This window comes from Protomyctophum bolini (assembly GCF_963924005.1).
Source record: "Protomyctophum bolini genome assembly, chromosome: 22".
NCBI classification, from domain to species: domain Eukaryota; kingdom Metazoa; phylum Chordata; class Actinopteri; order Myctophiformes; family Myctophidae; genus Protomyctophum; species Protomyctophum bolini.
Window position 1 is genome coordinate 26,233,225 of NC_137883.1, and position 72,089 is coordinate 26,305,313.

At 40.8% G+C, this 72,089-nt stretch overlaps 5 protein-coding genes across 8 annotated transcripts in view; all 5 read left to right on the top strand.

Moving 5' to 3' along the window:
• lman1 (lectin, mannose-binding, 1) overlaps positions 1-1,539 on the top strand; it is a 14,831-nt gene extending 13,292 nt beyond the window's left edge. The window contains exon 13 of the mRNA XM_080755370.1: positions 982-1,539. Coding sequence (XP_080611496.1) covers positions 982-1,018 — 37 coding nt within the window. The 3' untranslated portion in view covers positions 1,019-1,539. The remainder of the gene's footprint in view (positions 1-981) is intronic.
• A 3,885-nt stretch (positions 1,540-5,424) lies between these two features.
• cplx4a (complexin 4a) lies at positions 5,425-17,138 on the top strand (the record flags this gene model as incomplete). The annotated part of the gene is made up of 3 exons (XM_080755275.1): positions 5,425-5,588; positions 9,221-9,308; positions 16,911-17,138. 3 exons carry the CDS (start codon positions 5,425-5,427, stop codon positions 17,136-17,138), a joined length of 480 nt encoding a protein of 159 aa, XP_080611401.1.
• An 8,467-nt stretch (positions 17,139-25,605) lies between these two features.
• Positions 25,606-29,576, top strand: rx3 (retinal homeobox gene 3; the record flags this gene model as incomplete). Its single annotated transcript, XM_080755642.1, has 3 exons — positions 25,606-25,831; positions 26,214-26,425; positions 29,085-29,576. The coding sequence occupies 3 exons, from the start codon at positions 25,606-25,608 to the stop codon at positions 29,574-29,576; spliced, it is 930 nt and encodes a 309-aa protein (XP_080611768.1).
• Positions 29,577-41,873: 12,297 nt separating this feature from the next.
• Positions 41,874-60,076, top strand: znf532 (zinc finger protein 532). 4 transcript variants are annotated; one of them, XM_080755268.1, is made up of 11 exons: positions 41,874-41,963; positions 42,211-42,350; positions 42,836-43,484; positions 46,872-49,273; positions 49,856-50,037; positions 50,603-50,779; positions 51,672-51,834; positions 54,836-55,120; positions 55,504-55,616; positions 55,874-56,018; positions 56,189-60,076. In XM_080755268.1, exons 4-11 carry the CDS (start codon positions 46,904-46,906, stop codon positions 56,684-56,686), a joined length of 3,933 nt encoding a protein of 1,310 aa, XP_080611394.1. In that variant the 5' UTR covers positions 41,874-41,963; positions 42,211-42,350; positions 42,836-43,484; positions 46,872-46,903; the 3' UTR covers positions 56,687-60,076. The 4 variants fall into 4 exon arrangements, with proteins under 4 accessions (XP_080611394.1, XP_080611395.1, XP_080611396.1 ...); XM_080755269.1 differs by having other exon boundaries at positions 42,836-43,480; XM_080755270.1 differs by lacking the exon at positions 42,836-43,484.
• Positions 60,077-60,774: 698 nt separating this feature from the next.
• On the top strand, positions 60,775-70,202 carry LOC308309726 (O-acyltransferase like protein-like; the record flags this gene model as incomplete). Its single annotated transcript, XM_080755643.1, has 15 exons — positions 60,775-60,934; positions 61,284-61,417; positions 62,061-62,139; positions 62,561-62,696; positions 63,028-63,262; positions 63,962-64,115; positions 64,241-64,343; positions 64,635-64,736; positions 64,962-65,127; positions 66,018-66,097; positions 66,813-66,923; positions 67,613-67,736; positions 68,507-68,693; positions 68,920-69,062; positions 70,098-70,202. The coding sequence occupies 15 exons, from the start codon at positions 60,775-60,777 to the stop codon at positions 70,200-70,202; spliced, it is 2,019 nt and encodes a 672-aa protein (XP_080611769.1).
• Positions 70,203-72,089: the final 1,887 nt, after the last annotated feature.

Here is a 72,089-nt window from a genome sequence, read left to right on the forward strand (position 1 = left end):
TCTCCAGGTGGACCACCAGGGGACGCGAGGGATGCCATTTGGTTCAAGTTCAACTCATGAGATTAAGTTTAATGTGCCAACAGCAAGGCCTATTTTAGTCAATATGATGTTGTCAAAAAATGTTTCAAAGATTTTCATCTTCATAAATCCCAGTAGGTTAGTTATTACGCTGTTCTTATCTAGCCGATCGGCTCGTCTGGAGCCTACTAGCCTGGAACTCACCTATGCTTTCTATGGCATAGGCATCTCCCGGCAGGATCCGCCGGCAGAAACTGTGCGCGGCTGCTGGACATGAGACTAATTAATTAGAGCAACAGAGACAGAGAGGAGTGTGTGTGTGTGTGTGTGTGTGTGTGTGTGTACGGGTGTGCGTGTGCGTCAATTTAACAAAGGTACAGGCGATCAGAAATCAGCAGAGAGTGATCGACGTTTGCGCTACTCTATGCCGTATTGAAGTGGACTCGGACCCAGACTTTTTTTTTCCTCCCTGGAAATAAAAACGTCTGGGTTTCCGAGGCTAGGAGCCTACTGACTGCGATTGGTGTTGATGACACGTTAACCGATCTTATCTAGTCAGGTCTACTGGACATACTGGGAGCCTACTGAAAATGACAAGCCTCCTCATACCCTCCCCTAAACTTAACCGCAAGCATGTCGCAGCGCGGTCCTAATATTAACGCATGTTCGCCAACCTTAATCCTGTCAGGTTTTTTTTTCCAGTCGGCAGAGCATGCCCATACTCGTCAAACAATCGTACTGATCCTAAGTGATCACTGCGGTCTTGTCGATTGATAACAATCGAATCGGGTGCAGCAAGTCAGTCCTACTGACGAGGCACTTATTCTTTATGTTCTTCTCAGAAATAGACTTTGGTGATGGTCAATGTGATGTGACATGACTATCTGACTAGTATTGATTAGAAATAGAATGGTTTGTTTTCTGGTTTTTAACACCTCTTTCCAAAACTATTTTGTTTTTTAGAAGTCAACAAGAAGCAGCAGCAAAGAAGTTCTTTTGATGACGCATTTATAAGATGTATGTGTAAATGAGGAAGTGTCCATTGGTGTTTTTTTTTCTTTTTTTCTCAAATTTGTAAATTATTGAAAAACGTCTGAGAACTTTTAATTTGAGCTGTTATACAGGGTTGTATAAATGCGTGTACAATGTACACTACATTGTACAATGTACACTACATTGTACACTAGGCACGTGGAATTTCATTCAATATTCCCAACATGATGTAATATGTTCCTTGCAGTATTTTGTTTGTCATATGTTTGGAAGGTGTATCTTCTTTGAGCTATGGCAACAGCACTATTTCATAAAATGCACCGCTCTGTCTATTTACATAGTATGAAGAAAATAAACCTGTGTTTTGAAATGTGCAATTTTATGAATGCTGAGCTACTGTATGTAGATGACAACTCAGAGCTGATCTCTGGTGTGTGCGTGAGAGAGTGACTTGAATGATTGAAATAAGACAGAATTGGACGTGTTTTTTTTTTTGTTCAAGCAATTTACATAAACAGAGAGGATTAATTGTGTTTGTGTTGTGTAATCATTACCTAGCCGTGCGACGCTTAGTCATACTGTACCGTGTAATTGTATATTTTTCACAATGACCTTTACACCCAAATGTGGTGTTTGACAACCTATATGAACCTCTATATTTGGTCGCGAGTGTGGCCACTCTTGGATCTTCTCTGCTTTCCCCCATACTCGTTCGTAGATGATCCCATTGGACTCGTTCATGGCCCACAGTGCTGATGGAAAGCTGGTTCCTGTAGTTCCTGGAGGTCACAATGTCTCCCTGACCTTTGCCAACAGGACTGAATATGTGGAAAGGGCTCTAGAGTTTAGGCTGCACGAAATGGACTCTCAGGTCAGTGGATTTACTGTAGAGGTTCCACCATGTTTAACGTACTTCCAAAGTGTGTACATTGTTTAAATCAAAGATGCATGGTTTTCATATGGTCAATATGAAACTGTGTTTAATCCACCACCACTTGTTTACTTGTCAGTCCCTCCCTCCCGGCATCTGAAACACAATCTGTCATGGAAGCTGTCTTATTTATTTTAAATGTAATACACTGTTCTATGTTGTTTTTACAACATATTCACCGTCTACTACACCACACTTCGAGGCGGTGCTTGTGTGGTTTTGTTCTGAATAGTCTGTTGGAAATCACAGTTCTAACACAGTGGCACTGGTTCTCAACCTCTGGGTTGGGTTGGGGGGGGAGGGGTCCCTCAGATGGTAAAGTGACAATTTAGAGAAAGATCATTACTGCATCAAAACTAATCAACAAACTATACTATTGCAAACTGGCCAAATTGTCAAATAATATAAGGAAGGCACAATTTTTTCAAATGGCTCATCTACAAGCGCTGCGACAACTTGTGAGGTGTTGTGAGATTGTAGAGTGGCTATTTTCACAATGTTTTATCTGTGGAACTGACTACGAGTCAAAACTTTAATTTAATGCCGCAACTGCTACAATTCCAAGTGCTTGTCTGGGTGGGGGTGGGGTCCCCAATATGCTTAATTTGGGGGGGTCCAAAGATCAAATATGATCATTTTGGTGGGTCACTGTTGTTGCGTGTGGCCATGACATCACTCTCACACACACACACACACACACACACACACACACACACACACACACACACACATACTCAGTCATTCAATCATTGTCTGTGCTAATTCTCTGTCTCTCCTCCCCACTCAGACTGACACACCCAGACTGGCATACCTGCAGCAGATTCCCCTAATTGTCATCTGCTGCAGCCCTCTCTATACAAGCCAGCCAGCTCAGTGTGATGACAGACACAGACCCAGCAACATCTCAGTTCCACACCATGTCAATCCTTATTTTGAGTTTACTTTAATTTACTTTAGTTTGGCCTGGGGATGACCGGCAGTCTTTGTTTTCGTTGGTAGTAATAGTTGATTGTAAGTTAGGCGGGGGGGAACAGCTTCGACGTCCCTACAGGGGGTGGCCTGGGCCCCCCCCCATTCTCCTGTGTTTGCAGGCATCTCCAGAAACGGTTGAGAACCACTGTTCTAACATCATAGACAGAAGCTGTAATGACCATGGAGCTACTTGTACGAGAGGTGTCACCAAACAGAAGAATTAATGTTAGTGTGATTTTAACAATAGTATTTGTATAGTTTGTTATGTACAGTAATTAGATAAAAAAATAACCAAATGTCTCACCCACTATCCGACTAAAAGGCTTTAGACTAGCGATTATTACAGTTAGATGCCTAGTCTCGCATCAGAGATCTCCACCAACCTGATACATCTGGTGTCTAAATTCAATGTAGTTGCAAGCAGTGTTTATTTCGTCGACTAAAACTGACGAAAAATGTTCGACTGCCTACCTTTTTACACTGACAAACTAAATTAAAACTAGGCTATGATGACTAAAACTAAGACTAAATATATTGACAATTTCTTCAACAAATAAAAGTAGACTAAAATGTTAGGAAGGGACTAGTGGACAAGAGATTCAGTATAAGTAAAAAACAAGTCATTTTACACTTGGTTGCATGCTGAAAATAGTCATATCGGCAAGTGTAAAATCAGCCATTACGACGGCATCAAGGCCCGCAAAAACGCATTTTTATCGACAAAAAACAACTAGATTTAGTCGACTAAAACACTAAATCATTTCAGATTACTAAAATATGACAAAAACTAAACTAAACATTATTCAAAAGACTGACTGATAAAAATTTGCTGCCAAAATCAACACTGGTTGCAAGAACTACTGACAAATCTATGCTCACTGGTTTTCACTACCTCAATATGTCACCCTGAAGACTTTGAATTGTTTCTGCAATGTAGTAGTTTTTAAATCCAAATGGTTTCCACAGTTTTAGCAGCTGAAGCAATGAATTTAGATGTGACCACTGACCAGACATATCGGTAGACAGACTCGCTTGTCTGTCGAAACGAGACCAGTAGTTGTCTGGAGTGTTAAGCGAAACACATTTAATATTATAGCTATAAAATCAAAGTCTTTGAAATCAGAAGATTATATGGGTCTGGTCTGTACTCATACAGTATGTTATTTAGGCGTAGTCTATATTATAGATAAGTATTATCTGTGCATTGTATTATCTTTATGTGTCTACTGCCTCTATATTATAGTTAAGTATGCGACAGTTAGAAAGAAAACAGCACCCAACTGTTGGAGAGGCTGATCCCTATAATACATTTGTCATCTGCAAGCTCAGAATTATTTATCAGAGTCAAAAACAAAATGGATTAAGGTACCAGAGGGACAGCAGCCTAGTAGTAAAAAGTATGTTTTATTGTCATGCATGGGGAGAGAGTATGTTTTGCACTCCGTCCGTGTGTGCGTGTGTGTCCTTCTGTCCGTCCGTTAACAGCTAATCAGAACCTGAACCTAATTGAGAGTGAACAAATCCATTGTTAACTTGTGTCACTTTTTTTGTTCCCAATTCAGCATCTGTCCTATGAGGTCCTACTGTAACTTGCTATTCCTCATGTCACATCTGCTCAAAATAAGGTTTGTTTTTCACAAGAGCTTATTCTAAAGGGAATAATTATACTACATCCTGCAATGCTGAAGAAAACAGAGTGAGAAGAAAAGGAAAAACACTGGACACTTTTGATTACATGAATACTTTTCCAAAAATATTTGAATGCTTAAATATTACTCATTTTGAGGTAATCTACAGAAATCTGATATTGATGGACTCGGAGGATAAAATTAGATGTTGTGTCCACCTTTCTCCATCCTTTATTGTGCTTTCAGTCAGTCACATGTCCATCTGAACAATGGCTCAGTAGAATGGAGGATGACTCTAGCAGGGATAAACAGGCCCGTATATAATCCCAGTCCTGCCTCTGCTCCGCCTCGGCTCAGCAGTATAAATGGAACTCTCTGGATGAAACTGCGTACGCGGCCGGCCCTGCTTAACTAATGTGATTAAAACACAGTGGGCGGAAGCAACATATGTGATCCCACAGGCTGAGGCAACAGCTCTCATCTTCAAAACATGTTTTATTCAGAACTTTGATACTACTGATGCAACGGCTATTGTCAGAAGATGCACAATGTGTCAAAAATGAATAAGGAATCCATGAAAGTCCCCATGTTTTAAAAATAGATGAGAACAGGCCATCTGCCTCTAAGCATAGCAGAGCAGGGAGGGTTTAATCCAGATTATGGTCGAGGCAAAACTGTTTTTTTCTTTTTTTGCGTCTGTTGCTTGCCATTAGTGTGTCCTTAGTTGCACAGACAGGCAGCAGGTTATCTAGACTAGGCTTCCATTGGATCTGACATCTGAAGGAACTCTAAACTATAAGGGAACCATTCAGGAAGTAGTACCGGCCTAATTTGCAACACTCTAACTACTAACTCCAGCAAAGCAGACGATAACAAAGCATCATGGCTTTTTTGATCAAGAGTATGATTGGTAACCCGTTGTCAGGAATCGGTTTAGGTGGTGGAGGGGACAAGGAGGAGGAGGCCGCCCCCACTGACCCGGCCAAAGCAGCAGGGATGACACGAGAAGAGTATGAGGAGTACCAAAAACAGTTGGTTGAGGAGAAGTAAGTAGCAACTCACACAGCACTTCACTCTATTGTGGTGCTGTTCGCTCATGGCTGCCGAATCAATATCCCAACGACAGTCTGACCTTGACAATCAAGGCTATCGAATAATATGTTACAATACCGGTATAGCCTATATCTTTTTATTTTGTTTTTGTTTGGTTTCTTGTTTCTTTCATAGCTTTATATTTCTTTAATTTGAATTGCTTTTTAAGCTTTAACTTTTTTTTTTTTATTCAGGCTGTTTTTAAGCATTTGTCCTTCTTTTCAGCTAGATACAATTACTGCTCAAGGTCACCATAATGCATTTTCAGATTATATGGAAAGACCATTTAAGCCAAACGTTATATGCTTGTGCATAACATAAAACAACAGCATCAATATGAATTATAAATACATAATCCATGACCCTTGATCATATCCAGTGTCAGAAATGTGGACGCTGAAAGCTTGATGGCAAGAAAGTATATAAAAAAGCTCAAATAACTCACACTGTTAAAAAGTGTTTAGCCCAGCAAGTTAGCACCAGTAAAAGACAAATAATTAAAGATTACATTTAACATATAAGGATTTATTTTCTTTCTAGATTTCTAGGAATATTATTTTCTAGATGTATTTATTTACACACCCTAACACCCTAAACATCAGCTAACTGTCAACAGAACACATCTATACAATCTGTGAAAACTACTTACTGTTGGTGTTTTGAACACATCCCTTAATAGCAGCTGTTTGGTTTTGATACTGTGATGTCACCCAGTGGGCAGAATCAATAATTCATAGTTCTAGCAGTTTGAACATTATTATTCGTAAAAGATAAATTGCACCTTAAAGGGCTGGACCACTTTGGTAGAGGTTTGGGTTGTGCAGTTACCACCTTGCCATGAGGCAACTCCAAAGGTGGGCAAGAAATCAAAAATAATTACCCCAAACGAAGTAGAAAACAAAGCTGATTCTGGCAACATCATCACAAAATATGGTAATATATAGGCTATATATTTATACGATGTCATCTGCGGTTGACTTTGCTATTTTCATAGAGAAGAAAACCCAGGCTGGATCCGTTGCTCTGGATCCAGATCTTCAAATAGTAATTTATATAAAAAAGAAAAATACTACCGCGTCTAAAATTGTTTGCATAAATAAAAAGCTAAGAGTAACATCAATGTTAGCAGAACAGAACTCTATGGTGAAATTGGATCAATAACACAATATGGACAGGAACCAATAATTCCGTCAATTTCAATAGAAGTGATTAAATATAGTTATTCTCTGTATTGTACAAGTTTCATTGTTATTCTATATCTGACACTAAATAGATAATCTACGTATGAGGAAATACAAGTCTGATGAGGTAGAACTGCTAGTGTAAAGACTGCAGACTGAAATCAGATCAAAAATCTGATGACTGAATAGATTATACTATATTGATACATATAAGAATTTGCTCCTGTCCTTATGATTTCTTGTGGTATATATTATTTGCAGTTGAGGTCATTCAAAGATGAAATCAATGTTAAACCCTTTAAACTTTTGTGGTTCGTAATTTGATATAACCGTGAGTTATATTACGTCTCATTTGTTTACATGCATGTTCAAAGCATGCTACATGATTTTGTGGTTTTGGTCAGAAGAGAGAGGATAGAGGTAGAGTAAGTGCAGGAGAGAAAAGAAAGGTTGAAAATAGGCTGCCCTCTCTCTCTCTGGGTCATCCTCAGACGAGTCATCCCAGTTCTCCATACATCTGACCAGCTCGTTGGTGCTTTATAAAAATAAATATAACATGACCATCATTTGTGCTACATTTGTGGCCGACAGCCTTTCACATATCCATCGAGCTTATTCACATGACCAGTTTATATACTTTTATATATTGACAGAGATGTGAAAACAATAGCCAGCCAAAAAACTAGCATGATAAAAGCAAGATCAACATCATAAGATAATCCAAAATACTACAGCCATTCAACAATACACCAATATCGAACCTACCATATAGTGCTGTTTTTCTGACATATTTAACTGCTCATATGAATATGAGCATGACTTTCTTGGAGAACCGCTGTGATCCCATCACCTATAGAGGAGGGAGGTAGACCAGTGTGACCAGTTTGTTTTCGGTACCCATGGACACGGTGTATTCCAGCTATTCCTCTGTATACTGTATAGTAGCCTTGAGCAAGGCACTGAACCCTGATAGGTTCCAGGTGTAGAGGCCCCTTTTCCACCGCGATTGATACATTTCAGTTATTTTTGGCCGTAAGCCTGTTTATAGGATCAAGTAAATTAATATATGATAACAATTCCACATGAGTAGCGTTTTCATATTTATCACACATTTTGTTATTTTCACCTATAGTAGCTAGGTGAATAGGTACAAATGTAATTAATAGTTATCACCATGAAACTTCCCCAGTTGATTTCTTACACAAAGACAATGATTTATTGTATTACAAATGTTCTGAAATTGTACATGGATTAAAATGCCTGTATTATAGTATCTAAAAACAATATGCAAAAATAGAAATTCCAATTGCATTGTTTAACAGGGCCAATTACTCTGACCCCTGCAACAGCTCAACAAGCTTTAACAAGTATACTTATTTATGAAGACCTAATACACACTTCAAATTATAACCTAGTATGGAGCACATGTGCAGCTGCAGGTTGTGTGATTCACAGTTTGATCCAATCATTCGACCGATAACATTTATAAAGGCTTTACGTAAACGATTTGATTAATTTTATCTGAAGATAAGGTAGACCTTTATTAATCTGGTTGGGGAAATAGAGTTCTAGCTTCGCCCAGCTGCTCAGATGGTCATGATGAACACTCGTTGGGAGCAGTTAGGGGTTAAAGTGTCTTGCTCATGGACACTTTGACATACTGTATTCACCTTTTTCCTGGGCTGTGTGTGCTCCACTTCCTGTCGATTTCATTGGATATCATTGGTCATCTGACCAGTTTAATTGGATTTCATTGGATCAAATTGACAGGAACTGGAACACACACATCCTAGGAAAAAGGTGAATACAGGGAGGGAGACGAACCAGTAACCTTCTTCTAAACCAAGGGGTGCCCCAAAGGGTACCCCAGTAGATCACAAAGACTGTGCAGGTACTGTAGATCACATGGCATGTCCCTAAAACATATTTAAAATATTTTATTTATATAATTTGGCATCTGACACTTCAATTAAGGTGACTTGATTGATTGACGTGAACATCAGTAAAATAATAATAATATAATAATAATAATAATTCCATTTCCCCCCTTTATTTCCCCTTCCAAGTGTTTTTGTCATGAAATGCAATACCAGTGCGCTATTCCAAAGCCCCCTCAGGTAAAAATGTCAACTATTTTCAGCAATGGAATAATATTTTTTTGGTTGGTAGATCTTGTTGAGCTGGTCATTTTGAAAGTAGCTCTCAAGTAAAAAAAAAAAGTCTGGACACCCCTGTTCTAATCTATTTGGTCACCCCTAACTCCCACTCGTCGATATCTCTTTTTAGATGCAAGTCATTTGTTGTTTGATCATCTGATTACCTACAAGTCAGGTAAAGACAATGAAGGTTGGAGAAATGCCCTGTGAGAATGTCATAAATGTTATTTCTGTTTTGTTTTTCTTCAGAATGGAGAGAGATGCAGATTTCTTGCACAAGAAGGCGGAGAGGGCAACGCTCAGGGTTTGCCTCAGGGATAAGTACAGGCTGCCAAAGGTGAGACACATTTTAAAAGTTGTACCTCACTACACTGAAGGTAGAGATAAGAGGAAGGGCATGCAACACACGTCTCCAATCAGAATCAAACTAGGGACGTTTACATGATAAAAAACTGCGCGTTTTTGTCAAATTGCGGAATTGCGGAAATTGCTGAAATTGCTGAAATGGTAATTGCGGAAATTGCGGAAATGGAAATTGCGGAAATTGTGGATTTTTTTTTCATTTTTTTCAAATCCTCAAAAATGATGAAAAACGGCGCGCTATAGTATGCCGTACGATATGGGCTATAGCCCATGGTCCAAAATGATGAGAAACGAGGCTAACTTTTTTTCCCAAAAAAAAAAAACATGGGCTATAACCCATCGTTTTTGTCATTTCGTCATTTTTTTCAAATCCTCAAAAATGATGAAAAACGGCGCGCTATAGTATGCCGTACGATATGGGCTATAGCCCATGGTCCAAAATGATGAGAAACGAGGATAACTTTTTTTTTCAAAATTTCAAAAAACGTGGGCTATAACCCATCGTTTTTCTCATTTCGTAATTTTTTTCAAATCTTCAAAAATGATGAAAAACTGCGCGCTATAGTATGCCGTACGATATGGGCTATAGCCCATGGTCCAAAATGATGAGAAACGAGGCTAACTTTTTTTTTCAAAATTTCAAAAAACATGGGCTATAACCCATCGTTTTTGTCATTTCGTCATTTTTTTCAAATCTTCAAAAATGATGAAAAACTGCGCGCTATAGTATGCCGTACGATATGGGCTATAGCCCACGGTCCAAAATGATGAGAAACGAGGCTAACTTTTTTCTTCAAAATTTCAAAAAACATGGGCTATAACCCATCGTTTTTGTCAAATTGCGGAATTGCTGAAATTGCTGAAATGGTAATTGCGGAAATGGAAATTGCGGAAATTGTGGAATATTTTTTTAATTTTTTATTTTTTTTCAAATCCTCAAAAATGATGAAAAACGGCGCGCTATAGTATGCCGTACGATATGGGCTATAGCCCATGGTCCAAAATGATGAGAAACGAGGATAACTTTTTTTTTCAAAATTTCAAAAAACATGGGCTATAACCCATCGTTTTTCTCATTTCGTCATTTTTTTCAAATCTTCAAAAATAGTCATCTTGCACCAAATAATACATCGTTACCAAAGTACTGTATAAAATACTGGCTGGGCACAGTTTAACCGCTTTTACCCTGGCATTAGCTTTTGGGCATTTCATTATAGGTGATTTCATTTTTATTATAGTTTTCCTAAATGTTCAAATATCTTCAAAAGGAAATAGCCAATATTGTGACGTGATGTTGTGAGCTATTTCAGTATTTTTGCGTAACACATAATATACAGTCTAAAATAGGGCTTAAGTGGTTAAATATAACCACCATAATAGATTCCCTATGCTCAAGTCACCTCTGTACTGGTTATTTACTATAATGCTTTGTTGCTGTTGATTTGGTATTCAGGCCTTTATCGTGTGTGCGAGCGTGCATGCGCGCGCATGTGTGATCACTCTGATATTGTGATCTCCACTGAGCACTCCAAGATATAGGTAGCAGAAGTGTAGAGCACAAACTTCAAAACAGGCAAGGGGTAGGCAAAAATCTAAACAGTAGAATTCAAAGGTCAAAATCCAAAGGCAGTCAGCGAGGGCAGATCGAAGTACCGGCAAGGGCTTGGCAAAAATCGTGGTCTAGAAAAAGCAAAACAGAGTTCAGTAAGGCAAAGGCAAGGCTTGAATATGGCTTGGGTGCTTGGAAGGTCACAAGACAAGACAATCTGGCAAGGATTGCAGATGCAGAGAGACTGAGATTTAAATACTGTGGGCATGATTGCAAGGGATAGAATGCAGGTGGTTCAGACACACCCACACTCCCACTCAGACTGTGACAGATATACAGGCTCACAATGCGTCACCAAGCGCTTGTAGATCTGCTATTCTCTCCATTTTAGAATGTTTGTGTGTGGAAATTGTGGAATATCTTCGAAACATTTTGGAATATCAAAAGCAATAGGGATGCCCTAGTATGTAGAATCAAGTAGTGGCGTCTTCCTTGAAGCCGTGTTTATCTCTTCAGCAGTAGCCGTTCAAGCTTGAACAGGAGGCTGAAACCATGGATTAGTGAGCAACGGGTTCAAAAGAGGACCTGGAGACTTTTCATGTCCCACATCGCAGCTTGTGTCTTAAACAGCTCACTAGCCGTGAGCAGCTGTCCCAGGGTATTTACTGAATGCAAGGCAGTGTGAGGTGACCACGTCGTTACTGGATAAACACTGAACAATTTCAAGATTTTGTAGTGGTAATTAAGGGAAGTGTCAAAATGGCTACAATGGAACAACCAAAAAAGGTATGTTTGAATGTTTAAATTAATTTAAACAGCAGGGGTCCTACTTCATTTTGTCATGCGATGATGTCGCATGGCGAAAATAGCAAACCTGATCTTGTAGATCTGCTATTGTTGACCAGGTCTATAATTTTATTTTGTTGAATACAATGAACAAGCAAGCATTTGATGCTGGTACTTTTCAATGACTCGTGTACTCTCAATTATTCCCTTTTCAGTTTTAGACAATACATGCATTTTCTTCCTTTATTGTCTATTAAGTCACAACCATACCTTGAGGAAGATGGCTGGAAAATATATGAATACATCTAATTACTTTTCTCAAATGGTGTTTTCAATTACCTGCAGGTCTGAAAAGGCTCATAACAAAAGCTACAGCACTATATGAGTTGTCCTTATTGGCACTGTATGTATGCATTCATCATGACAATAAAAGAGCCATGGTGAGAAAGCTAAAGAAATCCTATATGCTTTTGATTGCTTTGTTTTAGTTGAGGCAACAGCCAAGGACATTTGACTGTTAATTAATTAGAACTTGCACCTGATCGGAGAAGGGAAGACTCTCTGTCGTGGCCGTCTAATGGAATTAACCACATTCAACCTGGCATCCCTATTTTGGGCATGACATTATTAACAAAAAACAATATCAAACAACAGAACCCTTAAGCCATAATAATAATCTTTGCCAAATACCGAATAACGAAAATAGCAGATGTATAAGCTCACAACCTATTATGCCACTGCACGTTAAGAGTTTGTAGATTGGATGTTGCATTTTGTCGTATGAGGAAGTGTAGGGCTTAAGTGGTTAAGTCTCGTGTCACAGTATAGCAGATATCTTTAGACCTCGGTTAGGATTCAGAGCAGACAGGCTATAGCAGATTTAATCCCACAGATTGAAGTTACAAGTAGTCACAGTACACTTTGTTTTGCACGAGAATTACATTTGTGTCTATAGTAGTCATTGAAGTTTATTGAACACTAAGAAATTGTTATTTAGTTAAATCCTTACGTAAATGTATACTCCTGGGATTCTTAAAAAGCCTTATGAAACCAATCAATTATTGAATGAATTAAAGGTAATGTAAGGAATATTTTGTGGTTAAAACAATGTTTTACTTGTTGTTGTTGTTAGTTAAAGGTCTATATTCTGTTCACTGCTAGAGTGTTTTTTCAGGGGTCTCCCCATATCTCCAGCTCTTTTTCAGAGTTCCAGTTCCAATGTTGTCTTCAACACTTGTTTACCCTGTATCCTGTTGCTGCATTAGTTGTCTCTCCTGATTGGATACGTCAGTTGGTATCCCGACCTAAAAAGGAATTTTATGTATACTAAAGGTTTTGAGAGACAAGGAAACCTCTGCTACTCAACACACAATCTGTGGTTACTATCACAGTATTTAATACATATAAAAAACATGTAGGCTACGGACTACGGCACCTATGGCACACTGTGTGTGCTCCAGTTCCTGTCGATTTGATCCAATGAAAGCCAATGAAACTGGTCAGATGACCAATGATATCCAATGAAATCAACAGGAACTGGAGCACACACAGCCCAGGAAAAGTGTGGATAACCCATCGTATTTTCCGCAATTACTCTGCAATACTACGCAAAACTTCCTCCGCAATCTTTCCGCAATACTCTGCAATTTAAAAAAAAAATCAAAAAACATGGGCTATAACCCATCGTTTTTTTCATTTTTTCATTTTTTTCAAATCCTCAAAAACGATGAAAAACGGCGTGCCATAGTATGCCGTACGATATGGGCTATAGCCCACGGTCCAAAATGATGAGAAACGAGGCTAACTTTTTTTTTCAAAATTTCAAAAAACATGGGCTATAACCCATCGTTTTTTTTTCATTTTTTCATTTTTTTCAAATCCTCAAAAACGATGAAAAACGGCGTGCCAGAGTATGCCGTACGATATGGGCTATAGCCCACGGTCCAAAATGATGAGAAACGAGGCTAACTTTTTTTCCCAAAATTTCAAAAAACATGGGCTATAACCCATCGTTTTTTTCATTTTTTCATTTTTTTCAAATCCTCAAAAACGATGAAAAACGGCGTGCCATAGTATGCCGTACGATATGGGCTATAGCCCACGGTCCAAAATGATGAGAAACGAGGCTAACTTTTTTTTTTCAAAATTTCAAAAAACATGGGCTATAACCCATCGTTTTTTTCATTTTTTCATTTTTTTCAAATCCTCAAAAACGATGAAAAACGGCGTGCCATAGTATGCCGTACGATATGGGCTATAGCCCACGGTCCAAAATGATGAGAAACGAGGCAAAATTTATTTTTCAAAATTTCAAAAAACATGGGCTATAACCCATCGTTTTTTTCATTTTTTCATTTTTTTCAAATCCTCAAAAATGATGAAAAACGGCGTGCCATAGTATGCCGTACGATATGGGCTATAGCCCACGGTCCAAAATGATGAGAAACGAGGCAAAATTTATTTTTCAAAATTTCAAAAAACATGGGCTATAACCCATCGTTTTTTTCATTTTTTCATTTTTTTCAAATCCTCAAGTAAAACAATGTTTTACTTGTTGTTGTTGTTAGTTAAAGGTCTATATTCTGTTCACTGCTAGAGTGTTTTTTCAGGGGTCTCCCCATATCTCCAGCTCTTTTTCAGAGTTCCAGTTCCAATGTTGTCTTCAACACTTGTTTACCCTGTATCCTGTTGCTGCATTAGTTGTCTCTCCTGATTGGATACGTCAGTTGGTATGAACTTTTATTCCCAAAATTTCAAAAAACATGGGCTATAACCCATCGTTTTTTTCATTTTTTCATTTTTTTCAAATCCTCAAAAACGATGAAAAACGGCGTGCCATAGTATGCCGTACGATATGGGCTATAGCCCACGGTCCAAAATGATGAGAAACGAGGCTAACTTTTTTTTTCAAAATTTCAAAAAACATGGGCTATAACCCATCGTTTTTTTCATTTTTTCATTTTTTTCAAATCCTCAAAAACGATGAAAAACGGCGTGCCATAGTATGCCGTACGATATGGGCTATAGCCCACGGTCCAAAATGATGAGAAACGAGGCAAAATTTATTTTTCAAAATTTCAAAAAACATGGGCTATAACCCATCGTTTTTTTCATTTTTTCATTTTTTTCAAATCCTCAAAAATGATGAAAAACGGCGTGCCATAGTATGCCGTACGATATGGGCTATAGCCCACGGTCCAAAATGATGAGAAACGAGGCAAAATTTATTTTTCAAAATTTCAAAAAACATGGGCTATAACCCATCGTTTTTTTCATTTTTTCCAAATCCTCAAAAATGATGAAAAACGGCGTGCCATAGTATGCCGTACGATATGGGCTATAGCCCACGGTCCAAAATGATGAGAAACGAGGCAAAATTTATTTTTAAAAATTTCAAAAAACATGGGCTATAACCCATCGTTTTTTTCATTTTTTTCAAATCCTCAAAAACGATGAAAAACGGCGTGCCATAGTATGCCGTACGATATGGGCTATAGCCCACGGTCCAAAATGATGAGAAACGAGGCTAACTTTTTTTTTCAAAATTTCAAAAAACATGGGCTATAACCCATCGTTTTTTTCATTTTTTCATTTTTTTCAAATCCTCAAAAACGATGAAAAACGGCGTTCCATAGTATGCCGTACGATATGGGCTATAGCCCACGGTCCAAAATGATGAGAAACGAGGCTAACTTTTTTTTTCAAAATTTCAAAAAACATGCTCAAAAACGATGAAAAACGGCGTGCCAGAGTATGCCGTACGATATGGGCTATAGCCCACGGTCCAAAATGATGAGAAACGAGGCTAACTTTTTTTCCCAAAATTTCAAAAAACATGGGCTATAACCCATCGTTTTTTAATTTTTTAATTTTTTTCAAATCCTCAAAAATTATGAAAAACGGCGTGCCATAGTATGCCGTACGATATGGGCTATAGCCCACGGTCCAAAATGATGAGAAACGAGGCAAAATTTATTTTTCAAAATTTCAAAAAACATGGGCTATAACCCATCGTTTTTTTCATTTTTTCATTTTTTTCAAATCCTCAAAAATGATGAAAAACGGCGTGCCATAGTATGCCGTACGATATGGGCTATAGCCCACGGTCCAAAATGATGAGAAACGAGGCTAACTTTTTTTTTCAAAATTTCAAAAACATGGGCTATAACCCATCGTTTTTTTCATTTTTTCATTTTTTTCAAATCCTCAAAAACGATGAAAAACGGCGTGCCATAGTATGCCGTACGATATGGGCTATAGCCCACGGTCCAAAATGATGAGAAACGAGGCTAACTTTTTCTTTCAAAATTTCGGAAACCACAAATGGGAATGAAAGTTTATTTTCTTTCTTTTATTAGAATTTACAATCCGGTCTAGACCGGATCACACAGTGATTTAGTAACACAGACCAGGTTTTCCTCTGAGGTGGAAAAGCCTGGTGACGCGAGGTTAGTACAGTAGGCCTATAGGTGTAATATTAAAAAAATGGTTTTGCAAGAATTGGCCTCCTGGTAGCACTATAAAATTCCCATGTGAAATTGTCGGGTGTGTGTGTGCACAGTTTTGCGTTGATCTGGCCAATGGTGCCAGAGATTAGCTATATGGACAGATGGACAGCATGCACATGCACGGACAGAAAGACTCAGCTACGCCTTCGGTCTGGCAGAGACAACAATACATTTACCCTAACATGTGTGTTTAGTGAATAGAGAACCATTGCACCTTTTAATTGTTCCACATCCTGAACAACTTACTGTACATTGTTGTTCCACAGGTTCTTCACTGATGACCATTATAGCTCAGTACCACCACTTAGATCTCAACTAGTACAGTATACACAAACATATGTCCTTAACTAAGCCACTATACTATAGTAGTACTAAGACACGAAATCATACTGTACTACTGCCTCTAAATCAGTGGTTTTCAACCAGTGGTCCTTGAAGGGGTTCCAGGTGGTCCCCAGCTAAATGATGGGTTTTACGGCCTCAAGAGTTAAATTATTTCATTTCAACGCCAGTTGTCTCTCCTAATGGAACCACATCAATAAATACAGCATAGAATTGTGGACAAAATCTTATCCAAGGACAACAACATATTCTTTTGTTTTGGGTCTGAGAAGCTAAATGTCATCAAATGGTGGTCCGTGGCTCAAATGCCGAATAAATAATGGGCCTTGATATGAAACGGGTTGAAAACCACTGCTCTAATACATGTTGTTGGTGTGTTTGTTATGCACAGAGTGAGCAGGACGACAACATGCTGGAGATGGCTGGAGATGACGTGGACGTGCCAGAGGAGCTCCTCAAGATGGTGGATGAGGACGCCACAGAGGAGGAGACCAAGGACTCGTTCCTGGGCCAGCTGCAGAACCTGCAGAACATGGACGCGGACCAGCTGAAGGAGAAGGCATCCGCCACCGTCACCGAGCTAAAGACCAAGGCGGAGGAGAAGTGCACTGTCATGTGAATGTTGTTTTTAATCGACAAACAAGAAAACACAATGAAGCAAAAAATTCAACCCTGTCCGCGTGAATCTGCGAGCCATAGTGTTTTAAACAGGTTGGAGTTCATTCAAAGTTATATGCCTACATATTTACATTTAACAACATGAAATAAGCATGTACTGTAATTCTTTCTTGTATTACCACGTGCAGTACTAAGACAATTTGTTTTTATGGCTATTGGCTAATGTGTTTCCTCTACTTCTGCAAAGGGACTATGTATTTTTTTCTTATTCTATCATACATTTCTCCCCTAACATTTGCATCTCTTTTAGGGATATCCAGAGAATTTCAGGTCTGATGTTGTTTTGTGTTCACTTTATTATACAACTCTTTCATAGGTCACCACAATTCTCAACATTAAGAGTTGTGTTTTTATTACATGGAATATTTAAAACAAATTGAGCTATGCAGTCTCTGTGAAGCAAGTCTTCATAACACCCCAACTACCCTGTATTTGTTATGACATTCAACTTGATCCTTTTTGATTAGTTGACATTAGAGTTTTGTATGTGCATGTTGATGATGATGTGTAGATGTTTTATTTTCCTTGTTTGTGGCACATACTAACAAGGCTGCTGAAGTTACCATGTCTTTTGAGTTCATTAACTTTAATTATTGGCAAGAAATTGTCAAAATGTTTTACGTCTTACAGACAACTAACCATGTTTGACCAACTCTGTCCTAATAATCATGAAGAAGAAGAAAAAAGTTGACCTGGGTCATAATTTGGAAATATGTTGTTTTCATCACATAAAACTTACTGTACATAAACACTGACTGAATGCAGTATATGCAATTGCATTAAATACTACAGTATATATCATGTTATGTTCTGAAGGTAGAATGACACTCATGCATACAACGGCTAGACTAAGGTCTAAAGGAATGTCATGTTATTAATAAATGGAGGCTTTTCCACAAACCTTTAATTCCGTCTTGTTTCTATCTAGAACAACACCAATTGCGGAAAAATGAAATTCCGGAAATTGCGGAATTGCGGAAATTGCGGAAATTGAAAATTGCGGAAATTGGGGAAATTGCGGAAATTGAATATTGCGGAAATTGCGGAATATTGCGGAGCAATTGCGGAAAATTGCGGAAATTGCGGAATTTGCAAAATGCAGAAATTGCAAATTGCGGAAAATTGCGGAAATTGCGGAATTTGCAAAATGCAGAAATTGCAAATTGCGGAAATTGCGGAATTTGCAAAATGCAGAAATTGCAAATTGCGGTATATTGCGGAGCAATTGCGGAAATTGCGGAAATTGAGGAAATTGTGGAATTTGCAAAATGCAGAAATTGCAAATTGCGGAAATTGCGGAAACTGAAAATTGCGGAAATTGAAAATTGCGGAAATTGTGGAAATTGTGGAAATTGCGGAAAAATGAAATTCCGGAAAATCCGGAAATTGCATTTTCATTTTTTATTTTTATATATTTTTTCAAATCCTCAAAAATGATGAAAAACGGCGTGCTATAGTATGCCGTACAGTAGGGGCTTGTAGTGTTTGCCCGAACGCGGCTGGAAATGAGCACAGAGTCAGGATGTACAAAAGCAGCCACACCGTGGTTTATTCCCAAAAAGGAGATGAACAGCATGGGAAATGGCAGCACGCAGGCAGCAACAAACAAACAGGGCAGGTGGGTGTGCAGCTCCACCCTGCCCTCTCACTGAATTCAACACTGAGTTGGTGAGCTTCCTGGCAGCCTTTTATAGGCAGCTGCACCAATCAGTGTGGGCTGTACCATTTCACCTGGTTAAACATGCAACCCCCACATAACCCACATCACATTATCCTTAGCAGCCCCAATGCCTCCCTCAAACACCCCCGTGGCTATTCCACCGTGGTCCAGTCCAGTACATGGTGCCCTGGTAGCCTGGTTCCCTGAACACACTGGAACAGACAGAACAGAAGCAGATATTACATCATTGTATTTTCATTTCATCATACTTTCAATAACCCAGTTAGACTCATGACTCTTCCTTTATGCCAATATACATACTTAAATGTGCCCAATCTCAGTAACGGAGGACCACTTCGTTACAGGGCTATAGCCCATGTTCAAAAATGATGAAAAACGAGGTTAACATTTTTTTCAAAAATTCAAAAAACGATGGGCTATAACCCATGTTTTTTTAATTTTAGATTTTTTTTCAAATCCTCAAAAATGATGGCGTGCTATAGTATGCCGTACGATATGGGCTATAGCCCATGGTCCAAAATGATGAAAAACGAGGATAAAAAATTAATCTCTGAACCATGTAAATACAACACATTGAGCAGGGCACTGCAGGGAGTTGAACCCTGTTCCGGTAAACCAGAAGTACGACACCAGTGCCTTAGTTTTTGTGTTGTCCTTTACGGGAGAATAGTATTATAACACAAAAACAATATGAAATTTTGAATTTTCTTCAAATCCTCAAAAATGATGAAAAACGGCGTGCTATAGTATGCCGTACGGTAGGGGCTAGAGCTCATGTTAAAAAATGATGAAAAATGAGGATAACATTTTTTTCAAAAATTAAAAAAACGATGGGCTATACATGTTTTTTGAAATTTTGAATTTTCTTCAAATCCTCAAAAATGATGAAAAACGGCGTGCTATAGTATGCCGTACGGTAGGGGCTAGAGCTCATGTTAAAAAATGATGAAAAATGAGGATAACATTTTTTTCAAAAATTCAAAAAACGATGGGCTATAACCCATGTTTTTTGAAATGTTGAATTTTCTTCAAATCCTCAAAAATGATGAAAAACGGCGTGCTATAGTATGCCGTACGGTAGGGGCTATAGCCCATGTTCAAAAATGATGAAAAATGAGGATAATTTATTTTTCAAAAATTCAAAAAACGATGGGCTATAACCCATGTTTTTTGAAATTTTGAATTTTCTTCAAATCCTCAAAAATGATGAAAAACGGCGTGCTATAGTATGCCGTACGGTAGGGGCTATAGCCCATGTTCAAAAATGATGAAAAATGAGCATAACATTTTTTTCAAAAATAAAAAAAACGATGGGCTATAACCCATGTTTTTTGAAATTTTGAATTTTCTTCAAATCCTCAAAAATGATGAAAAACGGCGTGCTATAGTATGCCGTACGGTAGGGGCTATAGCCCATGTTCAAAAATGATGAAAAATGAGGATAACATTTTTTTCAAAAATTCAAAAAACGATGGGCTATAACCCATGTTATTTTGAATTTTCTTCAAATCCTCAAAAATGATGAAAAACGGCGTGCTATAGTATGCCGTACGGTAGGGGCTATAGCCCATGTTCAAAAATGATGAAAAATGAGGATAACATTTTTTTCAAAAATTAAAAAAACGATGGGCTATAACCCATGTTTTTTGAAATTTTGAATTTTCTTCAAATCCTCAAAAATGATGAAAAACGGCGTGCTATAGTATGCCGTACGGTAGGGGCTAGAGCTCATGTAAAAAAATGATGAAAAATGAGGATAACATTTTTTTCAAAAATTCAAAAAACGATGGGCTATAACCCATGTTTTTTGAAATTTTGAATTTTCTTCAAATCCTCAAAAATGATGAAAAACGGCGTGCTATAGTATGCCGTACGGTAGGGGCTATAGCCCATGTTCAAAAATGATGAAAAATGAGGATATTTTTTTTTTCAAAAATTCAAAAAACGATGGGCTATAACCCATGTTTTTTGAAATTTTGAATTTTCTTCAAATCCTCAAAAATGATGAAAAACGGCGTGCTATAGTATGCCGTACGGTAGGGGCTATAGCCCATGTTCAAAAATGATGAAAAATGAGGATAACATTTTTTTCAAAAATAAAAAAAACGATGGGCTATAACCCATGTTTTTTGAAATTTTGAATTTTCTTCAAATCCTCAAAAATTATGAAAAACGGCGTGCTATAGTATGCCGTACGGTAGGGGCTATAGCCCATGTTCAAAAATGATGAAAAATGAGGATAACATTTTTTTCAAAAATTCAAAAAACGATGGGCTATAACCCATGTTTTTGAAATTTTGAATTTTCTTCAAATCCTCAAAAATGATGAAAAACAGCGTGCTATAGTATGCCGTACGGTAGGGGCTATAGCCCATGTTCAAAAATGATGAAAAATGAGGATAACATTTTTTTCAAAAATTCAAAAAACGATGGGCTATAACCCATGTTTTTTGAAATTTTGAATTTTCTTCAAATCCTCAAAAATGATGAAAAACGGCGTGCTATAGTATGCCGTACGGTAGGGGCTATAGCCCATGTTTAAAAATGATGAAAAATGAGGATAACATTTTTTTCAAAAATTCAAAAAACGATGGGCTTTAACCCATGTTTTTTGAAATTTTGAATTTTCTTCAAATCCTCAAAAATGATGAAAAACGGCGTGCTATAGTATGCCGTACGGTAGGGGCTATAGCCCATGTTCAAAAATGATGAAAAATGAGGATAACATTTTTTTCAAAAATTCAAAAAACGATGGGCTATAACCCATGTTTTTTGAAATTTTGAATTTTCTTCAAATCCTCAAAAATGATGAAAAACGGCGTGCTATAGTATGCCGTACGGTAGGGGCTATAGCCCATGTTCAAAAATGATGAAAAATGAGGATAACATTTTTTTCAAAAATTCTAAAAACGATGGGCTATAACCCATGTTTTTTGAAATTTTGAATTTTCTTCAAATCCTCAAAAATGATGAAAAACGGCGTGCTATAGTATGCCGTATGGTAGGGGCTATAGCCCATGTTCAAAAATGATGAAAAATGAGGATAACATTTTTTTCAAAAATTCAAAAAACGATGGGCTATAACCCATGTTTTTTGAAATTTTGAATTTTCTTCAAATCCTCAAAAATGATGAAAAACGGCGTGCTATAGTATGCCGTACGGTAATGGCTAGAGCTCATGTTAAAAAATGATGAAAAATGAGGATAACATTTTTTTCAAAAATTCAAAAAACGATGGGCTATAACCCATGTTTTTTGAAATTTTGAATTTTCTTCAAATCCTCAAAAATGATGAAAAACGGCGTGCTATAGTATGCCGTACGGTAGGGGCTATAGCCCATGTTCAAAAATGATGAAAAATGAGGATAACATTTTTTTCAAAAATAAAAAAAACGATGGGCTATAACCCATAAAGTATGTGGAAGTAGTAGGAGACCGAAAAAAAGGGCGGAAATTGGAATAATAAATATAGATTGGGGATAACTAGTGTGTGCTCGCTGTGGCGAGCTCACAATAACTCAGAAACTATACAAAACAGTAAAAAGTTCCAGCATGTGTCTCCACAGTAAGCTGAATTGTGTGAATGGAGTTTCTATAGGTGAAAGTGATTTTTTTTACGTGCCATAACCTTCCATTGAGCCCCATATATAAATAAATAAACAACCAACTAGGCTGTGGTCAGAAACTAAAAACCAGGTTTACTAACATAAACATCAAATCGAATAACACCCTCATCACTGACAAGCTTGATGTAGCCACCCACTTGAACATCTTCTTTACAAACATAGCAACAATGCTGGTTAACAAACTGCCCTCCCACTCTGGGCGTTTTGGTGTAGAGCACATCAAAGCCTTCTACAAAAAACTTGGTGTTTGTAAAGATGATTTTAAAATGGCAATGGTAACAACCGAGGAGGTACTAAAAAAACTGAGTGCCCTCCAACCCCACAAGGCCACTGGCCATGACAATATTCCCTCCAAATTTCTCAGAGACTCAGCCTTTTCCATAGCTCCAGTCATCATCACCCACATAGTTAACCTCTCCATCAAACAGGGACAGGTCCCCCAAGATTTTAAACTGGCCAAAGTAACCCCCCTGTACAAAAAAGGGAGTAAATTAGAACCCGGCAACTACCGCCCTATTTCTATTCTAAGCTCCATCTCGAAAGTGATGGAAAAAATGAAAAAGTCTATGAACAGGTTGAAAAGTATCTTGCCACTAATAAATTGCTGTACGAGTTCCAATCTGGTTTCAGAACATCCCACTCCACTGACTCCTTTTTTTGAGCGACCACATCAAACACGAGGTGGATGCTGGAAAATACTGCGGCATGGTCATGCTGGACCTCCAAAAGGCTTTTGACACTGTGAACCACTCCATACTGGTTAACAAGCTTAAAGCTATTGGTTTTGATAGCACATCAGCGAGCTGGATGCAATCCTACCTGGAGAGGAGAGAACAGATGGTGGAGGTGAACGGAACACTGTCCCCCCCCTCCCAGTGAGCTGTGGCGTCCCACAAGGAAGCATACTAGGGCCTTTACTGTTCCTAATATATGTTAACGACATGACATCAGCTTGTGACTGCAACTTGTTCCTGTTTGCAGATGACTCAGCACTGCTGGTCTCGGACAGGAACAAACTGCAGGTTGAAAAGACCCTCAGCTCTGAACTCGGTAGAATCTTTACCTGGCTCGCTGATAACAAACTATCCTTACACCTGGGAAAAACTGAATCCATTCTCTTCGGATCAAATAGTAAACTCAGCAAGGCAGATGACTTCTTGGTTAGAGTGGGTGACAATATTATCACACGAAAAGATGAAATTACCTACCTAGGTTCCATCCTGGAGGCCAATCTTTCCGGTGATAAAATGGCCACCAACGTAATCAAAAAAGTCAATCAAAGAACAAGATTCCTTTACAGGATCTCCTCACTGGTCAACAAAAACACCTTGAAGACCTTAACAGGAGCCCTCGTACAAGGTTTCTTTGACTATGCATCCACCTCGTGGTACCACAGCACCTCAAAGGCCCTTAAAACAAGGCTCCAGACCTCCCAAAACAAACTGGTCAGGCTCCTACTTGGCCTCACCCCCCGAACCCACCTCACCCCTGCCCACTTTGACAGGCTGGGATGGCTTAGGGTCGACGACAGAGTACAGCATCTTGCAATGGGTCTGGTCCACAAGATTCGATACACCACCAAGATACCCATGTACCTGTCTAAATACTTCCTTAATGTAAACGAAGTCCACACCCACAACACCAGAGGGAGTGCAACAAACCATGTAGCCTACAACCCAGATTCGGCTCAAACAAGGGACCAAATTATTTTCGCTCCTATGCCACCAAAATGTGGAACGCCCTACCAACAGTCATTAAGACATGTGAATCCCTTGACTCCTTCAAAACCGCTCTCAAAGGGCACCTACGGATGGCTGCAATTCGAAACTGGCCTCTGTAAAATCTGAATCCCCCCCCACCGCCCCCCCCCCCTTTTCCCTCACTGTAGTATCCTTTCCCTTTTTGCTTCCTACATGATGAATTCCTAGAAGTGTCTATTTGTATGTCTCTAAATGTTTTGATGAATTGAACATTGTGGACCCTGTTGTAAACAAGTGTAATGCTTAATTGGGTCGTCCACTCACAGTTAACAGTCTCTGTATTGAGTTTGTGCTTAAAATGTACCTACTGTAATTCTACAAACTGTTAATAAATATTTCAATCAATCAATCAATCAATGGTGGTTAAAACCTTTTCGTGCAGAAAGATATTCAATCACAGAAGCAGCATATAATATGGGCTAACTGGGAGCACCCCCGGACAGTTTTTGAGTTGCTTGATTTTAAAGCTTGCATTTATTAGGCCAAAGGAAACAATTTTATCTTTGTGGAGTTTACCAGTATAAACTTTATTTAAAAATGTTTAATAATCTACTTACAAGAACAGGCGAGTAGCGAAACATATCATTATTACTATATAGATTATTAGCATATTGACTGAGCTACATGAAGCTCACAGCAACACCATACATATACACACACAACTGAAACTATCGTTTTCTGCATGTCTTACTGTCTACATAATACTGTGTATGTATATATATATATATATATATATATATATATATATATATATATAGAGAGAGAGAGAGAGAGAGAGAGAGAGAGAGAGAGAGAGAGAGAGAGAGAGAGAGAGAGATGCAGCGGTCGCCGGTCTGTGCAGTGCTGCACTTGTCATGACATATTGGGGAGAGTTAAGCATGGTTTATATTTCGTCGTACGACGGCGACGGGGAAGAACGTTACTTATATCGTCAACCGACTTAACCACGACCCGCCGTCCCCCTTAAGCCAGCTGCAGGCTGTCTCATGAGGGGGTCTGAACTGAAGTAGCTTACTTTATGCAGTCATTCACATTCAGAGGATGTGTCATCTCCAAGCAAAAGGTGTCATCTCGAAGCCCGAGTCATTTTATTAGCCTATTTTGGATTTACTTTTGCGCATTCTTTTCTTACATATTAGTCGATCTATTTCAGTGAGGCTCGATCATTCCTCATTGGGTTTTGAAAAGTTTTCAAAACGTTTTTTTTTCTTCTTTTTTCTATTCTTAACTATTGTTCTTGAGAAACATTTTGAATTTAAATTGTGTAGGATACAGTCTGTAGCCTAAATTCACTTTGCACAATATTCAATTCAGCATTTCTCATCACCGACTGAAATGATCATGGCTGAGCGCCTATCATCCTCGGGCCGATTCGTCCAAAGTCCAGTGGTGGTCAACCCCAACAGACTCCACAGCATTGAAGCAATATTGGGATTTAAAGAGGGCGGCATGTTTCACAAAGCAGCTTCCTACACCATGGCAGAGGCAGCTTTGACTAAATTAGATGCCGAACGGAATGCGAATTTAACCCCTGCGATGAAGAAAGACCATCACTCAAGTTTTGACGGTAGGCTCGTCGAAATTATCCAATTATTGTTATTATATATATATATATATATATATATATATATATATATATATATATATGATTTGACAGCCTATAGCAACAACAAAAAAAGATGTAGGCCTATATAGGCTATTCTCATTGACTGCTTATTTTAAATTGTGTCTAGTTTAAATGGCACAACAATGAGACATGTTTTTCGTTCTGGAAAATAATAATGACTAGGCCTATACATTTTAATAATAATAATTAATAATAGGCCTAATAATAATAATAATAATGATTCTTGGCTATAGTGCTTATTCAATTAAGTAGAGTCTGCTTAGCAGACATATATTGACGTAATAGTTGTGCGTGTTAGCAGGTGTGTGTTGCGCATCTGAAGGTCCCTTCAGCCCTGACTCGCATCATGACGGTGACGGTAAACTGTCGGACGATGAGATTAACCTAAAGAAGAAACAGCGGAGGAACAGGACGACATTCACCACCTTCCAACTTCACCAGCTGGAGAGAGCTTTCGAGAAGTCCCATTATCCGGACGTGTACAGCAGAGAGGAGCTGGCACTGAAAGTTCACTTGCCCGAGGTTCGAGTGCAGGTAGGCTATACTGTAACTGTAGAAAAAAGTTGAAAACCAGACCATGCACTGGCGGTTTTCAACCGTTTTCATATCAAGGGCCATATTCATTCTGCATTTGAACCATGCACGGACCACCATTTGATTAGCCAGTCTCAGACCCAAAACTATAGAATATTTGATTATCGTTGACACAATTTCATGCTGTTGGCAAACGTTTATCATTTTTTTATTTTTTTTTATCAATTCTGTGTGGACTTTACTGCAGTAAATTAACATTTCAGACGATTAGCAACAATTTGAAGGACAACTTTAGTTTTTTTCAACCAGGTTCATGTTTTAGGTTGTTATTAGAGAAAGTAAAAGATGTGTTATTTTCTTTTATTTATTTGCTGCTTTCTTTTAGGGATTTTAGCTGTTTTTGACAGGGGTGGCGGGGGCATTCGAGCATGGGGCTAAATATGTATTTTTTTACAACATTTTATAGCGATTTATTTTTATTATTATTTACTATAGTCCTACTAGATCCCAAGAAATTACATCTGGCCACAAAAGATCACGGGATCTGATAGTGTCAAACTGACATATTGTGTCGGGAGTCGAACCCGCGGCACACTGCGACTAGATTACCAGCCGGGTGCCCAGACAGTTACGCCACCGCCTGGGCCCATGTCACTGGTTTCACACTAAAAAGTATCATGCACAACTAGTTAAAACAGCCTATACCACGTGACCCACCACCTGTCGGGACTACAACTCTAGCCCACCCGTAGCCACTGGTACTGCTGGTATAGCCTGAGGCAGAGCCAAATATACCTTATATTGACCCTATTCATGGACATCAATTCAGGGATGAGCTGTTCTGCACAAAATGAACATCAAAGCAAACTTAAACAAAACAAAATCAAATACCCCAAATAAGGACAAAAACAGCAGAGGCAAGGCAGACTGGATTGAGTTCTAATACAAACAAAAGGATACCATTAATACCTGGACATGATGAACTGAAATCAAACTATAGTCTAGTAGCAGAACTGCCATACCTCTGTTAAACGGTTCAAACACACATATTGGGCAGAAGTGCCCACGGCCCAGGACAATGCCTCCGCTTGCAAGGCAAACGAGGGCAGATGGCATGGGGGACAGCTCGGATGTCTCCACAACAAGAAAATAATAATGAATACTGTAGCTGGCCAATCAGAAATCTAAACCAACTACCGGTATAATATAGCAGTGCAACTGCCTTACCTTGGTTGAACGGTACCAACACACAGTAGCCTACACTGGGCATCTGACACATATTGGGCATGGCACAGGACTGTCAGAATGCCTCCGCTTGCAAAGCAAACAAGGGCAAACAGGTAAAGGCCAAGGGGGGGGGGAGGGGATTAGCAGCGAGCACCTGCAGAGTCAGGACAATGGTAAGACACTAAACAGTGATAAACATTTAAACAATAAACACACATAGGCACATAACGGTACCTCAGACAAGCACGAGGCGCTCCCGCACGCACCCCCATGAACAGACAAACTATTCCAGCTACATGCCAGCCATGCACAGCTCCTATTAATTAGCCTGATGATGAGGGGGGCGTGGTGTTGCTAGGGGCAACCTGTCAAGTTTATGAGTTCAACCCACTACAAGAGCATAAAATGAAACCAAATGGACCCGTTTAATTTTACACTCTCAAGAGTTAAAGCTCTAATAAGGGTCCATTTAGCATGGGGAACACCTGGAACGGTGGAACCCCCTCAAGGACCACTGGTTGAAAACCACTATACACTGACACCACAGTGAGTATTCAGAGCGTCAAGCTGTGACTCCAACCACCCCCGGGGGAAGTTGTGATTTGCTCTCGTTCACTGCAATGCAATTTGCGGCATTTCCAAAACAATATTGCGCAGAGTAGCGATTATCAAACGTATTTGCAATGCCATACGTTGAAAGATCTGTTGCCCGTGGACAAGGCACGCTACCTCCGCAAATTAGACATTATCGGCATAGATGTTTGTCTGTATGTGATTTAGGATTGGACCAAGTTGCATTGGCAGCCATAGAAAATTCTTACCCCGGGATAAAACCGGATGTGACATTTGTGGGCGTTCCTGTCTAGCTTGGTGTCGATGTATAGCCTATATGGATATAGGCTATAACCTTTTTGATCCATACAAATACATGATATGTTACCCCCTTGTTGTTACACATGGTGCTGCATGTGGTCGCTGATATAGTTTCATATTTTCTACACGTTAACACACCTACATTTCAGGCTCTGATCATTGTTTAAAAAGAATATAATACAAATTACAATATAGACTGCATATCTTTGCTGTTGTTTTTGTTTTTTTATATACAAATCAGTGCTATTGAACAACCTTTACATCTGTGTGTTGTTTCGAAAATACTGAACCAATGAGAAGTAAAAAGCACTTCGGACCTCTTAACTCCATTGGACCCTCTGTCTGCCTAAAAAAGCATGACTAGTCTCCACCTCCTCTCCCCCTCTCATGGAAGTAATTGACAATATATAAAGTCACAACTTTGATGAGGCAGTGTATGACTTTGTTTTCAAAGTATAAGGTTTTCTTCATTTCCTGAAAAATGAACATTTTGGAGTTAAGTGGTTTGGTTTCTTACCCACAGCAGCGAGGTGAATTTAAATGTATTTTTGCTCTGCAGGTGTGGTTCCAGAACCGACGTGCCAAGTGGCGGAGGCAGGAGAAGCTGGACGTGGTCAGCTCCATCAGACTCCCGGACATCACGCCACCCTCACTGCTGAGCCTCCAGCGCCCCCTGCAGGAGCCCTGGGTGACATGCAGCCCCATCATCAGCAGCACCTGCACCTCCACCTCGCTGCAGTCGCTCCCTGGCCTCATCACGGTCTCCTCCCAAGGTCTGCATCCTGCTGCAGGCAGCTACACACCTCCTCCTCCTCCGTCCATGCACTCCGCCCTGCCACCGGCATCCTTTCTCAACCCTGCTGCCCTGCAGGGACAAGGCCATCATCATCTGTCCCATTTAGGCTCTCCTCCTCATCCTCCTCCATTATACCAGGGCTCAGGTTTCATGGACAAGTTGGCCCTAGAGGAGACGGACACTCGCAACACCAGCATCGCCTCTCTGAGGATGAGGGCTAAAGAGCACATCCAGTATATTGGGAAGACTTGGTAAAATGGTCCTACAAGTTCAAGGTTGTACTTTATTGTTAGTATGTCTGTGTAAGAGTAAAACGTATTTGTGTTTGGCTTCCTTCAGACAATGCAGCAGCATTGACAACATTCAAAACAACAAAAACACAGCAAGCACAGCAAACAAAGTTATAGACAGTGCAAGAAAGATGGTTGGGATGGCTTGGGTCCGTCATAATTCCACGTGCTTTACTGACACAACAATCATCATGGGCTTCTATTTTGTGGGGGGGGATCACATCTGCTGATGTGTTCGGCTGCCTGTCCGCACAACCCTCTGCATTGCTTTGCGCCTGCGGTTCAGGTCGGTGTAGCATAGCAGTCATACCAGGCAGTGAAGTAGCCAGTCAGGATGCTCTCTAGGACTTTGGGGCCCATGCCAACTTTCTTGTTGTGCTTTATTCACCACCCACTCTGTCTGTACTGCATGCCCAGTAGGCCTATACTTGTCTATGTGTGGATGTGGACAGTGAGCATAATAATGCACCTGTTGCATGTTGGAAGGATACTGCTCCGACAGGGAGGACACTCAATGACCATTCCTGTTGTGTGTTCATATTTTGTTTAATTTCTGACATATTAGTAAAGCAACAACTTTCAGAAAGTCTGTAGTGGTTAACTCTGAAAGTGTAACGATTTACCGAAAAAGAGTCCAGATTAAATGTATAGTGGAATATACAGAGTTAAATTAAGTCTTCTAAAGTCTAATAGGCTACGATCTAAATTAGCACTATGGATTTTGCTGTGTTTTTTCTTTTTTTATTGTATTATACATGTTTGCTCATTCAATATACAGATGTAGGCTACTTTCAAAGATATCTACTACAGATAAAGCAATGTGAATGATGTGAAAAGAAAATGTTTTATGTAGATTATACATAAAATACCAATAAAATACCAAATATGGGGCTGATTAATAATGAAATACCATATTGTATGGTATTTAATTTAGCCTACGCTGCCTACCTAAACGAAGACCAAATGAAGTAGCTAGTAGGCTATTAATGTCACAGGCAGCCACACAAGGAAGCATACTAGGGCCTTTACTGTTCCTAATATATGTAAACGACATGAGAGCTTGTGACTGCGACTTGTTCCTGTTCGCAGATGACTCAGCACTGCTGGTCTCGGACAGGAACAAACTGCAGGTTGAAAAGACCCTCAGCTCTGAACTCGGTAGAATCTGCACCTGGCTCGCTGATAACAAACTATCCTTACACCTGGGATAAACTGAATCCATTCTCCTTGGATCAAATAGTAATCTCAGCCAGGCAGATGGCTTCTTGGTTAGAGTGGGTGACAATATTATCACACAAAAAGATGAAATTACCTACCTAGGTTCCATCCTGGAGGTCAATCTTTCCGGTGATAAAATGGCCACCAATGTAATCAAAAAAGTCAATCAAAGAACAAGATTCCTTTACAGGATCTCCTCACTGGTCAACAAAAACACCTTGAAGACCTTAACAGGAGCCCTCGTACAAGGTTTCTTTGACTATGTATGCATGCACCTCTTGGTACCACAGCACCTCAAAGGCCCTTAAAACAAGGCTCCAGACCTCCCAAAACAAACTGGTCAGACTCCTACTTGGCCTCACCCCCCTCACCCCTGCCCACTTTGACAGGCTGGGATGGCTTAGGGTCGACGACAGAGTACAGCATCTTGCAATGGGTCTGGTCCACAAGATTCGATACACCACCAAGATACCCATGTACCTGTCTAAATACTTCCTTAATGTAAACGAAGTCCACACCCACAACACCAGACCAGAGGGAGTGCAACAAACCATGTACAACCCAGATTCGGCACAAACAAGGGACTAAATTATTTTCTCTCCTATATGCCACCAAAATGTGGAACGCCATTAAGACATGTGAATCCCTTCAAAACCGCTCTCAAAGGGCACCTATGGACGGCTGCAATTCGAAACTGGTGAATCCCCCCCCCCCCCCCCCCACATTTTCCCCCTCACTGTAGGCCATGTGTTTCTTTTCCCTTTTTGCTTCCTTTATGATGAATTCCTGTTCTGTTCTTTAACTATATAGAAGTGTCTATTTGTAGTCTCTAAATGTTTTGATGAATTGAACATGGTGGACCCTGTTATAAACAAGTGTAATGCTTAATTGGGTCGTCCACTCACAGTTAACAGTCTTTGTATTGAGTTTGTGCTTGAAATGTACTGTAATTCTGCAAACTGTTAATAAATAGTTCAATCAATCAATCAATCAATCAATCAAACAGGGCCGGTTGGAGTTATACTCTAAGTTCTACACCACCTAGCCCAAACATTTAGACTCTCGTAGAGGTTTATTTCGATTCTGACGAAAGAATCGAAAAAAACCTCTACGAGTGTCTAAATGTTTGGGCTATTCTACACCCATCTATACTCGTGGAGGATTTAATACATTTTATTAACTTACCATTTTTTGTTCAGCCCATTGGTAAATATATATGCACTGTCTGCAGAGCCTTAAATTTATAAGAAATCCAATCCATATGTTTTGTTGTCTTTTTTCGCCTTCCGGTTCAACCCGGGCCGGAAAGGTCGGCTGTTAAACCTGTCTCCTAGGCAACGCGCATTTTTTGTGGGTGAGGAAACGGCCAACAGTGTTTGCCTGCCCTCTAGTGGTACAAAGTGGATTCACATGTGGTTTCAATTTTAAAATCTGAACATGGCATTTCAGTTCATATCAACAGTTCATTAAGTTTGATGAACAACAGGGTAGGTAAGTAATAGGCTATATTGTGAGTCAATGGCTCAGAAGTTGAACAGTTAGATATCCACAATGCAGATTACAAATGTCAAATTTATTCTGGCTATTTTTGACATTCATAACATCATTGTAATGTGATTGAACTGGAAATAAATACACAAACAGTTAGGTAATGTGTAAACTGAAGCAATACATGAGACAATAATTTTAATAGGCTATAAACCCACTAAAGAATATTCAAAGTGTTAATATGATTCTAAACATTGTTAGACACACAAATAGACACACCAGTATTATACTGTATATTAGTCAGTACATAATGGTTTGCTAAGTTCCCAGACTGATGTTGGTACAAAGTCCGTCACTGGACCTGTGGTAAGAGATCATCGGACACCTGTGTGCAAGAAAATAAAAAGGGAAACATATAGATTTAATGACCACATCTGATTATCGTCCACTTAGGCAATGCAATGTGTAAAATAAGCTGTTTAATTGCTTTCATGAATAAAACCATACAGTAGGCCTATATCCTACCTAGCCCAGGCTATTCTGGAGAAAATATTCAGTGAAAATAGCAGATCTAATTATCAAAACGCATACCGTTGCGATGCACTGTGAGCTTGAACTATTTAGGCTAGTAGGCTATAGTATAGACCCATTGGGGACTCGATCCAGTCAACACATTAGGTTTAAGTGGGTAATTGCCAAGAACTAAGACTACGTGTCGCCTATTATTAAATTACCTCTGAGATATTAGGCTTTGTCCTCTTCTCTCCAACTACCCCTGAGGACGGTCAGCTCCTCTGCAGTGTTTGGCATCTGTCTTCCAAGCTCTTGAAGGACTGAAGCTCTCAGAAATGCTTGCAGGGCCTTCGTACCTGTCCAGTACCGTGTCATCACAGTCTTGCTGGTTGTTGGCCTGTCTGTCCAGTGGGATTTCAATGCTCTTCTTCCCCATCAAATGCCCTGTAAAATAGGTGTAGAAGATGATTACAAGATGATATGAATTACATCAATTTGTAATTTTGTATCGTTTACTGCCTGTGCATGCATAGTACACTTTTATCAACCATCAACAAGCAAACAAAAAAACAACAGGAGCTACTTTGGAAAAAGTAAAGAAATTACACACACACACGTCTGTGATTGATGGAGAATAATTATCATTGTAATTATCATAAATTGTGCATTATTGTGTTCATTGAAACACTGAGGCAGGAATAGTTAACAAATTGTCTGGACATGATGATCAGGATGCAATTTCAGAAAAACAAAAGCCACATTGCATGCAGATGATTAAGGTGTATAAAATAAAATATTGCTTTATTGATTCGGCTACCTTAAGCATGCAAATGGAATACCATGCTTAATTTGAATAAATCAGGCCTACTTGATGATTAAATGATCAAATATAGCTACTTACCAACTGCCCAGTGATATCCGCGTGGATACACATTCCCAACGATAGCTGCTGGTGTTTCTGAACAGTGAGCCATACAAGTAAATAGGCCCACTGACAGAAGCATAACAATTGGTCTGTATGTGTAGCAAATGCACACATGTTTGGCCATGGTATCAGAGATATAAGGTTTCGCCTGTATTGCAGTCCTTTTGCTGTTGCTAGTTGGTCAAATCAAACTAAGTGTTCCACCATAGTCAACTATATTTATAGGCTATCTTCCTGTGGAAAAATATGCTCCTATTTGCTAAAGTAGGGTTGTTGGTTCACTGTAGAAGTATCATGTCTTTGTTGGAACCGGCTATGATGAAAGTTAAATGCAGAATGCCCCTTCGAGTTTTAGCTACGTCAGCAGGGTTTAAAAAAAAATCCAGTTCCAGAATGAGAAATTGATGGTGACCAATTATGATCTACAGCTTGCATTACAGTCGCTCCAGTTGGTATTGTTTGCCCAGAGATTGCAGTGATGTGAGGAGGTGCTGACGTGACGTCATGTTGTCACACTTAGGGACAAGTCATCTGAATAATTGCTTCCTTCTCCCCAAGCAGAAGAAACGCAAACAATGGTGTTATAATCAAACAGAATAGAAGAGAAATGTGTGCTGATGCTTATGGGTAGCTGATAATAAAAATCTTATCATTCAGGATGTCACGATGGGCTTTCCTGCTCCATAGGACATAGCATAGGGGACATGCAAATATAGACTATTTGCAGCTAAATAGTAGGCCTGAATTGTCAATGAAAGAATGTGTTCTTTTTTGTTTTGTAAAACAAAACAGAAATTATGCAGAGGTCAAACAAAATAAGGATAACTAGAAATGCACTCTGTCGAGTGCATACTTGCTTGTTGCACACTAGTAGGACATAAATGGCCAACTAGTGCGCAAGCAGAGCGCGCAAGTACTTTCGACTGCTGTAAACTGTGGAATCTCAGTATCTCTGTGAAGGAACGTTTGAAATGTCTAATTATTAGGTGTGACTATTTGCTACCTACCTACTTTATGCATATAAAAAACGTCAAAAAATAGACGCTCGTCTAATAGCCCATATCATACGGCATACTGTAGCACGCCGTTTTTCATCATTTTTGAGGATTTGAAAAGAATGAAAAAAAAAAAAATTATGGGTTATAGCCCATCGTTTTTAGATTAAAAAAAATTGAATCCTCGTTTTTCATCATTTTTGACCATCCCACTGAGCAATAGCCGGCTATTAGACGTGCGCACAAATCTGCTGTTTTATTTGCATACGCATCAAGTGGCGGGTTGGCTGGCACGGTGCACACAGACCGGGTCGAAATTATTACTTGCGCGCTCTGCTTGCCAGCCAACCCGCCACTTGATGCGTATGCAAATAAAACAGCAAATTTGTGCCTGGTTTGCTGGGACCAGATTACATAAATGACTTACGTCATCATTTTGGAGCTAGTCATACGTATACTATATACATAATCAGTCAAATAAAATAGCAAATTGTGCCTGATTTGCTGGGACCAGAGTACATGGTGTGTATATGTATGACTAGCTCTCAATGATGACGTAAGAAATATGGTCATTTATGTAATCTGGTCCCAGCAAACCAGGCACAAATCTGTCGTTTTATTTGCATACGCATCAAGTGGCAGGTTGGCTGGCACGGTGCACACAGACCGGGCGAAATTATTACTTGCGCGCTCTGCTTGCGCAAGTAACAAAGGAGCACTATTGAAAACGGGTGATGTGGATGCTGTTTGCTTGCAGACAATAGCAGCCATGAATGAAGAGAAATGTGACAATAACATGCATGCATTATACTGTAGCTTCCACCCCTTCACTATCAGTTCAGTTTATTACAGGATATTTGCTCCATTGGAAAGATAAACAATTTCAATAGAAGTGACTCTCAATTATATTTTGGTTCCTACGTATATACCTGTGAGAAATTCTTATATACCTGAGTGATCTCATTCATGAGTGAGTATTGACAGACGTTAGAGAAAGGGAATAGGTGAGGAGAGACAAAGCCATGTGCCACAGCCATGGCAGGTATAGGTCATTCTTTTGATAAGGTCAAGTGTTTCCCCGTGACTATTGACAGCTAAAACTCCAATACGACTTCCACTATGCACCTCCCCTCCCCACCTTAAAACAGTAAATTATAAAGTTAATTAAGTCAGTGAGCCATAATCAGACTTGTCATAACCTTGTCCATCTCGCAGCTGTATGCAAAGTCTAAAATTATGTAATTTAGATTATGTACTTGTATGTACAGATCTACTGATAGACGGATGTTAGGTTCTTAGCTTTGACTTATTTGATCCTTGACCTCATGACTACCAACACTGTTGTGTATTAGCCTGTCTGACACCTTTACTCCCCCCCCCCCCCCCCTTACTTCCCCCCCCTCTGCCTTCCCCCCCTCTGCCACTCAGGTGGAAGAGCGCATCACCGCAAGCCTGGCTGACATCTCACAGTGGATGTCCTCCAATCACCTCAAACTGAACCCAGACAAGACTGAGCTTCTCTTCCTATGCGGGAGCTAACTATTTCCGTAGACAACGCCCTGTTAACGTCTGTCCCAACAGCCAGGAATCTTGGTGTTGTCCTGGACAGTCAGCTCTCGTTCAAAACTCACATCACAGCTGTCACTCGATCCTGTAGGTTCACACTCTATAACATACGACGAATTAGACCGTTCCTCACCCAGGAATCAGCCCAGCTCCTAATCCAGACAACAGTCTTGTCAAAACTCGACTATTGTAACTCCCTCCTTACTGGCCTACCAGCATGTGCACTTAAGCCTCTCCAGCTGATCCAAAATGCCGCAGCTCGCTTGGTCTTCAACCAGCCAAAATTCTCACATGTCTCCCCCTGCTCCGCTCCCTCCACTGGCTCCCGGTCGCTGCCCGCACAGAATACAAAACTCTGATGTTGGCATTCAAAGCAACCAAAGGTATGGCCCCCCATATCTTGCAAGTATGATCGAACCCTACAAACCCTCCCGCGCACTCAGATCAGCCAACGCATGGAAGCTGGAAGTACCCTCACTAAAAACGCCGGGACAACGCTCCACACGTCCCAAACTCTTCTCCCTTCTGGAGAAAACTGTGGAATGCACTTCCACTTCCCATTGCAGTCAGAACTGCAGCATCACTCCCAATCTTCCGCCATAGTCTGAAAACCTACCTTTTCAGACTCCATCATGGCCCATAGCACTTACCCCACCCCCTTAGATAGCATTTCTGTAGACTTAGATAGCATTTGATACAGACTTATAGCATGTTATGTAGACAGCACTATAATTGCATTGTATGTAGTCATAGTACAGATGTATAGCATAGTAGTATAGACTTTCTTAGCTTACGCATGTTTCATGAAAAATGTTTTATGTGATGTATTCCCATGCTTTTTTGTTCTTGCTTAATATAAGTCGCTCTGGATTAAGAGCGTCTGCTAAATGCCTAAATTGTAAATTGTTTACTTGATCAAGTTGAGACAAAAAGCAACTGTAGTTAATTACTGCACGTATGCACCATGCAGCCAATACAACGAGTCAACGACTCAGCTAAATGGAAACGGTGCAAGACCATGGCATGCACCAGTGCCGGTCGGGAAAAATAGACCAGGCATCCCCCAATTGTGCAGGGACATTCAGACCCAAATGAACCCCCCCCCCCCGGCACCTATGTTATAACCACACCTGGGGTAGAGTAATGTTAACTCCATAGCATAGACTGTAAAAAATATGGACAAAGCGTTCCGCGGGTCTAACGTGAACGTAAAATGAAGCCTGTCAGTCCTTGCAATGGAAGTCGCCATCTTTCTAGATCCGTTTTGGCCCAGTTCAGGCCAGCTGGCCCATTGGCTGGCCCAGACAACGAGGCGGGACTTCCCCCTTCTTCTTCGTTGGTTTTTATTTTGACTCGAGTGGGTGGGGGATCCCGTTCATAGACTGTAACGGTAGCCACGCCCCTCAGAACATGCGCGACTTTATGGTCATTTTTTAAATAAATGACCATAATTTTCCAAAAAGAATATTATGACATTAGAAATGAGACTTTAAACTAGTGACTAGTGAAAAATATTCATGACCATGTTTATTAAGGTAATACAGTCTAGGTGAAGTTGGGCCCAAATACATGGACTTCTATGGGTTTTTCTGGGTCCAGTGACAGCGCCACAACAGGCCATTATATGAACTTTAATTTCCTTAGTGGCTTCACAAAATATCCGTCTGACTGCCCCCCTGCTCCATAGACACAAACAAACCTGAAAGTACAAAACTATAGCACCCCTATATAGCACTATAGCATCTTTCAGTGATCCATGCAGAGAAGTGGACAGGATATTCTAACAATTGCTTTATAGTACAATAGTAGCAATACCCGCTTACAAATTCTGCACTCATCATGGCAGATTTCCCTTGAAAGGCAGTCGCACAGATGGGTAGATGACACACCTTCAACAAAGTTTTCCATTGATGATGTTAATTTTAATTTATTTTGAGCCATTCAAACACCAGAGGGCAGTGTTGGGTGAATTTAAGGAGCATTCCATTCCAGTCTGCCTTGTTCACAGAAACTATGTTCAGATAATGCATGTGTGTCTGGGCTGTGGCCTGGGTTTTGATTTACTTGTGTTAATTCACTCAGACCATTTAACGATTCACATCAACTTAACAGATTCTTAATACAAATGTGACAACAAATGGGACAGCAACAAGGATTTCCCCCAAGATTACAATATTGTATTAAAGGACCACTTCTCAACCTATCTCCGTATAATTGGTCCTCAACTCCTCACTAATTTAAGTGCACCTATCCTGCAGCAGAGAGAGAGAAGAATATTACAGTATATGTTCATAGCACTAAGGCAACAGTTTAGATATTAAATAATGATTGGGGAAAATACAACTAACATTACCATCAAAATGTAGAAGCTAGTTACAATTAGGGCCACCAAATAATGGTTAGTTAAACAAAACAAAACAAACTCAAATCAATGTAAATCAACAACTCAAAACGTAACAGCAGTCAGGTCTACAAAGGAAACAAATACCGGTAATACACAACTGTACAAACATATCCATTATATAAAACAAACATAATGACATATTTACCTCTGTCTGCATAACTATATTGCACACGATAGGGAGGCTCAACACAGGGGAGCAGAGTTACTAGGAGCAGCTTGGGCCCAAAGTGTGACAAACAAAGGTCAGTCTCAAGGGCAAATAATCAAATATACTGCACTTTCACAACATTCACCTACCAAGGGCATTGCACAGCCGGCAACCTGTCACAACCAGGTCTGAAGGAGTCCTAAAAAAAAAAAACATGTTAGTTTTAGGAAGCAGGAAGTGGGAGAGCTCTGGCCTGTATCTCAACAGTGGCCCAGGAGGGACATTTTCCGACTGGGTATGCATGCAGTCGAGCCAAGATGAAAGAAACAAGGCGTGGAGGCTGTGTTTAATGTCTATATTCCTATAATATGTCATATATAATGTCTATATTCTGTGTACACCCTGTCATCATACAATAATAATACTGTATTCACCCTATCATACCATCATTAAATAATGTAATAGTCTGTGTTCACCCTGTCATCATGACATAAAGGTAACACCAGTAGTGTATTTCAGGAAGGTGGGAGTCAAGTTATACCCATCCTCTGTCACACAGTAGATAGAGAGTCATCCTTTTAAACTATAAATAACATTTCTTGGTCTTGGATCTGGCTTGTGTGCATGTGTTTGGTCCGACGTACTAAAAGCACACGGAAGCCACAGGTGAGTCTTAACCGGCCACACATGTGTCTTAACCAGCCACGCATGTGTCTTAACCACTCATGCATGTCGGGAGCCACTGGTGAATCTGTGATTCTTAACCGGCAACGCATGTTGTCGGACTGTTGCATGTCGGATTGTTAGTACTTCTGACCAACGTATGCGCCCCATCTGGCTTCTGGCTCATTCCTTATTTGTGACGAGAAAAGGCTACTCAGTATGGCTATTTATTACTGCAGTATTCATTGCTGGGTCTGGTAGGGTTGCATGGGATCAAGGAACTGGTGGCAGGCCAGGGCCTAGAAATACAAACGGCCTCTTTGCACACTTAGGTAGGTGGTAGATATCATCATCATCATGCTTCCTTGTTGTTTATTTAATTTGTTCCCTGCATTTTTGTGTGATATTTTTTGTATGACCACCAGTTCAAGAACCAGCTCAGTGGCCTTGTGGTTAGAGTGTCCGCCCTGAGACTGGGAGGGGGAGTTTGATCCCTGGCCGGGTCATACCAAAAAATGGGACCCAGTGCCTTCCTGCTTGCTCAGCATCAAGGGTTGGATTGGGGGTAAGTCCCTGCGACATACTAGCGTCATGTCCAGGGGGTGTACTTGTACATCAAGCTGCCTGACGCTGCAGAAACAGGAGATCCTATGTGGGCATCATGGCTCGGCAAGGATACTTACCGGTTCAAGAGATATTGGCCAAAACGTAACGGTAACGTACAGCCTTTTTTGCTATACTGTAAATACAAAACCTCTCTACACTGACAAATACTTAATGGTTGTTTGCTTGTGTTTGTGTGTGTGTGTGTGTGTGTGTGTGTGTGTGTGTGTGTGTGTGTGTGTGTGTGTGTGTGTGTGTGTGTGTGTGTGTGTGTGTGTGTGTGTGTCAATTAGCTTAAACAAATTAAAGCGTTAAAGTGATCAAGGCACACACATCACTGTCAGATGTCATGATGGCCACCAGCCACCGACCAATAAGTATTATGGAGTATGGATCATTTTGTTCATCTTGGGCCTGGCATGTATGAATATTTTCGGAATATTTTCATGACAGCAGCAATGTACTTCATCAGTAGATTGAAGTACCCGTCCATCGATGGCAACAATGGGACTGTGGCGAGAGGGAACACACATAACGCTCTGCAATGGATCTTCTGCAGTGTGATGATACTGTCTGCCATGGTGCCCCTGCTCATCTTCTGCCTCAACTCCTTCATCCACCAGAAGCTGCGTATCTCGGCCAGTCTGACGGTCATCCTGGTGCTCTTCCTGTTGACCGCCACTCAGGCGAAGGTAAAGCTGGGACTGTTACCATTCTTCTGCCTCACCATCGTCTGCATCATCTGCAGCAACTCCTTCAGTGCTATTTTACAGGGAACGTTGGCGGGGAATGGCTGTGAGATAGGCCTATTACAGAGAGAGAGAGAGAGAGAGAGAGAGAGAGAGAGAGAGAGAGAGAGAGAGGCAGGGGAGAGGGGAGTTGCACCACTCAGTTCACACGGGTGTGATTTTACATTTTGGTGGATGGCTTCTTTTACCATTTTTACTGGCCATCCATGCTCATGCTCAAAGCACTGTAAAAACAAGACAGGGTCTAATAATGGCCTGGCTTTACTGTGGAACTCTGATGTCATATTGACGTCAGTCTTGTGAGATCATGACAAGAATATGGATCTGAGATTATGGATTCACAAAATGTGAAAGATATATCACACAAACAAAACAAATTCACAATATATGTGAAAACTATATAGTGCTTTGCGAGAATATCAGACAGACAGACGGTGCTGTAGAAAAAAGCATATTATTCTTTTGTAGGCTACCTATACACTACATAAACTCATTCACCTTGGCACCTTGGCACTAGACCAGACTATTCACAATAGCACAAGCCCTACTTTCATTATCAGCACTGTAGTCCCCTTCAGCATAACACATGCCTTCAACAAAGGCCTAAATGTTGCTTTTTGATTTCGGTTTCTTCCCCACTCTCTCTCTTTCCCTCTCCCACCTCTTTTCTCGTTCCCTCTGTCTGTCTGTCTCTCTCTCTTTCTCTCTCTCCCTTCTTCCTCCTGCAGCAGCTGCTGCTGCTGCTCTAGAGCCAGGGTGGAGATCGAGCCCCCTCACCCCCCTCCACGTACACAGACAAAAGGCCTGATTCGCCTGCTGAACACTGCCCCCCCTTCTCTATCCATCCCTCCATGCTCAGCCATGGTGGCAGAGCTGCAGGAGAGAGACGAGGCCTGTGCTGGGACTAGAGTCTGGGACTGACCCACGGAAGGATCCAGAGGAGAGGGAGGAGGAGGAGGAGGAGGAGGAGGAGGAGGAAGAGGAGGGTGATGGAGGTTGGATTGGCTGCGGCTGAGCAGGGCAGGCGCTGACTGAGGCCTCAACAGGAAGGATTTCTCACTGGGGAAAAAACTGACAAGGGTATGCCACCATTTCCTACTCTATGGCTCGATTTATGCAAGGATATTTACAGTATATAGCTGTGTGTGTGTGTGTGTGTGTGTGTGTGTGTGTGTGTGTGTGTGTGTGTGTGTGTGTGTGTGTGTGTGTGTGTGTGTGTGTGTGTGTGTGTGTGTGTGTACGCGTGTGTGTGCATGCGTGCGTCTGTCTCATGGCCTCTTTTGCTGTCATACTAACAATATGATGGGTACAACCATTGTCAACACAGAGTATCTGGATTGTAGAAAAACAGCTGTTACACTGGACAGGAAGGAATGGGGTCAAGTCTAGGCAGAGGCCGGCTTCCTTCCTGTGACATGTCTAAGGCCAACTCAGCAGCACTGAGAGTTCTTGAGGAGAAAGACCCAGGTACAGAATTGGTTTCCAGTATTCTCTCTCTCTCTCTCTCTCTCTCTCTCTCTCTCTCTCTCTCTCTCTCTCTCTCTCTCTCTCTCTCTCTCTCTCTCTCTCTCTCTCTCTCCTCTCACTCTCTCCCTCTCTCCCTCTCTCTCTCTTTTGCAGTGGGAGTTGCAGTGTTGAGAGTTGGATGTGATTTACCGGCTAGTCACATAATACAGTATGTGTGGTACATCTTGTCTACCAGAGCTATTGTTTGCTCAATTAGTTGAGACTTTTCTCCTTTCTCGATCAGTTTGTTTCCATCAAGATGGCAGTTTGTGGATATAGAGGTCTACGTTTATGTAATGACCTCCTTACCAGATCCAGATCATTAGTTTAGAACACAGGCCCCCTGTAAACGTTCTTCACCCGTGCACCCATAATGTATGCTACTTTTCTCTAACAATAACCGTTATAATCTCTACATTAATATACGATATTGCAACGTTTCTTAGAGCGGCAGGCACAAAGCTGTCTCTCTGTGCTGGTGAGGCCGTACTGCAGCAGAAGGTTTTATGTGGGGTGACCGGAACCGGCTGAAACCGGTTTGAGGCAGACGGAGGGCTCGCAGAAACAATGCCGGCTCTGTGCTCCACTGAGGGATAGAGATAGCCCCGGCTTCTCCATGGTAGAGGAGGAGGCTTCTGCAGGAAGGAGGCTCTGTCCTAGCTGCTATGGCACAAACACAGATCCACGGCAGCAGGCTGGTTGCTGGCTGGACCTGGGAGTGCTGTGCAGCAGCATGTCTCACTGCAAGAGGAGCAGGGGGATTTGGGAAGGGGACAGGACAGGGTACGTGACGGTCTGGGAGTTTGTGAGTCTGCAGCCTGCCTCTCTGGACCATTATCTATCTGTCTGTCTGTCTAGTGGTGCAGAAAATGACTAAGGACTACTACCACCACACACCAGCTCCCTGGATGTAACCTGACCCTGTATTCTGGGCCTTTGCCGGGTTGGGAAGAAAAGGATATTTCCCCCCCCCACCCAAGTGGGGTGGGGTGGATGTCTTTTTGTGGGTTAGTGGTGTTGTGACTGTGTTTGTTTCAGGAAGGAGGGAAGGAAAGAACGCTTGGCTAGTGGCTGGAGACAGACACAGACAAGTGGGTGAGGAGCTGCTGATTCAATATGCATGTTTCCAGTCTTATGATTTTGCCATCACGTTACTGGGATACTGGATTGTTGTTGCCGTATGTGGATTTGAAGATGTGATCATGCATGTGTATTAAACTGGTGGTGTCATATGGGGAACGTCTGTGTTGTGTATTTTTCATATTTGTTCATATAAAACACTCATGCACTGTGTACATTTGGCTGTTTTTGCTGTCATGGCTGCCACTAGCTGCTCTGGTTCTCTCTCTCCCCACTAGGCCTTTAGCTACTGCAGCTCACTGCCCTCATAGCTCAGCAGCCATGTTTTATTTCATCGCTCTCTGCCTTTCCTGACCTCTCAATACCAGCAATTTCTCCTTGCACCATCTTCGCTTATTTACCTCTTCACTTTCTGTGCCATTGTCAGGATTGGAAATAGTTATTTTTTCAAAAATGAAGCAGGTATGAAGAGAGATGGATATCTGTATGTGTGCTGTGCACTGCTGTGCAGATGTATTTACCATCCACTCTGATGAAACAGCAGCACTGGCGTTTCTGCACGTACAAGAGCTGCTCCATGGCTGGCTCTGCCTTTGTCCACCCCCCTGCCCCATTACTCACATACACATTATATTTTCATCCCCATAAATTTGTTTTTAATGTTCACTGCAAAAGATTAGATTTGTTTCGACACGCTTTTCTAATGTATGATGCCAACATCCACTCATACACCACCTATTTATTAGTACAAAGGTATTTTTGTTTTATTTAAACATTGTCTGCCTGCCTTAAATATTGCCACATTTTAGATCATTTTGGTAAACAACTGTAATGCACCATTTGTTCTTACAATCAAATTCATAAACCTGCACATTGTGAATTGCCTTGCAAGAAGAGTTGTTAAAATGTTTCTTAATTCCAGCCATTGTAAGTCTGTAGTCATTGAAAACAAAACGAGTGTTCTTAAAAATCCATATTAAATATTTCTTTAAAAATGCCTAAATGCCTTAAAGAATTTGGTAGACAAAGAGATGTGTGTAAACGCCAACAGGATGTGATATTAAAGTAACCTCTATTGTTCCAGAGCATTGCACATGCGCTTGCTACAGCTCTCATGCAGTGATGCACATGCAGCCCTAATTCCATATCAGACCAAGACTTGATTTAAAGCCAATTAAGAGACAGAGAATTGGCTGATGCCCACATAAAAACCGAATGCAGTCGCAATTCCACATTTTACAGTACATGCCTTTAGTTTACCTGCCTTTAAAGAAATTCTTGTATAACAGATTTTAGTCTTCAAGGACTGAAATATCCATGTACAGTTTGTACACAAAGGTAGATTTGTGTCTTGCACTTATGAATACAATGTAGCTATAAGCAAAAGTAGAGTGAAATGTTCTATTTGTATAAATTTGGCCATAAGCCTTGAAGTACAAATACATAAACGTACGTACATACGTAACATACGTAAATAATTATAATTATAAAGTAATGGAAACAGATCTATGAAAATATGTCGGTTAATTATCACTGACAGTACTATGCAATTAATTAACTGTTTTCAACATTCAGCAGTTTCCTGTTTATAAAAAGTCACAGGCCTAATGACATCATTATTCTCTGGGGCATAAAGTTAGTGAACTATTTTCCAACAGTGACAGTAGACTAAATAGTTGAAAGGAGGCACGATTTATGCTGACTACTAGGGGATTTCCCTTAATGACTCATCAACCGTGTGCATAGTCAAGAGTTAATGTTCTCATTGTTCTCATGATGGCATAACTCCATATGTGAAATAAGCAGCTTATACAAATTCTAGCTGTCAAGAGTATTGTACTGTCACATCACAGGTTTACAGGTGTGAAGAAGTGGGTGGAAATAGTTTTTGTGTAAGCTCCATAATTTGTTGTTTTCGTGGAAAAAGAAAAAAGAAACCAAGAAAATAGCAGAGGACATAGCACTTCTTAATTTCTCCGGCAAGAAGAATTTGATGAGACAATCAAGTTAAGTCTGATCCTTGCTTATTATGTCAAGGTTCAGACAGTTCAAAGAGAGGATTGTGTGCACATCTTGTGCTGGAAGTCAAGGCATCCTTTTTTGCCATTTATAATAAAGTAGTGATCCTCACTAGTATAGGGATGAATTTCTTCCTTCTCCAAGGTTCAGACGAGTCTCAGTATTTACAGGTCTAGAGGCAATTTTATTTAGTAAAGGATCAGCATTTAGTACGGGATCATCAACTTAGACATCACTAAAGAAGTACTTCTGCTTGGGTCTTTCTGCAATTTGCTTTCTGCTGCTGCAGTTTAAAGCGCTCTCATGGAGAGCTCTTATATCTACAGACATATATCTACAGCATTGTTCACTATAATGTCCTTATTACTGCTCTCGAGAGGTGCAACATCTGAGCACACATGCAGGGTAATTTCTGATATTAACACCTGAAGAAGATCTGTAATAAACAGTGGTGGAAGAAGTTCTCAGATTATTATTATTTTTGTTTTACTTAAAAAGGTAGGGTAAGTGACATTTTTTGGTTTAAACAAAGTTTACTTTAAAGTTAAAAAAAATATATTATATATTATGATAGTAATCATTGCTACAGAGTGTTTGTTCAGGGTCTCCCTGTCTCTCCCGCTCTTTAATAAACAGAAAATACATTTTCAGGTTGGTGATAAAGTTCCAGCCAATCAGGAGAGAGTGACCATTTATCAGCTTAATTTTTTATAGTGGTCCAGGTCCAATTTTGTCTGCTCATTTCTTTGTGTCATCACTTACAATTCCACTTATTTAATCTGTATCCTGATTGAGTTCTCCATCCTGATTGGATAAAAGTCTTATCCTGGCCTGAAAATGCTTTTTCTGTTTAATAAAAAGCTGGACAGACATGGAGACTCCTGTTACTGAACAAACACTCAACAATGAGTACTATCACAATATAGAGCTTTCTAACACTTATTTTAACCAAAGAAAATCACTTACCCTAAGTACAAGTAGCAATACCACAATGTACTGTAACAAATATTCTGCTAAGTAAATAAGGTACAAAAGCAGTGGCATCAAAATATAGTTAAGAGTACCAAAATAAGTACTCAATATTGTCAATATTGTTCATAAATGAGCCGATCTAAAGCTCACGATGATACGTTGCAGACGTGAGTTGCAGACTAACTATTTTTAAGAAGACTATGAAAATAGGTCACTGTATGTTTTGTAATAATCCTATATTTAAATTGGCTACTGGGACTACAGCCACTCTGACTCAGACATAACCATAAACAAACACAAATACAGAAGGAAAACGACCACATCACTATGATAGTTAGTTATACCTTCCACCACTGGTAATAAAAGGCTAGAATGTAATTAATTGAATCTCCATTTCCTTTGCGTCTATAGGTAATCTCCTTATTGGCCCATGAAGCAGGACAATGGGCGATATGAAGACGCCAGACTTTGATGACCTGCTGGCAGCCTTCGACATCCCCGACATGGTGGATCCCAAGGCTGCTATTGAGTCTGGCCACCAGGACGACCACGACGGCCCGCTCAAACCAGGCAGCGGTGCAGCCGCTGCTAATGAGGACGAGTCTCACAGTGCTTCGGGACATGATATTGGAGTCAGTGTCATTGTCAAGAATGTCCGAAACATGGATGCTGCGGAGCCTAGTGGCACCCTGTCAGAGAAGGACGGACTACTGCACACACACACCCCTGCTGATTGTATAGGCAATGGACATCATAATGGCTTCTTGACAGCCAACAACCATTACAATATGAATGGAGGAGACGTTTCCCAGGAGGAAGGTGCACCTCATGCTAACAACCCAACTTCTACTTTCAATCAGTTCAGCCCTATCTCCAGTGCAGAGGAGTTTGATGATGATGATGATGATGATAAAATTGAGGTAGATGATCCTATGGACAAACAGAGCGGTCAGTCACTTTTTAGGCCAGCTCCCAATCCCTTGACAGGCCGACCCTCCTGTCCTAAGAGAGAGGAACACGCGACCAAATCAGTGGACAATATTAATACATCTAATAGGTCCATTACAGACTCATGTCATCCCAAACCTGATCCAAACAATGACAATGACAATTCCAATTGCTCCACACCTAATGACATTCCTTGCTTGAGGAAGTCTGAGGAACAAGCCAAAGAGACTATTGCTAAACCTCAAGAACAGGAGGGCAAGGATGCTGGAGAGCCCTTGGCGTATGGCAATGTCACTGTGTCTAGTCTCTCACAGGCCAAAGCCAAGTCCTCAGCCAAGTTATCTTCCTGCATAGCTGCCATAGCAGCCCTCAGTGCCAAAAAGGCCAGCGCTACAGACTTGGGAGTCTCCGGTTCTCCTATAACTCAGAGAGAATCATCACCTATAACTCCCCAGACGGAGTCCTTAAAGGAAATCAAAGATGGTTCCAGAGTTTCAGAGACACCTGCTGAACAGGAGGTGGCTCTTGAGGTTGCCAAGAGTCTGATATCAAGAGAACCTGACAGTCCTTCTAGTGTCACCAGTGAGGGAAGCAGTAAGGGCTCCCCCGCCTCACCCACAGGCGCCGCTCCCGTTATCCCTAGAGTCAGAATCAAAACCATCAAGACTTCATCAGGCCAGATCAAACGTACTGTGACCAGAGTCCTTCCACAGTTTGACCCAGAAGAGCAGACGAAAGGAGAATATACAAAAAATCACTCTGTTATGGTCTCGTCGAGTGTTATTTTATCCTCTGCCATGCGGCCATCTTTCCCTACCACGGTAGTGGCCACCTCTGGTGTTCCTTCCATGGAAATAACCAAACAGATGATCATTAAACCTGTGGCGACGGCCTTCCTTCCTGTCTCAGCTGTCAAGGCTGCAGGTTCAAAAGTGATCAGTTTGAAGCTGGCTAACAATACCACTGTCAAAGCGACGATCATCCCTGCTGCCTCTATACAGAGTGCTAGCAGTGCCATTCTCAAAGCTGCTAATGCCCTCCAAAAGCAGACTGTCATGGTGCCTGCCACCCGTCTGGCTAATGCCAAACTTGTGCCAAAGACCGTCCATCTGACCAACCTTAACCTCTTGCCACAGACCGTTTCTTCTTCAAAGCACCAACAAACACAACATGTCAAACTGCAGGCAATGCTTGCCCCCAAGAAAGTGTCCAGGGTTCAAGTATTATCCAGCTCTCAAACATCTGTAGTGGAGGCCTTCAATAAAGTCCTGAGCAGCATGAACCCTGTTCCAGTATACGTTCCCAACCTCTCCCCCCCAACATCAGCTTGCATCTCGCTGCCAACTCGTGGCTACAAGTGCCTGGAGTGCGGGGATTCCTTTGCGTTAGAAAAGAGCTTGACCCAGCACTACGAGCGACGCAGCGTACGGATTGAGGTCACGTGCAATCACTGTGGCAAAAACCTTGTTTTCTACAACAAGTGCAGCCTGTTATCTCATGCCAGGGGTCACAAAGACAAAGGCATGGTCATGCAGTGTTCACACCTCATCCTGAAACCGATCCCTGCAGATCAGATGATAGCCACGTCTGCTTCATCAGTCTCCATCTCCACCACCACCACCACCACCACCTCCACCACCCAGGCCGCCACGGGCCACCTCCCAGGCAAGATTACTGGTTGTGGGGCTCAGACTGCAGTAATCTCAGCACCGTGCAGCGCTCCTCTGGTGGCAGCCATGCCTTTAGAAGACGACGCGTCTAAACTGTGCAGACACAGTCTGAAGTGTGTGGAGTGCAATGAGACATTCCAGGATGATAGCTCCCTGGCCATGCACTACCAGCAGGCGGCGGATGCCAGTGGACAGGTGTGTGTGTGTGCATGTGTGCGTGCGTTTGTTTTCACTACTTTTGCTTGACATTTTCATATGACAACACATAAAATAGTGTATTAATTATGAAAAAATACAATGAATGGTAGAATCTACTTATCCTGCTATGATCTTCAACCCAGTTAATGTTATGTGTTACAACAACCATATTCCGTTTTTGATCCGTTTAATCATTATGAAACCTTTCACAATTTTAATTGTGATTCATGTATGTCAGATGTAGGTACAGTGTCCTCTATGTCAATGTTACACCAATCTGGGGGGCCATTCGGTAAAATACAAATCTTTGTTTTTAAGCCCTGGGGGCACGACCTCCTTTTTTGCATTAAACAGGAACTCAGTTTTGGCTCCTCCCCTTTCGGGGCCACTTCCTTCTCAGTGCTTCTGTGTTTATTCCTACTAACAACATTACACGTTTAAGGCAGTAATGTCTTGAGATAATAATGTTACAGTAGTTAACCCCATATTGTGTTAGGTAGCTAGGTTATAACAACAATTCTGCCGAGATGAATCTGAATGATGTTTTTGTTTTCTTTATGTTGTTTTTCGTGCCTATAGAAAACGTGCTCCATCTGCCAAATGATGCTTCCTAATCAGTGCAGTTTCGTGTCCCATCAACGGATCCACCAGCACAAGTCTCCGTACATCTGTCCTGAGTGCGGTGTGAGCTGTCGCTCTGTCCACTTTCAGTCCCACGTCACCAAGAACTGCTTGCATTACACCCGCAGGATTGGCTACCGGTCAGTACCCATTTTGACCTGAGATCAGATTCTAAAAATGTCTTCTACATCCTGACAGTTTTCTGAAAAAGCTATGTTTCTATGTCAGTATTTCAAAAATAGCAGATCTACAAGCTCGTAGCGCGCCACCGAATGCGCTTGTAGATCTGCTATTTTTCAATAGCTAAAGCATAACATAATGCTAACACTAAAAGGGGTTCCCGCCCAAAATGGGTTAAGAGAACTCATTTAAAAATGAGCAACGTAAAATCCTGGCATGTACAACTGTTTTGTAAATGCCAGACAGTTTAATGGAGCCAATTGATTTAATCAAGTATATGAAAACTATAACTAAAATGATGTGCTGTGAGCTTTTAGACCGGCTATTCTTTCTACGGCACCGTTGTACAAAAAAGTATAAAATATAGGGCTTTAGTGGTTTATCAGACTTCTCTAGAATGTTTTGATTTTGTTAGATTAATTGGAAAAGTAATCGATAGTATAATCAATAAAGACAATGATCTACAGTTGCAGTGGCCATTTTCACAGAACATACATTTCTCTGTGTGTCAATTTGTCCGTGCAGCTGTTTCCACTGCAGTGTGATCTTTGCTGATGTTGCTGTTCTGAAGACCCACATCCAGACCACTCATTGTGAGACCTTTTATAAATGTCCCATCTGTCCCATGGCCTTCAAGTCTGCTCCAGGAACTCACTCCCATGGATACACACAGCACCCAGGGGTCAAGATAGGGGAGCCCAAGTAGGTCCACCGATAATGCACAGTGTTACATTTTCATTAGTTTGTTTCAACATATACAGTATAATATAATACGTTTAAACCTGTTAATTCTGGTACATTGAATTGATTTCAGTATTTGTGACAAACACCTGTATTAATTGTATTGAGCAATTGTATGAAAACGCGTACATGTTTTGTACCTGCTCAGTCACACGTATGCATGCACATATCACATGACATCTGACAGTTGGTTAACAAACACGGAATGATGTGTGAGCCTTGATGACTTTAACACTTTAATTTGTTTAAGATAATCTCTCACACACACGCACGCACGCACGCACGCACGCACACGCACACACGCACGCACACACACACACACACACACACACACACACACACACACACACACACACACACACACACACACACACACACACACACACACACACACACACACGCACACGCACACAGTATGTTACACAATACTCATGTCGAATTCATTTTGGCCAGAAAATTGAATGTGGCTGACTTGCAGGACACAATCAACAGTTGGGTTTAAAGGGTGTTAGACATGGAGGCTTTGTATTTTTCCACATGGAAAGCTTTTACCTGAATTCCCCATCTCTCATCAAACTGTTTGACAGCTTGAGCAGGTGTTCATGACACCACTGTCCTCCCACATAAGGCTATTAGAACATCTTATTCGTTTTAGTTTAGTTTTGACTGCATATTTTCACATTTCATATTTCAGTTTATTTCAATTCGTTTTCCACAGCGGTTTTACTAGTTTAGTTTAGTGTTTTGTGAAAATGCTCAGTTTTAGTTGTCAGGCAAAAACATTTATAAGGAATAATACTTAGATAGAGACTAAGAAACATTTCAGTCCTGGGACCTGCCGTTTGTCTTTCAGGTTGATCTACAAGTGCTCCATGTGTGACACGGTGTTTACTCTACAATCTCTACTCTGCACCCACTTTGATCAGCACGTCGTCAACCATAAAGTGTCAGTGTTCAAATGCCCTGATTGCTCGATGCATTATGCCCAGAAACAGCTCATGTTGGACCACATCAAGGTACAGTATGCTCAGTCAGATGCTTTTTTTGTATTATTATTATTATTATTTTTGAGTGGTGCAGCCACTCAGAGGATCAGCAATGTGTGTCCCTTCCCTTTGTATGTCCCTTTGTATGTTTAGAGTACCAACAGGTGACAACATTTTTAGTGTAACACCAGCACAGAGCACAGTGCAGTACAGACTATGGTGTATATCTACTGTTTTTGAATAGCCAACACAAACATCTGAAATGACACAGATGCCTCCACGCCACGGTTTTATGGGTTAAAGTTGAGATGAAATGAAAATATTGAGGACCTGTACGGTAACAATTGCACAAACTAAATTACAAATCAATTTCTTTGTAATCTCATATGAAAATCAAATCATGTATTCCTGTACTTCCTGTACAACAATTTATGAGGTGCTTACGTAGGCTTGAACAAACCAATTTCAACTCTTATCATGACATCCACTCATCAATCGTTTTAATAGTAATTATCCATATTTGTTGCGACTGTAGGTCGTAGATTACTATGAAAACCTGCAAAGCGAAAACTATAGCTCTCAACAGGCCCGAAAATTAAGGCCCGGCCCTACCTGGGCCCTCATCAAACCCTGTACACTCAAGACACTGCCCCGCTGCCACCCTTAGATCTCCATGGAGCTGACCTGTTCTGACATTCCATATGTTGATCTGACCTCATCAAACCCTGTACACTCAAGATACGCTCCATATACTGTATGGCCAGTACAGAATTCAGTCCATATGTTGATCTGACCCCACCATGCCAAAGCGCCAGTGCTTGCCCAGCAGTCTGCTGTCACCCAGGCGATGCGTGCACGCGACCTCTCCCTTTAGGGGATCAGGGATCTCCATCCCTATTGATGTAACATGATGTCACGAGGTATGACCATGAGTCAACATATAGACACAAACAGCCAGGGTTTTCCTTGTGACGGCACCGTCAATACGGAAGGCATAGGCGGCAGACACACTACGCACCACCAATAACCCAACAATACAGTCCGAACATACCCTTGTGGAACGTACAGCAACCATTTTTATATAGAGCTCTACGACATGGCAACAGGTATGAAAAGCTACATTTACTGCAAAGAAAGAAAGAAAGAAAGAAAGAAAGAATAGGCCTACATTTTCACTAAGCCAGTCACAAACCAATATCAACCACCATGTCAGGTCATCAACAACATTAAAGAACAGCGACAAAACACAGCAGATATACTGTAAGTCCACATAAGTCAATTGTTCCAAATTGGAATAATTGACCAAATTGATGGCTGTGATTCTATGTCACAGCCATCAATTTGGTCAATTATTCCAATTGAGCCATCAGCTAGTCATCAGCTAGCCATCAGCTAGCTTGAACTTAAAAGGAAATAGCAAACTCACACATAGCCATAGGATAATTTAAGTGACCAAGAGCCACATACATAGCTGTTCATTCCCTGTTACTTACAACTCACTGTCTTCAATGACAGACACAACTCAACATACAAAAGGTTCACATCAGCATTCAATTCCAGAGCCACAAACAGCCACTGAACATGTTGGGCCACTGGGTCCCAAAATGACAGCAATAGTACAACAGCTTAAATCACATTACACACATCACAGCAGCACAACAAAATGTTCCTACCTTGAGCTGACTTCATCAGTTGTGTAAGAGATGGCCAGGGTCAAACCGCTCTTTCTCTAGTTCATCCCCGGATGAGCCCTCCATCGGCGTCTCCAGTACGCCATCTCCGTTTAGCACCCACTGTGGCGAATGGCACTGATCATCCCCAACATTGTCACCTCAGACTCATGTCATCTGCTGGACAGATGTACAGAACTTTTAAAAGGCAAAAAGTTTGATTTGGTAGGAATTGTGTCCCTTGAGCAGCCATTGCTGCACTGAACAAACTGGATATTAGAGTCTATACACACCAGGCTGGGGTACAGTATTGGGCTGCAGCGAAGACCAGGGCCTGCGTGGACATTAGCAGTACTGTGGTCCCAAGTACGTTGAGAGGAACACCACAAGCCTCAAGTGCCTGAAAGAAAGAAAGAAAGAAATACATTTACACATCACATACTGTACCTGTATAATGTACAGTACCATGTCACAATAACTCACTATCTTTAACAATAGCCACAACACAACATCATACACAATACACAGCCTAGTTAGCACATGCACAGCCAGGTGCATGATGAGAGACAGTACAGTACAGTACAGTACAGTACAGTACAGTACAGTACAGTACAGTACAGTACAGTACAGTACAGTACAGTACAGTCTGCATAATCTGACAGCCAATAGTCTGACAACCAATAGTCTGGCAACCAATAGTCTGACAACCAATAGTCCGACAGCCAATAGTCCGACAACCAATTGTCTCACAGCCAATAGTCCGACAACCAATAGACCCACAGCCAATAGTCTGTATAGCATAATTTGATGCTATCAACGAGTATGTTTTGCAACATATAGCTGGCGACTGCGCTTTTGTGGCTGCTATTGTGCACACAGATTAACAGTAGACAGTTAGACAGTCTGACACATGTACTGTTCTGGTTCGACCATCCATTACTAACCCTATCTCTAACCAGGGACGGCTCCAGGGGGGGCAAGGGGGGGCTTTAGCCCCCTCTGGTTGGAGGCTTAGTCCCCCCTCAAAACAAGCCCAATTGACTGACTTCTATGTAAACCAAGATTCATTAGCCCCCCCTCTAAATAGCACCCTCAGTCACAATTTTCTGGAGCCGTCGCTGTCTCTAACCCTAACCTAAACATAACCGCAAGCACGGGAGCAGCGCATGTTCGCCAACCTTTAAATGCATATTCGCCAACCTTAATGCAGGTTCGCAGCAACCTTAATGCATGGTCGAATTAATGGGAGGTCGATCCAATGGGCAGCCCATTAAATAATCAAGCAAATGAAAACTCACTATCATGTTTCAGAATATTGTTTTGTGTTGTATTTTGGTTCTGTCCTCGTCTTTCCGTGACAGGCCCTGCACGGGACTCTGAAGACCGTCGAGGGTCCCCCTAATCTGGGCATTAACCTTCCCCTCAGCACCAAGCCCACTAACTCCAACAGTGGCAACAGCAATAACACCAAGGATGGAGTGAATGTCAACGGAGACAAGAAATCCTCTGCGTATCCCCTCAAGAAAGCCAAGGGCTCAGTAGACGTGAAGAGTGCTCCTGGTTCAGGCTATACGTGTGGAGACTGTGACAGCGTCTTCACCTCCAGGGAGGTCTATGTAGCACACGTGAGGCGTGAACATGGCAAGGTAAATGGACCATTAACCACATGAACCCCATATGTTGTTGAGCGGAGTCCCTCAGGGATATTTCAGATATAAATTACTTAGTTTGCGCATTGTGAGCTTCTTCACTGGAGTTTTTCGGTGAAGAAATTAGTGCAGAGCATGCAAATTACAGACCCCTGAGGGACCCCCAGTCAATTAAGTATACTGCCGGGTTCAACACTAAATTATGTTTCACCAAATTCACCTGTGTCTGTGACTTTGTAGGTCTTGTGAGAACTGAATATGCCACCATTCACATAAAGAAGTCAAAGCGATACTATAATATATAATACAAAAATATTGAAAGCATAATTAACAATAAAGAGATTTGTTGTATTATTAATTCATTCTTCTCCTGGTTGCAGATACTGAAGAAGCACCCTTGTCGGCAGTGTGATAAGTCATTCAGCTCTTCCCACAGTCTTTGCAGACACAACCGTCTCAAACACAAGGGACTACGTAAGGTTTACACTTGCCTGTGAGTACACAGACTGACTGACTTGCTACATTAACTGTACACAAATAAAACTATATTACACAACAGGTCGTTTCGAGGAAGCAATCTGATTGGTTGAAACAGCTTTCTAGCCGTGCTTAAACGAGCGATTCTTGACAATGAAAGGATAATTTTTAATTTCTCACAATCTTCGGCTAATAACGACATGCCCAACACAGGGACAGTGGGTCGAACATGGTAAATAAAACTTTGAGAGTAGTTTTTCTTCATCTTTCCAGGCACTGTCCCGCCCTGAGTCAACCATTCACTAAGAGGGTGCTGCTGGACCAGCACATACAGCTGATGCATGGAGCCAAGACCCTGGAGGGGAAGGCTGGAGATCCTGACCATATAGAGCTTACAACTGACAAGGAGCACTCTGAGGTACATATCGGTGCTGTCGGGAAGAAACCTGGTTTCTCCATATTAATATTTCTTTTTTTTTTCATACAGTAAATGAATGCCCTACTTTGACGTACAGTAGTGTCGTGCAAAAGCGCACGTTTAATAGTCTCACATGCCTTACTTATACATCATCTCATTCACCTCCACAGCGCCTCAGTCCCAAGAGGAAGCAGGAAGATGATGACGAGTCTCCAGGGCTACGTTCCAGGGCCTCCGACTCACAGCCGTTAAAAAAACTCAAGGTGAACGTCCTCAAGGTTCACAAATGTGCCGTCTGCGGCTTAACCACAGAGGACGTCGCCGCCTTTCACGAGCACATCCCTCAGCACAAAAGTGACGGCTCGTCCTTCCAGTGTCGGGAGTGTGGTCTGTGCTACACGTCCCACCGCTCGCTGGCCCGACACCTCTTCATTGTCCACCGACTAAGGGAGCACGGACTCGGCCGGCGCAACGGAAGAGACGACAACGACGAGAGTCAGAGAGAGAACCAGATGGGCCTTGGAGATGAGAACAGTGATGGAACACCAAACACCAAATGTAAAGTGTGCTGCAAGATGTTTGAAACGGAGGGGAACCTGAACACGCACATGAGAACACATGGAATGGCCTTCATCAAGTCAAAGAGACTGAGCGCAGCGGAGAAGTGAGAGGACCACGAACGTCTGCTGCGGTACTGTGACATCTAAAGGAGCAGGACTTTTAGCACAGCTATACCGATCGACATCTGCGTCAGAGAAAACCATGGGCCGACTAAGGCGCAGTATCCACAGAAAGCGTATTTCTGACATGTAGTTCTATGGTAAAGACGTCAGTGTTGATTTTGGCAGCAAATTTCGATTTTAGTTTTGTCATAGTCTTTTCAATAAAATTTAATTTAGTCATGTTTTAGTCATCTGAAATGCTTTAGTGTTAGTCTAGTTTTAGTCGTCTAAATGTCATGCAATTTTAGTCGACGAAATCTACAGTTGTTTTTTGTCAACAGAAATGGATTTTTGTAGGCCTTGATGCCGTCGTAATTGCTGATTTTACAATTGCTGAAAATAGTCGATCTACAAGCTCACAACACAGACGCATTGTGACCTTGTAGATCGGCTGTTTTCAGCATGCAACCGAGTGTAAAATGACTTGTGTCTTTTACTTATACTGGATCGCTGTGTCCACCATAATTCGATAATTCCTAACATTTGAGTCAGTAAAAAAAAGGTAGTCGAGGAAAAAAAAATTGTCATAGTTTTAGCCGACGAAATCAACACTGAAAGACGTGCTAAGAGTGCTCCTCTTCCCAGGACATTGCGTTTCAGCGCTCTCTCTATGCAGAATATATTTTGCGGAGCGCTCGAGTGGAAAATTGTTTTGGAGAGTCCTGATCATCACTCATCAACGTCACTTTACTATGCAGAGGGTTGGAGCAAACAGAGTGGAGGTGATGTCTCACTGACACATGTTTGTGTGTCTCTCTGGACATGATATCCAAAGTAGCCTACTCTTAACAGATGCTTTCTGTGGACACAGCCCCTAATGCAGACAAAAACGACCCCCACAAACAATTTTCTTCACTTCACTTATATAAATATTTATTGGAAACGTTTCGGCACGCAGGTCATCTTGTGTAAAACCTGATGAACATCTGCATACCAAAACATAGTGCCAATTGATGTATTTACGGGTGAAGAAGACGTGTGTGGGAGTCCTTTCTTTGGCAGTAAGCTACCATCAGATATAAAACATTACAGTTTTAAATTGATAACACTTTGACCCTAGATTGCAGAAATGTGATTCACCCATCTCCATTGACTGTCGCACCAACATACCTATACTGAGTATATGGACATTTTTAAATATATAGGCCTACGTAATAAATGTCCATACCATATACAGACACATTTCTTAAAAATATATAATATATTTCAAAGTCACTTTATGTGTATTTAATTAAATCAAACAAGATAGCATTTTTTGTACACTTTATGACAGATGTTTCTATAGTCGTTGAATAGTTCTCTTTTTTATTTTATAGAAGAGATTTTTATTTTAAACTGTTTTCATTGTGGTCTTGTGAGTTTGGTGGTTAGATAATGTATGAACATATAATGGGATTAATCCTCATACGGTCTGACTGCAGTGTTCTGAAATGTTATGCTGCTATTGTCCAGCGAATGTCTGAGAAAAAAAAGGTCCCTGACACAGCCAGCCAGCAGTGGTTCTCAACGTATAGGTTCCGGGGAACTTCAGCGGTCCCTACAGGGCTGGAACCCCTGGGACCCCCAGTCAAACGTTTTTATGAACCAAACCTGTAAGGGTCCATTGACTCCATTCAGTTCCATTCGTTGTTATACGTACACTCTCAAAGTTAAATTAACACTGATGATTTTACGGTGATAGACTGTGGTCCCAGAGGTAAAACATTGTGTCAAATGGGGGTCCAATGCAAATCTATAGAGGTTGAGAATCACTGCTCCATAGCAACCCAGCTCAATGGATGTTTGACATAATATTTTATTTTCTCATTTTTCTTTTCTCATTATGTAACTTAATTTACGCTACGGTATGATAACATTTTGGGGGGACTGTTGAACTTTACCTGCCAATGACGTCTTTGACATCTTTCTTCCCAGTGGCGCTAGGTGGCGCTGTTTGCTAACCTATGGGTCATCCTTGGTTTCGGGGGTTGCCGGGACACCACGTGACACATGACCGAAAAAATTTATAAATTCCCAAGCTTGTAATAGCCGGTGGAAAAACACCACATAATGCATTCCTATGGCACAACTGCGCCCAGCGCTCGTTCTACACCCGCCTGTAGCTTTCAAACAGAGTGTCGACTCGCGGATGGATCATAAGTATTTTCCCATTCTAGCACATCCGTGGTGCGCGCCATTTGAGGGCACCTGTGCGCCAAATCTTTCAAAGGCAGGTGAAAAACGCTCTGAATCCTGGCAGTCAAAGTGACTTCAGTAAACAGATTAGCTTAATGTTGGTGAAGGGAAATTATTCCCTCAAGCTCTGCATGAGGGTTTTCTGTTTCTTTCCACATGTGAACATCACATATCAGATGAGGACAATCAGTGTTCATCAGTCTGCATTGTTTTATTTTATAAGTGAAAGCACCTCAATTTGTAAACGGTGTGTCCATGTCCTTGACAACTTGATGTCTTGAGATCATGCATTCATAGAAATGATTAATTCAAAATGAGTTTGAACAGTTTCTGAATTTGTGTCAGATCATGTTAATAGAGCAGGGCTCTTAATTTCTTTAATTTGAAGTCACTTCAGGGCCAATTTTTTAAATTTTTATTTCTGATGTCATTCCTATCTTATTGTCATTCCTATCTTATGTTTATGACTGTGGCAGCTCTTTGTGATAATAATTTACTTATGGTGTCCTTATTTAACTGAATATTTAGTATAATAAATGAAAGCACTTTTTATAGCAGCCTTCTTTATAGACCATCTTTGGTCTAATTAAGATTCTAAACTAGACATTGATATTACAATATCAAGTATAACTAATGAAAGCATCATTCGTTCGTGCCATTTCAATTTCCTATACATTTTATTTTATTTATTTCCTTCTCAGAATGTAAAACATTGTGAAAAAGAAGTAACATAATATCTCAGAGACAACTATTTAAATGAACATGACATTGTAAACCCTGAGAGGGAAAGCAATGAAGAGATTATTTTCCATCCTTGTTGTTTTGTTCATGCCTTTCGTGAACCAACACGCTGTTTTAAACAATAGTTTTTCTACTCTGACAAAAGGACTGTAAACGCATACTTTATACTTAGTCGTACAACAGTGTTTTGTGCCAAAAATTGCCGCACTTGTAGTTTGGCTATTTTCGGCTTGAGACACCATTATACAACAGATTATACATCAAGCATAATTGTCTCATGCTGTAAAACTGCATGTAAGAAGCAGACTGTGAATTGTTCTCTGTTGATTAGAATGTGTCTGGCTGCTGCTCTTTCTTATAGTCTGATGCTTGTGTACAAAGCTGTTCTTCATGTCAATAAAAATGGTGAAACCTACCAAGGGGGCAAGATTTGATGTCCACTGTAGGCTACACAAGGCATTAGCTCCTCCTATCTAAGCAATATCAGCACAACTCTCTTCTTTAATCACACGCAAGGATGCGATTGATGCCCCCAGTATACGGCAGACTATGAATTATCAGTTGAAAAATCTGTTTGTTACACTATATAGTTATGTTAAGTGCTCATAATGCTTTATAACAATACTTCTAATGCAAGTAAGTAGGCTACTTCATAATTGTTGGTCACTCACAGATGTTTTCTTTTTTGCCAAATTATATACATTGATAATTTTATAATAATGCATTATCATCACTGGTCAAAGGCATTGTAGTGTTATTATAAGTCCCTATATGTAGTTATTGGGTGCTTTAAGTAAAGTGGAAAATAGCATTAAATCTACACCTCCAACAGTGTCGTCATTTTCCTTAAAGCAGCCAATGATCACATGTGTAGTGACTTATAATCACGCTATAGTACCCGTCTTACTGAAGAGTTTAGAGATGACTCATTGTTGTAATCAAATCCCACTCCCATCCGACGCTGAAAGACAGGTGTGAGTGAATCTCCAATTGACACGGCAGGTGTTCAGGGCAGACCGTGGAAACGGACGTCCACCCTACCTCACTGCCTGGTCATGACGTGTCCTTTCCAATGTTATTTAGCCATCCTTTGCAAAACATATACGATCTTTCCTGAGATGGACATGAGATGGGTGGTTTCGGTGCTCATGGTCATAGTGGGTTTGGTGATGGTGGAAACAGCACAGACTTTGAATGTGTCTAAGATATGTTTACAGGACACCAGTGCCTTCCTCTGGGAGGTCAACCAGACCAGGCCAAGGAAGTATGCTGCTCTGAGTAAGTATACTTATTTTCTGAGGTTGATGCTGGGGTCTCTTATTGAATTGGTTGACATATTTTTAAGTGTAAAACATGGTTACATGGAGTGTCAAACTGTAGTTGGTAAGAAAACAATCCACTTGCGTTCATGGAGTGTCCAAAATTAGTTATTTTTTTCTTTTTAGGAAAAGATAATATAAAGTAAATACATAAGAGCCACTGACTGATTCCTGCAGCGCTTCTATTTTATATTGTTTATGTGTTTGTAGCATCACTGAATCACCAATTATTTGTTTCACAGTATTCATTGACTTGTTAGCAACAAAGACGTAATAATGAATACCAACAATAGTGCTTCTATCCTCAGTGTACGATGCCTTTGGGAAGATGGGTAGTGACGTGGAGGGGGGTAATGTCAACAGGCCTGGCTCCCTGCAGGAATGTCTATCGGTCCGAGGCCCCGCCTTCTCTGGACAGTACTGTCAGGTGTTCCTCAAGCAGGTGAACATACACTGAGGAAGATGTTACTATAGCATCAGCTTACTATGGTTGTCCCGATCCGATCACGAGATCGGAAATCGGGGGCGATTGTCATTTTCAAATGATCAGATCAGCAACACGAAAAAAAATTTATATCCACATAAATGATATTAGACAGGATATTGTCTGTGTGACTTTGGATATTGTACTATTGTGATATGGCAAAAGTGTTCTATAAAAATATTAATATCGGATTGGGAAATTTTTCGGATCGGGAGCAAAAAAACGGGACAGCTTACTAGGGTTGTAACGATACATTTTAACAGCTTAGTTTTAAGCTGTAATACAGCTCATGGTAACATTCAACTTGATGGCTACCATTATTGGGCATTCCAGTGGACAGTGGTTCACAAACATTTTAATTTCAAGGACCCCCAGTTTGGTATGCATTAGGGGCCACTGTCCAGACCCCCATAACTTTTAAAGAGTGTACAATTAGGTTCAACGATCCATTTGGTTCCTAAAGTTCCAATACATTTTGGGGGACTCCCTGGAAAACAACTTTGATAACCACTGTTACACTGTCTCTGTGTTTAGTAAACAGATGATGATGATGATGATGGCATCATGGCATAATTATGATAATATTTTAAAATGCTTTTAGGATGTGGTCCAGTATTTTGTGGGCATTTGTGTCCCCGACTCCTGTACAGAAGAGGAGGTTCAGACACTGGTGGTTTATGGTGAGTGGCTTTGATTTAGTTTCACACTGGCTGTCCTGGCAGGGCTGTTGAGTGATATCTAACGAGCACTTCCAAACTGCAACACTTAATAAGTGTAAATAATCACCTGCGAGGAAAGAAAGTAGCCTAATATGTCTACAGTGGATTTTTATGAAACAAACACTTTGCAGATAGAAAGAGTATAATTCAAGTTTACGGACAGCTGCAATGTTGGCGAGTTTGACGTTGTTTAATACAATCAGAAAGGACTTTTCTGTTTGGATGAATGGGCTGTCAATGGGAAATTGCACCTTGTTAGCAGTGCACCATACCATTAACTTATGCAAGATGGGTGCGGTCTGCATACATGGTCCATTAGACATACAGTACAGTTTCTTTTTTATCTGCGACCTTGTTTTTATCTTTTATTTTATTTTATTAGAGACATTCCAGCAGGGTGAGGTGACACTCATTCCACCTCTACCCTCCATCCTGCTGCCTAACTCCACTCAAGGGATCTTTATGACTCAGTGTTTGTCCAAACCTGCAACACCAGACCTCTCTGCTGTCACCTGCCTGTGAGCATATATGGTTCCTATACTTTACTTCCTCTGCTATTAGCTTGAGGTCATTGACAAATAAACCATAGGGAATTTCTGCCAGCGGTTGGATCAGTGGCAACATGACAAATAATAATTAAAAAGAAAAACCTATTTTTAAATCTTTTTTTAAAAGACATGCAAGAGATTTGTTTAAACGTACATTCACTCGTTCATTTTTAAATATCAAATGAAAATAGCATTATATATCTCAATTTTAATTGCATGACTCTATAGTCGACTCTATAGTCAAATTCTACTGAAAATCAATGCATAGGTTTGAAAACAAAAATGACGACCCTACCTTCAGGTTGGTATGTTGTGTGACGGTGGGGATCCCGCTGGCAGCCACCCTGTTTCTGGCTGTGATCAGGTGGCAGCAGCACAGAGAGGTCAGTCCAGGGGTAGAGGCTGCTCTGAACACCAACCCGAATCTGTATGGAACCATGGCGCCCAACGGTCCCCCTGGTGGAGGGAATCGCAGCTACACCGTCCCAAAGCTGAGTGAGACACACAGTCCAGAAGAAGACAGTGGTAAGGGTCAAGTTTGTGATGCGCGCGCGTGTGTGTGTGTGTGTGTGTGTGTGTGTGTGTGTGTGTGTGTGTGTGTGTGTGTGTGTGTGTGTGAGAGAGAGTGTGTGAGAGAGAGGGAGAGAGAGAGAGGGAGAGAGAGAGAGAGAGAGGGAGAGCTAGAGTCCAAAGTGCATTTTGTGTTGGATCCTCCTAAATGTGTTCCAATGCATACCAGTTATTATTACTAGTCATTTAGTGGATTAGTGTTTTTAACCCACATTATTTTTACCACTGAGCTCATAGAGCCTGCCTGCTTGCTCTGGGGAGAGACTGAATTTTGACCTTCAGGTCAAAGGTCGTGTCCAACCAAGACAGAATCGAAATGTCTCCGTAGAAAAGCAGGGAGACCAAATAGAACCGCCACAATGTTAGTTAATGTTGTATTAACATACTCTACTGTACAGATTGGACTAAATATAACTGCCCTCTCCAGCCCATGAATGCAGCACTTGCTATGGTGAAAGAAATGCAAATGCCCACCTCTCCTTTCCATGCCATACCTGAGAACACCTGGAAACGTGTTGAGAGCTTGTAGATCGGTTATTTTCTTCCAAAAGTGCCCTCTTACGGAATTTCAGCCCCTGCCTCTGTAACACTCTCTGACTGCACATCCCTGGTGTGCATTGTGGTGTTTTTCCGAGTCTATAGGTTGTGTGCACTGGTTTCTTCAGGTCTTCCCTCTCCAGAGGACCTGCCAGGGGGTGCTTCGCACAACCTCAAACAACCCGGGAGGGAGCTACTCCTCCCTGAATGGAATCCGCATCCTCAGCCTTTTCTGGATTATATGTGGACACACCACACAGCTCAGTGCATGGAACAACCTGGGTGAGACAAGAAGAAAACTCAAAACTCAAACCCACCACCACCTTCGTCAATGATTACATTCAATAGCTTTAATTTACTCAATTACACAGTGTGTTTCACGCATACTGTCATGGTCTATATTGCAGATAACGAGAAGGTATGGAAGGAGACAGTGGAGAGTAGCCCCATGTATGTGTTTGCGTTCAGCGGGCCGGTATATCTGGCTGTCGACACCTTTCTTCTCCTGGGGTGAGACTGAACTCAGTGAACTGTTTGCACTTGGTTTGGGCTCTTTTACTGTGACATCATCCCTATATAGGCATGTAATTATACAACATTTTCATAGCCTCGGAGACCACAGGCATTTTGTTTCAGGCTAACATTTTCATAAAACAATATGCATCGTACACATTGTGTGAGCTTTGTTTGTTTGTTTTTCATCATGCAACAAATTAAGGTTAAGAATAAGATCTTCTCACACCGCAAGTATATCAGTTTCTTCACAAATTTCACAATGTGTTGTTTTCCTGTGTGTTGCAGGGGTCTGCTCAGTGCCAGGTCTTTACTCAGCTCCATACACAAATCTGAAGACAAACTAAACCTTAGTCTGGTGGCCAACTATCTCTTCAAGAGGTTTAAAAGGTGCAATGCTGTCGAGTCATAATATACACTGTACAGTATGTATGTTAGATAGATACTGTAGGTAGACATGTGCATCATTCATCGTAGGTGTCTCATATGCCAATTGCAGTATGCACCCTGAAACTTCTTCTAATGCTCATCTGTCTGTCTGTCTGTCTGTCTGTCTGTCTGTCCCTCTCTTTCTTTCTTTCTCCCCATCATCATACGTACATCATCCCATGGCAGGATCCAGCCCCTGCACCTGTTCATTGTGTTTCTAGCCATCGGTTTCTTCTCAGTCATCCAGAGAGGAGCCTTCTGGTTCACGGCTGAAGATTTGGTGACGAACTGTCAGAAATACTGGTGGTCCAACCTACTGCTGATCAACAACCTCTTCACCATCACTGACATTGTGAGTACAAGTACAACCACGAATCAATTCAATGGGCTATATGCGGTGTTGGGTGACACACACCATTTTGGAAAGAACTTGGGCCACTTCCCTGTTTCCTTCACAGGTGTTACCGATGATACTAATGATGATCTGTTCCATTCTAGTCAAACAGAGTCAGGGTGCTGCTATGTTGGCTCAACTGGACATTCTGCTACACCAGTGGGTCTCAAAGTGTCCTTGAGTGGGTTCCAAATGGCCCCGTACGGGTGTGTAACTCTGGGAGTGTACAAATGGAACCAAATTGACCCGTAAGTGTCCATTTAGTTCCATTTGTAAAGTTATGAAATTAAAAAGTTTGAGAACCACTGCACTAAATGGAACAGAGCCTAACTTAATTAGTATCATCGGTAACACCTGTGAAGGAAGTAGGGAAGCAAGGTTCATTAAATAAGGTTATAGGAAGCGAAGGCCGTACGGTGGACATGTTGCTCCCTGGAAGGAAAGAAACATGCGCAATGGGCTTGGAGCCAACACTTCCGCGTTCAGCTTCCTTGGTCTCGCATTTTTCTTTCCTTCCAGGGAGCAACATGGAGTCCACCGTACCTTATTTAATTAACCTCGCCTGGAAGTAGGAAGAGTGGGGTTCAGGGATGCCCAGGGGCCTTCGAGGGGATTCATGGAGGGCGCCCCTGCTAAATTATTGAGAGCTATGAACCAAAATGGATACTTATGAGTCTGTAAAAGCGAGGATGTTACAGTGTACTGTACATTGGGGTGCCATATTTATACCACATACAGTAGGGGTCCGTGGCCTAACTAATACATGTCAAACTGGAGGTGGATTCTAACCAATAACCATTGTTTGAACTGATGAGTTCCTCCCTGTCTATTGGCTGCTTTATCCGCAGTGTGCACCCTGGACGTGGTACCTATCTTTGGACTTTCAGTTCTACGCCACCACACCTCTACTGATCTACCTGTACCGACTGTAAGCCAACAGTACGACCAGCCATTTGCATGCGCTGAATCGACTGATCTACAAGCCCACACTGTGTCGCGTTGTGACTTGTGAGCTCGCAGATCACTTATTTTTCTCATGTGATGGTGTATAAATTAAGCATTATTCTTTGGTTACAACTTCAATACAGACAGTAGGCTATCTGCTGTATTTCACCTCAACCAAATCACATATCGTTGCTGTCGGGAGGAAACCTACTGTAACTCAATTTTTGATGTTTTAGATTATTTTTCTCTCCATACATCAGTGCTGTTGCACACCCTTTACGTCTGTGTGTTGTTTCGAAAATACTGAACCAAAGGAAAGTAGTAAAAACCGCTTTGGACAAAACCTCTTAACTCCATTGGACCCTCAAACTGTCTGCTAAACTTTAGCAGGCAGTTTAAGGGTCCAAAGGAGTTAATAGTGCTTAAAGCAACTAACTCCCCCTCTCATGCAAGTATTTTGGCAATATATAAAGTCGCAAAAAAACGACTTTGATGAGGCAGTATTGCGTAGTTTTCAAAATATAAGGTTTTCTTCATTTCCTGAAATATGAACATTTTGGAGTCAGGTGGTTTCTTACCGACAGCAGATATGTACTGTACTGTACTGTACTGTACTGTACTGTACTGTACTGTACTGTACTGTACTGTACGTTTGGAATGCCTCTGATGTCTCTTCCCTATACGGTCCTCTCCATCAGTAATAAACGTATACTGGCTGCAGTGGCAGCTGCTCTTTTGTTGATGTCAAGTTTGGCCAGTGCTGTTATAACGGCTCTACTTCACCTTCCTGTCCACCAGCCAACCACACTGTAAGTAAAACGCCACACAACCACAACACAGCACTTTGGAGAATGAAGCTTTGTGCCCGATCCGCAGAACTCAAAATATGTAGTTTTGGCGAGTGGCATCATGTCACACAAACAATAGTTGTTTGTTGAAGCATGAGTCAAACCTTATAGACAACATTCGGCCACTAGATGTCGCTCTTGTATAACACCTCTGTTGCATAAGGTTCACTGTTTCCCCATCATCTGTATTAGTGAATATGAATTAACATTAAACAGCAAATCATTTAGCATTCTCTGCATCCCTATTTTGGGCATATCATTAAAGATGAAAATGTTTTAAACTTTTCAAATATGTTCTCAATTAAAACATTGCTTCTAGATTTGCTATTCATAATAGCCTATGACACATTTCATAGGGATTTACGTGTTCAATGTACAGTCCATAAAGACTGTTTAAATTATTGCCAATCATAATTATAATTTTTGAGAACAATACTTTTATTCCACACCACTTTAAAGGTTCTGTGGATGTATTTGTATTATTGTTAATTTTCATAAAAAGCATATCCACATGACCTTAAATTAGTAGCCATTTCTTTTAAATCTTATTTTTTTTACTGTAGCCACAAACATTTCAGTAAACAAGCTTTTGCTCTCAAAATTCCATTCCTATTTAAAACATTTAACACATGTTATGTATTTGGTTCCAGTGCTTATGAAAGTTATTTCCAGTATTACTACAATAAGCCCTACACCAGATATGGGCCATATCTCATAGGGATCCTGGCAGGAATATACATGACCACAAAAAAAGATCCGCTCCTAAAACACCAGGTATGAATTTCTAAATATTGCTATGACGCACATTAATCTGTATACACAGCTCATTCCTTTGTTAAAATGAAATCGCATATCCATATGTCACGCATGATGTGGCCCTATAGCCGCCCTACAAGTGCATCCTTACATCTTAGGATTCATAATCATATATATCGTGCAGCTGGAACACTGACCTGTACAGCAAGTGGTGGAAAAAGTACTCAAATGTTTTACTGCAAGGTAAAACTACAATTATTTGTGTGAAAATTAGCAGATTTCCAGCTCACAATGTGTTGCATTGTGAGCTTGTAGATCGGCTATTTTCAAATGGCCAAAGTTGTCAAATGTGACAGCCTACTCAAGTACAAATACCTTAAAATTGTAATTAAGTATACATTACGTGAGTAAATGTACTTAATAAATAATAATAAATAATGACATTTCTCAGTTGTGACATTTGTGATTGAAAATCAGTAGGCCTACTTTCTGTGCACTAATTTCCTCTTGAAAGCGCCGCTTGGTTTAACTTTATACGCTTTTAAGAGTTAGAAGAATTATTATTTTGATTGACATTTGCCTGTTATTATCTCTCCTAATGGTACCAACATCAATACAGCATGGAATTGTGGATAAAATCTTATTCAACGATAACAAAAACATTATTTAGTTTTGTGTCTGAGAGGCTAAATGTCATCAAGTGGTGGTCTGTGGCTCAAATGCCCAATAAATAATGGACCTTGATATGAAAATGGTTGAAAACCACTGATCTACATTATTGATCCCAGTGGCAGGCAGCGCTGGGTTGGCTGTCCTGTCTGTTAGGTATGACGGTGTTAATAGGACTGGCCTATGTTCTGCGGGACGTCCCACCTGGGCCATCTGTCCCTCATGCCCTGTACCAGGGCCTGCACAGACCCCTCTGGGCCCTGGGAGTCGCCTGGATCATTGTGGCTTGCGAGGAAGGTTATGGAGGTAAGGCTATTATGATGTTATGATGATGATACACGCACAGTGTATGTAAGCATACATTTCCAAGCACACTAAATTGTCTCTGAAACAGAATTTCCCCCATGGGATTAATAAGGTCTATACACGTCATCCCCCCCCCCCTCTCTCTCTCTCTCTCTCTCTCTCTCTCTATTCTCTCTCTCTCTCTCTCTCTCTCTCTCTCTCTCTCTCTCTCTCTCTCTCTCTCTAGGCTTCATCAAGAGCCTGCTGTCTTCAGATCTCTGGGTTCCACTTTCCAACATTAGTTTTGCTTGCTATATGATCCATCCTGTTATCATAATCATCTACAATAGCAAACAGGAGACTCCCATCCACTACACTGACCTCAACTTTGTGAGTAGTTTCATACAGTGCTCGTGGTAGAAGTAGTTTCACGCAATATAAAGTTATATATTCTGTTAGTACAAGTATTCCTGCAGTATTCAAGGATTTACATGAGTAACGGTAAAAGGTACAGGCATCAACATACTTGCAGTGCCAAAGTAAAAGGAAAAGAAAATAGCTCATCTGCAAGCTCACAAAGTGCAACATGTTGTGATCTTGTAGATCGGCAATCTTCAAATATCTAAAACATAAAATGGAGCTTAAAGGTAGAGTAAGTCATATTATAAATATAAATATTTATTGTTTAAGACAAAAAGTGTTTTGTTAAAAACTTAAATTTCTATATATTTGGATAGTAATCATTTCTATATAGACTGTTTTAACAGTGTCTCGTCGTCTCTTTAATAAACACAAAATACCTTTTCAGCTGGGCAGCCAAGAAAGTACCCATATTTTTCAGGTTGAATTTTATAGTGTACCTGTTCCAATTTGGTCTGCTCATTTCTTTGTATCATCACTTCCACTCCATTTGTGTTATCCCGACCTGAAAATGCATTCTCTGTTTACTAAAGAACTAGAGAGACGAGGAGAGCCCTGTTACTGAACAAACACTTCATAACAGTGAGACCTATATTTATTTTAATAAAAGAAAATCGCTTATTGCACCTTTAAGTTGTTAATGCATGTTTTGGTTTTAGTCATTACATCTGCAAAAGTAACTAGTATCATAATTGTGGTGTAGTAATAAGTACAATATTTCCCTCTGAAATGTAGTGTAGTATAAAGTATCACAAAATGGAAATACTCAAGTGAAGTAAATTGTACTTCAGTACTGTACTTCCATAACTGATTTTCATATAGTGAATACCTTCATACTGCAGCCTTTTTTTGCAATGTTTTTGGTACTTCACATGTTACAGTAGCAGCATAATAAGACCCTTTCTTGCATCTTACATTCGTGAAATACCTCAGCAATTAACTCTTTAGTATTATCTCAGGCTTTTCTATATGACGTAGGAACAGTAATTTTCTCTTTATTTCCAGATGTACCTGTTCTTAGGCCACCTGGTGCTGACACTACTGATAGGATATGTTCTGACGGTTTTGGTGGAGAAACCCTACCTTTTCCTAAAAGGGAACAGTGGCTAGAAACAGTTGAAGGCCTGTCAATTCCAGTTAGCTACTTAAAACATAAACATATATACTTCATTGTAAATAACAGATACAAAAGCTTACAAGGGGTTGTGTTGTAATGCGTTGTGATCTTAAGATTTGCTATTTTTGTGGAATATTTGCCTTTTTTCCCCTGAATGTTTGCCTATTATGTTTACTTCTTGCTATTCCCTACTGCCTAATTGTGCCTAATTAGAGATTGTAAATTAATGCTTACAGCTGTTAGATCATTGTAATGCTACAAAGACACTACTGCTATGTTTTGTATGAATTTCATATGTTGCCTGGTGTTCATATTATTAATGTCAGCAATTAATTGACCTACAGTATGTATAAAACAATAGATAGTGTGTGTGTGTGTGTGTGTGTGTGTGTGTGTGTGTGTGTGTGTGTGTGTGTGTGTGTGTGTGTGTGTGTGTGTGCAACTCAGACTACCAGCTAGCTTCTTCAATGCATACAGTAGCTTAACTGCTCCCTGAAGATAGCTTTCCCCTAAAGTCAAGACCAACAGGCACGACCGTGCTTGTTGGTCAGTTTTCTCAAAAGAGTTTTAGATTTATAGGGAATATGCCGTGTCATTGTCACCATATAGGACGGACTCGGAGGACACGCAACCATTGTCATCACACTAAGCCTATGGGCTTTTATTATATATATTATTTTTTCTTAAGTTTGGGCCCTTTTCTGCCTTTATCGGTAGATTGACACGCAGCAAACGCGCAGCAAAGGTCACCGGGATTGGGACTCAAACCCGACACTGTCAGGCATGGATTACAAGCCTAGGTACCCAGACGGTTACGCCAGCTGCCAGCAGGCCTATGGGCTTTTAATTACGAAAGCAATCGCCCATAAGCTGCCAGCTGCAAACAGGCCTCATTCCTACTAGCTGCAAAGCTAGCGGCTTTCTCGCACCTTGCCATTGGCGGCAATGATAACAAGTGTCTAATACAATAGCCTACTTCCAAAATAATACATAGTATATACACACAATACAGACATAGAAAAACAAATGGGCATAAATAGTAATGATGTTTATTGATTCAACAATGAACATCATTTCCTATAGCCACAATGCAATAATCATTTTTGTATTATTTTACCAACATTTCAATGAATATAGTAAAACAAAGTCTTCAGATTTATATACAGTATATAAATAAACACAATATAAATGAAAATATATAGAAAGCGGGTAAGAGTACTGCATGGTGTGTTGAACTCACGTGGAAACACTGGACTTCTTTCTGCTGGAGTGTTGCTGACCATCCAGACTGGCCTTCATCTCTAACGCCAAACTCTGCAAGTCTGCAGTAGGTCCGGCAGGATGCTGAAATCTGAAAGTACAAGAATGAATTAGAAGGACAATATCAGTCACCCGAACCCGAACCATGAATGTGTGTCATCAATGAGTCTAACGCAGGGGTCTTCAACAGGGGGTCTGGGACCCTACTACAGGGGGTCCTCCAAACTGGCAAACCATAGTGTGATATGATTCTGAGGGGAACATTAGCATAGACATTTATATACACCAAATAGTTAAACAATAGTTTAACTACTAATAGTTACAACATTGATAATAATGCTGTCAAACAATCTATGAAGAAGTTTAATCTACAGCACAATTGTATACAACATGCAATGGGGGACTAACATGGTTAAAGTTGAGTTTGAATTTGAGCAAATTGAGTTTGAAGTTACAATTGGTGTATATGAATATGATGGGAGCATATCTGATCAAGTTTAAAGCTCATTGAATTTGAATTAGTAATTATTGTGCATTTACAAATGTTACCACTTTGGGTCACTGTGAACTGTAGCCTATATCAATAAAAGCATTCAAAATTATAGTAGTTTTATGTCATT

Coding starts and splice junctions, on each gene's coding strand:
- znf532 (XM_080755268.1), top strand. CDS start 46,904: ATGGGCGATATGAAGACGCCAGACTTTGATGACCTGCTGGCAGCCTTC. Junction 51,835..54,835: donor TCATGTTGGACCACATCAAG/GTACAGTATGCT, acceptor TTTCCGTGACAG/GCCCTGCACGGGACTCTGAA. Junction 55,121..55,503: donor TGAGGCGTGAACATGGCAAG/GTAAATGGACCA, acceptor TCCTGGTTGCAG/ATACTGAAGAAGCACCCTTG.